Source organism: Adiantum capillus-veneris, chromosome 27, assembly GCF_014529385.1.
Source record: "Adiantum capillus-veneris isolate H3 chromosome 27, ASM1452938v2, whole genome shotgun sequence".
NCBI classification, from domain to species: Eukaryota; Viridiplantae; Streptophyta; class Polypodiopsida; order Polypodiales; family Pteridaceae; genus Adiantum; species Adiantum capillus-veneris.
The window spans coordinates 55,352,640-55,424,728 of NC_140957.1; the positions used below are offsets into that span (position 1 = coordinate 55,352,640).

The following is a 72,089-nucleotide window of genomic DNA, read 5'->3' on the forward strand; positions in this document are numbered from 1 at the left end:
AGAGAAGCAAACTTACTCTGTTTAAGAACTTCCATCCAAGCGGCCAACCTATGGTTCCCATCCCATGTATATAACATTTTTTCACAAAGGTCACCCCAGCACGTGTCTTTGATTTCAGCCTCAAACTCTTCATTGACCATTCGCCACAATGGATCCCATGTTTGAATGATTGTGTCGTCAACATCCACGCTAGGATGGTCTGGTGCATCGATAGAGCATATGAAGGATCCCTTGGGCTCATAATATCCCTACAAAAAAAGGTATCTGCTAGTGGCTAGAGACGCTTGGAATCCCAACTTACCTGTCTTACTTTCTCAAGTTTCAGCAACAATCGGCAAAGAGGAACCCATGGCAACGAAGTTTGATGCTCTACTTGCAACAACCAAATTATGTCCAAATATTCATTCCGCATTATTTGTTGCAGAATTTCAATACAAAGATCAATCCCACACCTTCAAATTTTCAAGATGCTTGGACAACATATCCTGTCATACAGTGCCATCCTCGTTAATGGGAAATTACTCACCGGCATTGGCCCCTGCTGTCATGTAAGCCTCCATCTCCTTGTCATCGATATCCTCATCCGAGCTGACATCTTTCACAAACCGAGAAGATGTCCCTTCCTGCACTTTTGTTTACCCTTCGCAACCTTCTTAGCTTTTTCCACCGTTGAAACAGGTGGAGATGGGACAACACTAACCGGTTGGCTAATGAAGTGACTGACAGTAGCTGATGGTGAAATTTGTGGTGGTTCTATCCTTGCAGTCTTAGTGACCCATTATTTAATAAAATACAAAGCCAAGATCATTCAACAAGTTAACTCATTTCAGATGTACAAACAACACCCTCCACTTAGAGGATATCAATTACAAGGCCTTAACAAAATAAAATAGAAAATTACCAATTCACTTCTAGGCCATGCAATAAAATTGTTCTTTGCCCTTTTCAAAGTAGTCATCTCTTCATTCCCAGAAGGGACATGAGGCAAAGGAGCATCCTTCCCTTCATACACCTCAAGCACAGCAACGGAAAAGCATCTAGCTGGCATTCTGCTACCATGAAGCTTGGCCAAATTTGAAGTCTTGTCTATTTTTCCAATTCCAATAGCTTCTTTATTGTAAATAAATTCGACAAGAGTATCAACATCACTTTTCTTGGCCATCTTCTGCCTTAGATAGTAATGCAAAGAGAGATAACTCTGCAATTTCAACCCAAAGAAAAGAACTTGATTATCTCTGGTAAATAGTGGGCTCTCTCACTCTCTTCCTTCCTCAGGCTCAGCCTTAATATATGTAGAGATTTAGGAAGGAAGAGAGCCTCAGATCAGTGTACTCCAAGTTGTAAGGTCTTGTCCCGGTAATCTATGAAAGATAGTATTTACATCTTTCTGCCTCACCACAGTTGGCGTGCATGCCAATAAGCGTATTTCCAATGCTTGTTTTCAAGCCATAGCCATTCTCTACAATTAGGGCCTTCATGGCATGGCTATTAGTGTTTCCCTGATTCACTATCTATCCCTAACTCTTATACATGATGAGAGAGAGAGAGAGAGAGAGAGAGAGAGAACTTGGTGAGACAGGGAGGGAGGGAGGGAGGGAGGGAGGGAAACTTTCAAAAGCTAGCAATAGATCATCACCTTATTATGCAGCAATCTTGTTTTACCTTCTCTTTCAACTCTTAAAAACCTTATGGCATCTCCTATTTATAGGAAATTTTGCTAACCAAAGATCAACAAGCACAGATACTTCCTTCACTCACTCTCTCTCTCCTATTTTACCTCACTTGTAAATTGAATCATGATTTACAAAAAGAATGTGGGTGTGTGTGTGTGTGTGTGTGTGTGTGTGTGTGTGTGTGTGTGTGAGAGAGAGAGAGAGAGAGAGAGAGAGAGAGAGAGTGAACGACAGTGAGTGTATCTAACTCATGCAAGACATGTATGGTGAGATAGAGGGAAAGCGGGAGAGAGAGAGGACGTGAAGGGATAAGCCAGGTGAAAGAAGGAGGCATCCGGGTTGAAGTCAAAGGGTTTGTCTGAAAACTTACCTTGGATTGATACCAACACTTAATACGCTATTGTTTGTCTTTCTCTTTCAACTCTTGAAAATCTTAATGTCATCCCCTATTTATAGAAAATTTTGATGCCATCACTACCGAGCATGGTTAAACAATGATGGCTACTACCATTAGGCCGAATTATGGGCACATCAACACCAATTCAAATTAAGCTTTATAACACCAATTCGATTAAGCTATGTAGCATCCTTTGGGAAAAAACAATACATAGCGATTCGATCAATCATATCAGAAACAAACTTTTGCGAAATTGATTGTTGTAGGATGACCTTATCATGGAAGTACTAACCCGCCACTTCGATATCAAGCTTCACACTCTTTTCTGCCAGCTTTGGTACATGTGCTTCATCAATTGATTGGCTAGCGACATTGACAGAGTGCTGCTGTTGCCATTGATGTATCTCGGCCTTGGCCTCTACGTTTCTTTGTTGCAGCAAGCATGGAAAAAATTAACGGACTACACGAGCACCGTCATTAAATCCACCAGTATGAAGGAGAGTTCCGTCGGATAGGAATGCAACAGAGGAACACCATGTATAGGAGAGGAGCTCAAGTGGGCGGATGGAGAAGGTTTGCAGATCAAGCTCAATCATGCAAGGGTTGCCGAGATAGTCGCAAGATGAAAAAACCTAGAACTGAGCGCTAGCACCTCAAATTCTTGAGCAAGGAAGGATTTTCGAGAGAGGAAGAGGCCACCTTAGTTTAAAGCTGTACGTGTATGAGCAAAAAAGGGAGAAACTGTTTAACGACATGCAGTTTGTATGTGAGCACCGCCATGGGCAGCGGGGGTGCAGTGAGCTTGTTAGCTTGGTTCGACAAAGGATCCACTTGGCAGAAGGCTAGGGGAGCGGATGCTAGTTGTGCTCTCCTGAGAGCTAGCGCCTCACATCAAGACGGGTTCAGCGATCAGATGAGTAGTAGCGGCTAGTCAGTGATCAGTGAGGCTGCCTCACCCAGGGCGAGCTGACAGTGGGTTGCAATGCGCATGGAAAATAGCGGCCTACTCTAGCATGACAGTTGCCGCGAGAGGAAGAGTACGACTGCTCGTACAAGGAAACAGCGGCCTCCTCTCGCATGACAGTTGCCGGGGCGTTGTATTTAGGCTAAGCTTGGGCACCGTCCACACCAGTCCCCGACCCACTCCCACCGTTGCCATGACGCTCTGTTAAAGGTTGCTGAGCTGCTCTCCTATGTTGCAACGGCGTAGGCTTTTGACCCCTTTCCCACACGTGCCACTGACGTGGACTGCATCGTGGTGCCCATGCAAGACAAACCACGAGTCTTCGCCACTAGACGAGTCAAGAGCGACTGCATTAAATGGACAAGCTTGGCTCGTTCTGGTATGACGCGGCCAGATAAGGCCGCCTCACCCATGCATGGTTGGCCTGAGCGCTAGCACCCCAGATCAAACACGCCACCTGGTTGGCTGTTGTCCTTGCTTTTTGCTACAAACGCGCCAGCGCGTTGATTTCAATACTCCGCTAGATGGATAGGCCGCTATAGCACAACGCAGGATGTACATGGTTATATAAATACAATGTACACCTGTCATTTATCCACATGGTTATATAAAGACCATCCACAATGTGTGATCTACTCTCGGCTAGGTATAAATACCATGTACACCTCTCATTTATCCACATGGTTACAAAAAGACCATGTACACCTCTCATTTATCCACATGATTCTTGCTCTAGTTCGAGATTGTCGCCCCTCAATTGGTCTCGTGCATAATCATGATTCAAGCTTGTGTTTACTCTAGTATACTTTCTAGATACTAGTTTTAGTATCTTGTATATCAATACAAGATACTAAAACTAGAGTATGAGCTGTTTATGTAGGCTTTGGAGATCAATTGCTTCATTATTTTTATCAATATTTGGCTGGATGAAGATTAGGAAAAATAACCAAAAAACCCCTCTAATTTGCAGAAATTCCAAGAGTACCTCTCTAATTTTGAAATTTTACAAAATACCCCTCATAATTTGTCATTTACTTCCAAAATGCCCCTCAAATTTTCCATAAAATTTAAAATACCCCTGGTTGTGATAGTAATTTTTTAAAAAGATAAAACAAATTCTTGATTTTCATGAAAAGACTAATTGTATATCAATATCAATACAAGATACTAAAACTAGAATATGAGTTGTTTATGTAGGCTTTGGAGATAAATTTCTTCATGATTTTTATCAATAATTTCCTGGATAAAGATTAGGAAAAATAATTTAAAAACCCCTCTAATTTGTGGAAAGTACAGAAGTGCCTCCTATAATTTTGTAAATTTACAAGATACGCCATATTTTCCCAAAATGCCCCTAAAATTTTCCATAAAATGCAATTACCCCTTGTTGTGATAATAATTTTAAAAAAAAGATAATACAAATTGTTGATTTTCATGAAAAACTGATTGTATATCAATACAAGATACTGAAACTAGAATATTGGCTGTTTATGTAGGCATATGAATTGCTTCATTATTTTTATCAATAATTTCCTTTTTGGGGAGGTTAATTGGGTCAAGTAACATGCTAAGCTCTCAAAACCAAGATCTCAATTGTCAAGTATGGATAAAGATTAGGAAAAATAACCCAAAAATCCCTTTAATTTGTGGAAATTCCAAGACTACCCCTCTATTTTTAAAATTTTAAAAAATACCCCCATATTTTGTCATTTATTCCCAAATGCCCCTCAAATTTTCCATAAAATACAAAATACCCCTGGTTGTGATAGTAAATTTTTAAAAAGATAAAACAAATTGTTAACTTTTATAATAAGACTGATTGTATATCAATATCAATACAAGGTACAGAAACTAGAATATGAGCTATTTATGTAGGCTTTGGATATGAATTGCTTCATGATTTTTATCAATAATTTCCTTTTTTGGGAGGTGCTTTGTATCAAATATCATGCTAGGCTATCAAAAAAACAATCTCAATTGTCAAGAAAGGATAAAGATTTGGAAATTCCCAAGATACATCTCAGATTTAAAGAAAATTCAAATCACCATCCCTATTTTGTCATTAATTCCCAAAATTCCTTTCTAATATTCCAAACATACAAAAAAACACCTCAGATTAAAAAAATATCAAATCACCATCCATAGTTTGTCAATAATTCCCACAATTCCTTTCTAATATTCCTAACATACAAAAATACCCCTGATTGTTGAGTAAATTTCTTTAAAAAATAACAAAGATAAAAGGGCATTTTATTGAGAAGTTGAACTACAAATAACTCTAGTGTTTTTAGCAGAATTTTAGGATATGGCCAAATCACAAAGTATATTTTGCATAAAAAAAATATTTGGTTCGACAAGCAGGAGTTTTAGTTATATTTAGGGCTCCGCATAAATGCCTATTGGAGGGGGGACACCTTGAGCAAAAAGGGGGGTCGCCCAAAGCAGGCAAGGGGTATGCTTGGGGGTATACACCTCTCACACACTCATTTTTTTGAAGCATTCTCACTTGGTGAAAGTAGATGAACTCCATCTCCTTCTCCAAACCAACCTTGTGCACGTGAGAAACAAGTTCTTGCCGCAATGTGCAACAACATATTAACCAAGGAAGCTTTTTACCCCGTCCATTGTATATATGCCCATCATTTTAGGGCTAACTTATCTTTCCATTGTGCACTAAGCATTACACTCTTTGTTGTGTGCCTTCAACTTCTTCATCTTCTCCAAGCTGTGTTTGTTTTCCTATAACCCTATTTCCAATAATTGGTATGAAAGCAGGTTGCATCCTCCTCATCATAGTCGCCAGCATTGCTATCACATGCCTGCTCACTTTCTCCAATTTGGGTGAGCTTTGATGAGAGTCAACAAGTCGACAAATAATTTGGGCTAGCTTGTAGAGCTTGATCTGCTCAAAATTTTGATTCGGGCTCATTTCGGCCTACATTTCCACTACAGACAGAATTGTGTACGTAATTTTATACTTTTGTGCAAATTTTTTGTAAGTGCAATTTTTTGTAGAAGAAGTCCCTTACAGTTTTCTTTGGGTTGTGCTATAAAGTTTGTGTTGGAAGTTCATTTTTCCTCTTTCTGGGCAATTTTCACATCAAGTGTAGTCGCTCACCATGGCTAACAACAACACAATTTTTTTCAAGATGTTTCCTATTGAGGATAAATTGGATGGGGATAATTACCCAATGTGGGCTTACATGATACAACATGTCCTTGTGTCAAAGGGCATTTGGAATGTTGTGCATGGCACTGATGGACATCCATCTTTTGTGGATATACCCTATGTTGAGGACTTTGCAGGTTTTGGTGGTAGGATTGTTGCTACTAGAGTTGTTTTGCCTACAGCTGAGTAGTCTAGTTGGGATCTTAGAGATACACAAGCTCATACATTGATTGCATTATTTGGGAAGCGCACTTTTACTCCTCACATTTTTTAAGATAAATAAGTAAAATAGGCTTGAGATATTATGGCTGGTCTTTATGCAAGTGGCAATGAGGCTAAAATTGCATTGTTGCATAAAAAGATGGAGTCAAAGATTATGCATGAGAAAGATGACATGGACACTTTCCTTGTTGGTATCAAGGATATTAATGAGCAACTCATTTCTACAGGCGAAGTCATTGCTAGCAGCTCACTTGTACAGATTGTTCTTGATGCCATGCAAGATTCTTACCAAACTTTTGCTAGTACTTGGAGACTTATGACCTAAGGAAATCCTAATGTGGTCAAGTTTGATGCACTATGCACATTACTATTGCAAGAGTCACTTTTAGGGCTAAGTAGTATGCAGTTGAACAGGCTTTTCTTGTTGCTCAAAGAAAAGGTGGTAACAGCACTGTAGCCACTTCTCGTGGTTCTTCAACGCTAGTGAAAAATCACATGTTTATAATGCTTCTATTGGCAGCACCTCGTTTGGGAATTCTGATGACAAGGGCAAAAAGAAGATGAAAGGAGATTGTGATGCTGATGTAGATGTAGAGTGGGAATTTAATGCAGAGTGCACTTATGATCCTTTTGTCCATGATGCATATATGTCAGCTGCTACAGATTCACATGTGTGGTACAGAGTGGTGCTACAAAGCACATCACTCCATATCATGACTTGTTTACCTATCTCGAGTCTATCTCTCATGTCACTTGTGCCAACAATGCCTCTTATCCGATCAAGGGAGTTGAAAAGATCGTGCTAACTGCTACAAATGATAGTTCTTTTACACTTGTTAATGCGTTTTATGTACTTGGGATAAACAAGAACCTTTTCTCTGTATCTACACTTGCTGGTACACTCCATCCTTAGGCAATTACCCAAGGTTGGATGATAAGGCTGTTAAGTGAATTTTTGTTGGTTATAGTACTGAAATCAAAGGTTACTAGTTATACCATCCGCAAACAAAATGCATCTTGGTTTCACGAGATGTTGTGTTTGTGAAAATTTTGTTTAACTTGTGTTATCATGTACCAAAAACAATAATCTAAGCTCAAAGGACATGTATGCCACTTTGTTCCCTCTTTTTAATGGTGGGAACTTGAATGTAAATTCAAATGAGGTAAATGTACAACATATGTCAGCATATTACTGATACAGATGTACATCATGTACCTAATGTGGAAAAGGTTGAGAATGAGTAGGCTAGAGGTATGCCAAAATGGTTGGTGCATACTTAACATGACATTAAATTGAATGCACCTATGTCTAGTTGTACTTGTTCAGGTTCTCGTCATGCATCTTATGCATCAGATTGTTATGCTTTGGTTGTTTCTAGTTTGTGTGATGAGAAGGAACCTCTTTCTTTTGATGAAGCATAGAATTCAAAAAATTGGATGGCTGCCATGCAATCAAAATATGATGCACTTGTAAAAAATGACACATGGACTTTATGTGATTTCCTCCATGTGAAAATGCCAGTGGTACAAAGTGGATTTATAACTTGAAATGTAAGCCGGATGGTGAGATTGATCGCTACAAGGCTCGACTTGTTGCAAAAGGTTATGCACAACAAAAAGGCATAGATTATGAAGAGACTTTTTCTCCCTCTTGTCGTATGACTACTGTTCATTTTCTATGTGCGGCGGTAGCTCATTTTGGATGGGATGTGCATCAATCAGACATTGTTATTGATTTCTTGAATGATGATATATTTGAAGAAGTTTATGTAACGTAGCCATGCGGTTTTATCAAGAGAGGACAAGAAGATAAAGTGTGCAAATGTAAGAAAGCTTTGTATGGTTTGAAGCAGTCTCCTCGTGCTTGGTATGAGAAAGCTAACACTCATTTGGTGAAACGAGGATTTTGTAATAGTCCAAGGAAAAGAACTTTGTATGTAAAGCGTGAAGGTGAAGTATTTCTCATCATCGTTCTATATGTAGATGATTTGCCGATTACTGGTCCGAATGAGACATACAAATGTTGAATTCAAAGTTGATTTGAATACTACTTTCAAGATGAAAGACTTGGGATTGTTGCATCATTACTTGGGTGCACAGTTTAAGCAATGTGATGGGGGTATTGCCTTGTGTCAAACAAGCCACATAGAGACATTACTATTCAGTTTCGAGTCTTATAAGTTAGCAAATTCATGCATAGCCTAGGGTTTGAGCATTGGCAAGCTGTTAAGGAGATCTTTTGCTACTTGAGTGACACTTTACATCTTGGGTTATTTTATCCCAAGGGGGGATCATTGTCGCCAGATTTACATGCTTTTTCAGACTCAAATTGGGCTAGTTATTATGACACATGAGTGTCCACAAGTGGTTTTTATTTCATGCTTGGCAGTTCACGCATATCATGGTTGAGCAAGAAGCAACCTACTATGACCACTTCCACTTGTGAAGTTGAGTACAGAATAGTCTTAACAGTTACGATTGAGTGTGTATGGCTTAGACACTTTATGGTTGATTTGGGTGTTGGACAGGACACTGCCAACATCATCTACACTGATAGTCTGAGCGCATTGGCAAATGCGAGGAACCCAATTTTTCATGCTCGCACAAAGCACATTGAGGTGCATTATCACTATGTCAAAGAGATACTCTCTAAAGGAGAGATCAGCTTGGCTTATGTGCCGACACAAGACAACCTTGCATATATTTTAACAAAGGCATTGCCTCGTTTACTCTCCTTTGTGGATTGATCATGTCCTCAGTGCATGGCACTTCCCTATACACTATGTGCCAGCTCTCGTTCAACGCATCACTTCTAGGGGGATTTGTTACCATGTATGAGGTAGTGATGTGAGTTAACACACTTAGACCATCGGGGAATTTTTTCCCTCACTAAGAGGTTTTTTTCCCCGTGCATTGTATACACTCCCATCATTCTAGGGCTAACTTATCTTTCCATTGTGCACTAAGTGATACACTCTCTGTTGTGTACCTTGAGCTTCTTCATCTTCTCCAAGTTATGTTTGTTTCCCTGCAACCCTATTTCCAACATAGGATTTATGGCTTTGTATAAATGGAGCCCATAATGCTACTCTGGCATATGGCCAACCATTGATTGAATAGGGATTGGAACGGAACGAGCTTTTGGAGTGAAATTTATTTTTCTTTCTGCTTCAGTTTCATATTTAGCAAAAAAATCCACTCCGATAGCTTTTGAAGTGAGCTTTTAAAACGAGTTTCTTTTTGCATTCTCCCCTCTCTCTCTCTCTCTCTCTCTCTCTCTCTCTCACACACACACACACACACACACACACAAAATGGTGTCTCCCTTCCTCTCCCTTTCTCACACTCTCATAGCAAGTGAGCGCCTAGCATCCACTTGGAGAGAGAGAGAGAGAGAGAGAGAGAGAGAGAGAAAGAGAATGGCAGAGAAAGAAAAAAAATCTCGCTCCGGAGGCTTACTCTAAAAGCTCTTTGAGCAATTTTTTGGTAAATATGACACTTGAAAAAAAGAGAAAAAAAGCTCGTTCCAAACGCCTACTCTGATTAAATGGTCAAAGAATAATAAGTTTTGTGGCATTTCTGCATAAATGTGATGCTATTTCAAGTTGGGTCTAAAAAAAAATTCAAGAGGTTTCTTTAAAATATTTCAAGTTAGGTCCTTAAAATATTTCAAGTTGGGTTTTTGAAGTCTTTCAAGGTTTAAAGTGCAAACACATTTTTGTAGCTAGCACATGTGTCTTTGCTATGTGCAGATGGAGGACGTACCTCAAAATGATGACATACCTCAGCATGATGACATACGACAACATGATCAGAATGTGCCTCAAGGTTCCTATCTGAACCATGAACTAGCACAACAAATCTACAAAGAGGAGGAGATTCAAGATGCCATAGGCAATCTAAGAGCATCGGCAAGGTCCCAAGAGGAGGTCTTAGACCACGATGGAGAGCTATTGAGCTACAAGCATTGCAAAGAGTTGTGCCCATACCATTTTGTGTGACTTTTTAAGGCCAACCGGCAACGCAAGGAGGCCTCCTCCTTTGAAGATATCCGACTTGTAGCACACGATTCTGGTGAAGCATATGCACGTTAGATTCTTATAGGTATACAAGCAAACCCCAAACTACGACGAGATAGCCAGCTACTTTGTGAAACAATGCTATTGTTATTTTGTATTGATGTACAAAGTAAATTGGAATGATTCTCCTAGCATAGGAGGGGTGGGTAAGGAATGACAAGCAGAACGAGTTCATGTTCGACAAGCAAATTGAGGAGAGCCTCTACGCAAAAAGGATTACCTATCTCCATGTGAAGATGGTAATCCTTGAGCAACTAGCAACATCTGGTCAACTAAGGAGAGATTGTTGCAGGGCGCTAAAAGCTAAGAATGCTGGATTGAAGCACAAATTAGCGCCAAATTTGGTCCCTTGGAGGAAGGGGATACATTAGAATCATGTCCAAGCGGCTCCATTAGCACATATGATTTTTACATATCAAATATCTTGAGACATTACACCCAAGACCTAAATTAAGTATTTTTTGTGTAAAAGCATCTTTTCGTAAAAGCCTTTTTTGTACGATTCCTCTCTTTGTAACAACCAAATCAATGAAATATGTATGACTACAACTGTGTGTGTGTGTGTGTGTGTGTGTGAGAGAGAGAGAGAGAGAGAGGTGTTTTTGACACCAAAATAAATACATAATTGAAGGTATGGCTCTACAGTCATTATAAGAATGGAGTGCGTCTTTGAACAAAAGGTCCCCTCTCATTATGTAACTTTGCCACACCATAATACCATTGTACAGCACCTCCTGGATCATGCCAGCAGCACTCCTATTCACACCATCTGCTACTCATCCTTCACTTGCAACTCAATACTACATATAAACACCAATGGCTGCACCAAGGAAAGTGATGAGCTACTCGATCCTAGGAAAGAACTTATCTGCTGCCCATGCTTGAGTAGCACTCCTTGCGAAATAGCAGCTCTCAATATCGACTGCAACAAAGAAAAGTGCGAAAAGAGCTTCCAAAAATGGCATCACTGACAAGAGATCGTGCGGTCATACTTCCAAAACGAAAGGACGTTTCAACCAGGGTTGCATTATGGGGCATGTATACCAAAAGCCCACTTTGAGATGCATGTCTTCAAAGCTGCCCCTGAAGTAGGGGCCACTGAGAAGCCTATTAGAAGCACAAGTGCGTAAGAGAGTTGGGGGCTGAGAGTGTGTGTTTATGTGTGGTGGTGGTGTGGTGGTTCCGTTCCCTTTCTTCTCAACTTGCATCGACTCAAATCAACATGTAAACCAGTATTTGCAGAATGCAGAAACCGACCTCCATGGCGTCGCAGATAACAGTGGTAACAAAAATAAGAAGAAAATCACAAAAGGCAGAAACCCACTAGCTGCAGAGAGCGGACACAAACTTCGGTGTGTGTTCCAGCAAGAAATAAAAGAAAACATAGATGCCTGCAAGAGTTGTTGTTAGCAGGACGGTATTGAGGCAGCTATCAACGACCCAAGGGGGCAGGCCCCATCATTAACAATCCTAGCAACATGCCACCCTGAACCTGTGAGCTAAGTGAGTACTATGTCTAGTGCAACAGATGTGCTTCATGCATGCCCTAGCAACTATCGCATAGCCTGCATAAACAACTCGTTAAAACCTCCTTAATCCACACTGGTAGCTGCAGAATGCACATGTTGGCCACATCACATGCCAACAGCCTCATAGAAAGCTTTGATTAGAAAATAAGCAGTAATTGTCAAGTACTACCCAACTAGTAGCAGGATACATCTGCAGACCTTGACATGTGCTGTGGCGAAAGATTGAAGGAAAGTCATGGACACATGCATGGGTTATTGATGGTAACATGTAACTAAGGCAGCCAACAACAACCCATGGGACAGGCCCCAGTATTTACTGCTTGCACCACAGCTACACTCCTGCCTGAACCTGTGAGCTAAGTGAACCTTGTGTGTATAGCAACAAGTGTCCGTTGTGGCTCTAGCAGGCCAAAAAAAAGAAAACATTTGACATCTCAGACATATGACATAACCTGTAAAACTTAGTCAAGACCTCCTTAATACACACGAGCGGAAGCTGAAGAACGCAGCTGTCGACCTTGACAGCCTTGCAGAGCACACATTCTCACTTCAGCTAGTGCTGTGGCAAGAACATAAGGAAATCATGGATGCCCTCGAGTTGTTAACGGCAGCATGTAACTGAGGCAGCCAACAGCAACCCATGGGGACTGTCCGCAGATTTTGCTGCTCGCAGCATAGCAACATACTGCTCCGACAAGCATTATGTTTCATGCAATGGACGTCCTGCCTACTTGCCCTGGCACGCCAAAGGAAAACATGCATCTCCTTATCATAGTGCTAACTTGCAAGCTGGAATAGTGCAGGATGCTGCAGGTATGGTAACAAATTTTGGCAGCTGCATGCCTTATAAATCATCATTGACATTGAATCAAATATTGAGCTTCTACATCAAAGTAATATGAGTCTGCAAAAAGGTAATTTCACAAGATTGCAAGTTTTAGTTGCTGATCTAAAAGACTTTGCACTCATAGACCTTCATCGGTGGCCTTGATTGTTCAGCCTACCAGGAGATCAGAAGCACGTGCGCTCGGTCCTCAGCTAAACTCTGTCAAAACTTTCAACAAGGCACAAAATCTTGGTGGACCCTACCGCCCCCTGGCCCAATAGTCATTAACCTGACCTGCGGCCAAACGACAGCAAGGCCTCTAAACAAGGCAAAAAGAAAAAGATGTGATACATTTGTACAAGCTGATCAACAATGTAAATGGCCAGGACTCAAAGAATTAAATATTGAAACGCAACAGTTGTCAGATAGTATATGAACTGAGAAAAATGATCCTAGAAAAACTGCCATACAATGTGGTCATCCTGTTGCATGGCACATATGGCACACATTTACCAGATACCAGTGTGATTAGAACGAACTAACAATATCCCTCTTTTGGCCACTCTGTGCAGCTGAAACGATCAGATCATGATGAGGAGGGTTTTGCATATCCAAAGACCTCACAAAACTTCTCCACAACCAGCAGGCCAGAATCAATGGACTCTAATGGGTCCTTGCGCAACCGGTGTCTGAGAGAATTGGGAATAACTGTGTACACATCCTCTGCTGTGACTTCCTCTCTACCACGGAGAGCTGCTAGTGCTTTTGCAGCTCGGTTTGAAACGATGTCGCCTCTAAGCCCATCAACATTCAAATCTGAACATACTTGAGAGACTTTCACACGAATTTCATGTGAAATTTTAACCTGGGGAAGCAGCGTACGTGCTAGAGAAATCTGATTCTGAAGCTTTTCCTGCTCCTCCTTATATGATTCACGAAAGGTTTTTGGATCCTGGTCAAACCTGGCTCTCTCCTCAACTATTTTCACCCTCAGTTCAGCATCTCTGACAGTACCCACCTGCGCATGCATACCAAACCGATCTAGTAGCTGAGGCCTCAGCTCCCCTTCCTCAGGATTACCTGAACCTATCAAGATAAAACGAGCTGGATGGGAAATAGAAATACCCTCCCTTTCGACAGTATTCCAGCCAGATGCTGCGGAATCCAAAAGCACATCCACAAGGTGATCGTCAAGCAAATTCACCTCATCAACATACAAGATACCACGATTTGCCTTTGCAAGGAGACCAGGCTCAAATGCTTTGACACCCTCTGTGAGAGCCTTCTCTATATCAATGGTTCCACAAACCCTGTCCTCGGTGGCCCCCAAGGGGAGATCAACCATAGTGATCTTTGCTGTGCTTACAGGTAGCTCCATTTCTTGTTGCACTTTCAAGCGAACCTCTTCACTCATGAGTTCGGGATCATCGGGGTCTGAGTTAAAGGCATCCCCAGTAACTACTCTAATCTCTGGAAGTAAATCGATCAGAGACCTAACAGTTGTTGATTTTCCCGTGCCTCTGTCACCCATGATCATGACCCCACCTATCTTAGGATCAATCACATTCAACAGTAAGCATAGCTTCATCTCCTCTTGTCCCACTATAGCAGTGAATGGATACACAGGTCTTTGACTCTCCTTAGATATGACTTTGGAAGGGGCCTGCAATACACAGATGTGAACATAGGACAAAAAAACAGACTCTAGCAGCAATACAGCGCTGTAAAAAGAACCATGGTGGCCTCATGGAGTACCACCTCCATAACAGGCATACCTGTAAACCTTGTGGAAGGCTAGCAAGACCTTGAAATCTAAGAAAAGATACGTAAACGTACCTGCTCTGGAGAAAGGACCGTACTTGCTGCATTTCTCACCACAGTAGAGCCACGCACACTTTGTCTTGCAGTAGGAAATCTTCTCTCAATTCTCAAATTTGAGCCTTGAAGAAATGTAGAGCAGGCAACCAGCTCTGCTGAAGGTAAACAGAAATACTCAGAGTGCGCCACAGATGATAACTCACTCTCTCTCTCTCTCTCTCTCTCTCTCTCTCTCTCTCTCACACACACACACACACACACACACACACGGAGGGACCAGTAGATACTAACCAGATCGACAAGACGACGATGGAAGACGGGCTACAATACCAGCTGAGGAAGAAGGGAAGACAGCGGCGGACGCAGCTTCCATGGCTGCAGTCTAGCGGCTCTGCAGAAGATGCCACTATTGCCTCAGCAGCAGCGTGAAAAGGATGAACACTGGTGAGATGTCAAAAGGATAACGTCCTGCAAACTTCGATGTTAAAATTCATTAGTCTTGACTCTTTAAAGTCTAGCCATAGACGGACGAAAATACACAAATTTATCAGTAATTTAGGCAAAAAAATCTGGGTTTCAAAATTAGGATTGAGGATTGTGACCCTTTGAAGTGAATATACGAGGCCACTACTCACTCCCACTTCCGAAGTGACTATATGAGGCCACTACTCACTCCCACTTTCGATGCGTGAAACGGTTAAATCACCTCTTCACTAATAAGAAAGATAGATTAGGGTGTAACGAAATTAGGACAATGAATTCCAAATGGCGATGGTAGTGTTTCTGCAAGAGAGCATCTGCTTCATCCCACCAAGGAGGGCAAGGAGGAAGCTATAATCTAGATGAGATGGCACAGTGAACTAGGTAAAATGCAATTTTGTAAAAATAGCATTGGGAGGAGCACACAACCATGAATAAACATGCTAAAGGGGTGCACTTCTAACTCAATTTTTGATGATTTTGTCGCTTCTTTTCAAGTTCATAGAGTCTCTGTAGCCAATTGTAAAGTTGTATTTTATAAGGACCCACAATGATGTCTCTATGTGACACCTCTAGACTTGACTAAAGATGATTGATATACCTCACGTTTAGTTTAATAAGAGTTATGCATGTCTACTTCATATACCTTAGTGAATGGGGTATCAAGTCACATGACTTGAGAAACCATTGTTCAATCTAATGACCTAAGGCATGAAAACATGCAAAGGGGACTAGAAAATGGGCTAAATACGCAAGGGATTTCCTCCATATACAATGAAAACAAACACCCTGAAGACAAAGCCTCTCATTTGGATGTTATAAGAGCCATCAAACTAAGCGGGCCAAAAGGAAATACAAACACTTTGATAGTTTAAAGAACATATGCATACTCACAAAAGATCTAAAAGATGGGCATCACATGGAAAAAACTTCCTCTCCAATCCCTACCGACCCATATCCTAGAAGGAACAATGGTCATTTAGCCAATCAAGGGCCTCCATAACCATACTTAGACAAGCTTATGCACATGAGTGTTGGAAGAACACACAATAGGAATGTCCATGTGGGATAGTATTGCACGATTGAAGTAGTACATAGATAGATGTCCAGTCAATGAAATTCGAACCTGAAAGATTAGTGTCTAGCCTGTCGGAGAAGCTTGATAAACCAAGATCTTTATGTTCATTTACTTGACAAAAGTATGGAATTTTTTATGAATGTTGTCAAGAAGTGGACAAGACGCCATCCTTCTTGATGAAAATTAGCCAAAGTATACTGGCTGGTTGGACCATCTAGGGCTGCCACTGAGCCTAAAATGACATTGCAAAACTGGCAATAAAAAGTAGGAACTTTACCCACCATGTCCAAGAGCCCTATAAATGCTAAAGATCTTGTTACACACTTCTCAAAGCCTAAGCCAACCCTCAGAGATGACACAAATTTTCCATTCAAAGGCCGAACATATAGCCATGCGTAAATTTTTGCATGGTTTATGAAGGTTATGATCATCCCACGGAATCATGCAAGGCAAGGCTATATTGAGAGAGCAAGCTCAAAGGCAGACTTTTTGAAGTAGTACATAGATAAATGTCTAGTAAATGAAATGCTAAACTAATAGATATTAGTGTCTAGATTCCTAGAGGGGCTCGATAAACCAAGATATTTATGTTCATTTACTGGATAGAAGTATGGACCTTTGTATGCCCATTGTCAAGAAGTGGACAAGATGACAATCGACCAAAGGATATAGCCACCCCTCTACCTAGACCATCTAGGTTTTCCACTAAGTCTAAAATGACATTGATGCTGAAAAAATCCAAGGCTAGGACTTACAATAGAAACTTGTCCCCACCATGTCCAAGAGCCCAACAAGTGCTAGTGTACTTCTCAAAGCCTAAGCCAACCCCTCAGAGATGACATAACCTTTCCACCTGAAGGCCGAATGTGTAGCCATGAGGATATTTTTGCAAAGTTTATGAAGGCTACAATCATCCCATAAAATCATGTGAGGAAAGTCTATATCAAGAGAGCAAGCTCAAATGCGAACTTTTTGGTGTGATTTTTGTTTGTTGTGGAGAAGGAAAAAGCTCTCCCATTTTCACCATAGGTTGCACTATATGCAAGTTCTTGGCTGCTTAATAAGTTAGATGCCAATGTCATGCCTTAGAGTGTGTCTCCTACCATTGTACAACACTCTGCAACCTAATGAAATTTCAATTTGGGCAAGTACATGCAATGACTTGGTGCTAGTGCACACCCAACTGGTGATGTAACTAGAGAACTAACAAGAGACCCGCAAGCTATGATTGTCATGTGCCCAAAATTCCCTGAAAGATAGCCCCATGGACATTTGGTCTATCCAATTTGAGTCCTCTCACATGCTAGGATCATTTACCTAGCATCCATGTTTGGTGCCAACTTGTACAAGATACCTAGAAAGGACACAATGCACTAGGCCACTTTGCTAGCCAACGAGTAGTAGAATACACAAAGGCCATATCCCGAAGGCCACCCATCCTAATAGTGTTGACACACATGCACACTTAACTTAGAGATTTCCCAAACTCATCTAGCCATCTAGACCCCAAAACCTTAAGGTGATGAGGACCACGGCTCTATCCAGTTTGGGTCCTCTTACATGTTGCGACATTTACCCAATACTAACTACTCAATACAACAACTTGCTAGATCGTGCCATTCGTCACCATGATACAATAATTTCACATCTCAATTGTGTATGTGTCTTCCTCAATTCTCATAACTTTGGTTTGTATATCCACAATGAAACCATGAGTGTGTTGGGCATCCTTAAGAAGCTTACACAGTTGTGTACAAATTTGGGTTTATCTATGCTTCTTGTAACAAGGGGCGAAATCTCATCTTATTTCTCCATAGATGCATCATCATATTGAAATTATTTTCTTTCCACCCGTTATCTTTTTTCCTTGATCACCAAATTTAGAGTTAAGAGAAAGGAACACAATGCACGTTTCGGAATTGAAAACGGATTATGCAATCGTTAGTTGCGATGATTACAAGGTGGAGCAGCTTCGTAGCTTGAGAGTACGTACATCAGAGCTCTTTTCTTCTCTCAAGATAAGCCTCCTTTTCACATTAAAGTTATTAACCTCTATACCTAGGGCTTTCTAAATGGCCAGTGGCCAGTTCACATGGACTTTTACAATTGTCATGACAGCATTACAACTCAGGGAATTGACCTGCTACTCTGGAATAAGGATTTACACAGAGTATCACTACACTAGCTCGAATAACTAATAGAGTACAAATGTGGTGTCCGGCTAGGTGGGTGCTCAGTCGGTTTGTCTCATAACATGCTAAGACCTCCCCCTGACATAGTGGTAATGCGCCTCAATGTGCTTTGTGCGTGAATGGCAGTGTCTTGTCCAACACCCAAATCAACCATAAGGTGTCTAAGCCATACAACACTCGACCGTAGCTGTGAAGACTACCTTGTACTGAGCCTCACAACTAGAAGTGTCCACAGTAGGTTGCTTCTTGCTCAACCATGAGATACATGAATTGTTGAGCATGAAATAAAAACTACTTGTGGATACTTGTGTGTCAAAACAACCAGCCAAATCTGAGTTCGAAAAAGCATGTAAATATGGCGGCAATGATCTCCCCTTGGGATAAAACAAGCCAAGATGTAAAGTGCCACTCAAGTAGCAAAAAATCCTCTTGACAGCCTGCCAATGCTTAGACCCTGGGCTATGCATAAATTTGTTGACCTGTGAGACCGCAAACTGAATATCTGGCCTCGTGTTGCATACATAAATGAGGCATGGTAAAGAGTGACATCGGCAAAATCACCAGCATCATGAAGACACAATTTAAACCTGTTTCCATGGGATTGGCAATCGGTTTACAATCCTCAAATCCAAATTTACATAGCAATGTCTCTATGTAACTTGTCTAACACAAGGCAGTACCACCATGACACTGTTTAAACTGTATGTCCAAGTAATGATGCAATAGCCCCAAATCTTCATCTTGAAATTCAAATCAGCCTTGAATTCAGCAATATGTCTTCATTTGGTCCGATGATTAGCAAATCATCCACATAGAGAACGACAATGAGAAGTACATCACTCTCACGCTTTACATACAATGTGCTTTCTGTTGGACTGTTATGAAAGCCTCATTTGATCTAATGAGTATCAGCTTTCTCATACCAAGCACTTGCTTCAACCCATACAAATATTTCTTACATTTGCACACTTTAACCTCTTGTCCTTTCTTGACAAAACAGTGAGGCTGCGTTACTTCCTCAAATATGTCACCATTCAAGAAAGCAGTAACAATGTCTAATTGTTGTACATCTCAATGTCTGACTGATGTACATCCCAACCAAAATGAGTTGTCAATGCAAAGTAATCATACAATAAGTGGGAGCAAAAGTCTCTTCATAATCTATGCCTTTTTGTTGTGTATAACCTTTTGCAACAAGTCGAGCCTTATCGCGATCAATCTCACCATTGTCTATCATATCATTGGTAATGATAGCCCAAGACTGGTCTTGCTTTGCAATTGAGACCACAAACTTGGCACACATGGCCTCAACATGAACATCAGGGTTGAGAATTCCCAGGCCACCTTGGACCAATGGTTGAGTGATACCTTCCCACTTTGCCCATTACCACGACGATGAGGCTTTAGTGTTGTTCCTCCACAAGAATCTTTTAATAGGTTTCAAAAACTTCTTGCAGTTACATTTGGCTATTTTGAGGAGCGCGCTAATGAAGGCAATATAGGGAAGCATAGATGAGTCGATCACTTTGACCCGACTCTGGAAGGGCAGCAACACATACTCCCACCTTCTCATTTTTCTCCTGATCTTCTCTAGGACTCACTGCCATAACCTTTGCTTGTGTGTAACGTCCACTCCCACGGGGACGCCCAGATGTTGAAAAATCCTTTCTTTATACATAGTCTCCCCTGACCAGACTGAAGGGTCAAATGAGTCGTTTTCTGTCAGGGAGATCAGTTGAGACTTTTCAATACTACACTTCGACCCCGAAGCCACAACAAATGTTTATACAATCTCAAGGGCCTTCCTGAGCACCTGAGGGCAACCTTTCAAAAAGAGGAGGGAGTTGTTTGCAAACATCTTGGTCAAAAGCTGGTTGTTACCGAGTAAAGTTAAACCTTGAAATTCCCCCCTGCGTAGCCTCAACACTAAAGGGCACGGGGCCTTTAATGAAGACCGAGTGGTGGGATCAATGAAGGAGATGCGAAGATGAAGGCTCGCGCAGCTGTTGATCTTCAGGACAAAATATAGTAAACTTGGACATGCGAGAAGCCTGTCCAAGTTTATTTTTCATTTTATGGTTTGCCCGTATGTCAACGTCGCGGATGTAGCGGTTAGTGCATTGGGCTCCCCCGATGGTGACGAGGGTTCGAGTCTCGGTGCCTGCGAGCACCTTCCATTGGTCTCGAGATTCGCGCATTTCTCTCCAGCCCGTTGATAGTGTTGAGGCACGCGGAGCAGCGTCTTCGAGCAAATGTGTAGACACCTAAACTTTAAAGCCTGTCACCCGTGACCCACCCTAGGATTGAAAATTGTGTACTTTGATAATGCTCATACGCGCGCAGATCGTGAGAGCCGTCACACAGTTCGGTGTAATGCGAGCACTCTCGAGGTGCGGGCTGACGGTCCTGCGAGCAGTCGGACAGGGTCACAACATTCGTCTGCTTCATTCTCAAATTCCTGCTTTCGCCGTCACAATTCCCTCGTTGGTGTCATTCTCTCCGCAGTCTCGCTTGTGCAGCAGAAGATGGGCTCCAAGCTATTTCCGGCGGCAAGTGAGAAAACCCCTGTCCCAAAAATCTCAGGTGCAGGATCTCGACAACGAGTACCAAAACTATGGCGACCCCTCTTTCTGGGACAGAACTTACGCTAAGGGTTCAGACCCTTTGGAGTGGTACCAGAGCTACTCCGACATCGGCCTGCTGCTCAAAAGATACATACCCACTTCCTCTTGTGTGCTGATGGTGGGTTGTGGTAATTCGGGTATGACATTCCATACATTGTGTGATCACTAGATAATTCGGATTGATTGCACATTGACAACCTGAATCAAACATTAGTTTGCTCTTGCAAAATACAAATTTTTGCAAGATGTTTTCTATTGCTCTGCCACTCTGCCGCTCGGTATATGCACACTTTTATGTTGATAGTAATGATTTTCATGTATTGCCTGCACATTAGGGTTGCTAGTCTTCAGGTAGTTCAAATGGAGGCCAGGCACCATTTGTTACACGCTAACAGAAAAGGCCATGTGGTTTGTTGAGGGCACAGGGAATGTTGATCTACTTCAAGGAGTGACATTACTAGCTCCTGCAGAAAAACAGTGAGAGCTGAAGTGACTTGACGAATCTGTGCAGGGATCCCTAAGAGCGTTGAGCAATGACCACCACTTACAATATATAAAGCATGCTTTATAGCCGTGTAAACATGAGATGGGGCCAAAAGAAGCTGCTGACGAGGCCAGCGGGAGCGCAAGCACTTTAATAGTACGAAGCTAAGAGAACGGGCTGTTCTTATCTGGGTTGCATCACGATATCTTATTACTATGGCATGTTTAAGGAGATGAGAGAGGAGCACATAGTTATGGCAAAGAACACAAGGGAGAAGAGCTAATCACTTTAGAGCTATAATTAAAGATAGCCAAATTTATGTCAGCCTTATTTCATGTGACAAAGTGATGTGAGACAATTTGATAGGCCAGGTCACCCATATATGACCTGGCCAGGAGCACATAGTTATGGCAAAGAACACAAGGGAGAAGAGCTAATCACTTTAGAGCTATAATTAAAGAGAGCCAAATTTATGTCAGCCTTATTTCATGTGACAAAGTGATGTGAGACAATTTGATAGGCCAGGTCACCCATATATGACTCTAGGACCAAAACTCATGGCCAGATCTTAAACTAGGTAACAAGGAGAAAAGATGGACAGTCTAAACACCATAACAGGGCACACAGTAACATCAGACAGAGGGGATCGCCCTTAGGAACTCGGTGGTGGCATCCTCGAATGGGGGCCAGAAGGGATGGCAGGGAGTGGTAGGTTTGATTGTGTCAGCAGAGCCAGGTCGTGTAGCAACATCCAGAGATGGCATGCTGGTACAGACAGCCCAACACTCCTTTGTAAAAATAAAAGCCAGATGGTCTATTGACTGTTTATGATCATTTTGTGATTGTTTTGGGGGCACCAGTTGTAAGGGTTTGAGCCACTTTGTGGCCAAAAAAGGGGCCAGAACTCCAATGGCGTCAAGCATATAGTCTGAAGAGAGTTGAATTTTAGGCTGCCATCCCATTATCGATTGGCTCAATAGCCAAGCTCAAAGTGAAGAGTGCTCTATGAATGTTGCAAATAATTTAAAAAAACAGGTCACTCTAGTGTCCAATTACAGAACTAGTGTTAATTAAAGCTGTTTAATCCTGATACGTTAATCCAATCTAGTTTATACAGTCACAAACGTTTTTCTCTCCCTCATTATGAAGAAAAGCCACAAATAATTTAAAAACATATTCCAAATGAAGAAGCAGGAAAATCTTCCTTCAACTTCACGTCCACAGTAATTGTCTTTCCCGTCTGAGTGAAAGTAATGACTTTCTTCTGAGAATCCAAGACACCAGGATTCTTGTAAAACAGTGGCATGCCAAAAAGAATGTTTGAGTGAGGTAACTTTGCTATATAGAAGTCAACACAACCCAAATAGCCTTGAACTTTGTCTGGAAAAGAACCGTCTGAAGGTGGAACTGGAGACATAGGCCTGTAAATGTTGTTTGGCTTACTTCTTTATCAAAATTGTTTTCTGAGATCTTTTATATAGACGCTTTTTAACTGTACCTTTTGTAAACAAGTATTCTGGGCGTTGTGCAGAGATTTCTGAAGACATGGTGAAGGATGGATATAAAGACATCACTAACATTGATAATTCAGCAGTTGTGATTGATGCAATGCAGAAAAAGTGTCAGAATGTCTCTCAGCTGAAATGTATCCTTTTCCTGACATGAAGGTACCAACCACTCTAATATTCATGGTATCAATTCAGGCTTTCTCAAACAAACTCAATCAGATATGCCCTTGATCTTTCAAAGATGAAACTATGGATGTTCTTGATATGTCCCCTCTTGATGACGACTCTTTCGACTCTGTCATTGACAAAGGTGAGTCCATGTCCGCCATCAACGACTCAATTATAAATAAATTCAAGGGGAAGAAAGAGAGAGCAGATTGTGCCAGGCTGCTAGCAAAATAATAAGCTTATCCAACTCATACTTTTTCCCAGGTACACTTGACGCAATAATGGTATGAGCTTGGTCTCCCTGGTCTGCGGTACAATTTTGTTTCTTTCCTCCAGTCATTTCTGTACGTCACAGGTGCACTGTGGTGAGGAGGGAGTTAAAACTGTTTGTTTTGCAGTGTGTAGTTGGTGGTCCGTATAATGTTGGGTTGATGATGGCAGAAGTATTCAGGTACACGACTTTACAGTTTCAAGTACGCAAAAATGTCCTATGCATCGTAAAGTTTTCTCTCAGCAGACCTCTAGTAGACCTATGTTGTGTTTTGTGATTGATTGTACCTATTTGTTATGTGCTCCAGGGTGTTGAAGCCTGGTGGTGTTTACATGTTGGTATGAACTTCTATTTGACTAGTCCTCTTTCAGGATGCAAATGCCATATATGCCAATAACTCTGCACTTGAGGGTCCTGGGTATTCAGCCGATCATTTGGGCACAGTGTAGCTGCATACAAGCTTAAGTGACAAATTTTAAGTTTTATAGCTCTGTGACGATCTTCCATGGTGTATTACGTGCAGATCACAACTGGAAATCCTGAATCTAGATTTCCACTCCTTAACACAAAAGCTTTTGGTTGGCATGTGACTTTGTTCATCATACGTAAGTCGAAAGCTTGTCTGGTTTCTACTTTTTCGTTCTGCCATGTCGCAACATGATTCCTAACCAGCTGCCTTGCATGGAAGCAGCACAACCTGATGCAGACATGGATCCAGACGACCGATTAAGAACTTATAGAGAGCCTGTACAGCTTAATGCAGATGGTACTTATGCCAACAATTTTGTTTTGGAGAATCCAGATTCACTCTTTGTATTTGTATGCAGGAAGGTTAGCAATATAACTTTGCTTGTGCTCGTCAGTCATTTTCGAGTGTGAAGTTCATTTCTGTAGAAGCTTCACATTCTTGTGGTTATTTGCAACAGCCTTCGTCTTGAGTCCCTCTGGAGTTTGGCCATGCTCCTTATGGGAAGAGAAAGTCTCAAAGGAAAGTTTTCAGGAATCCTCCTGTTGGTAATGATGCAATGAATGTTTGCAATGGCAGTCATGTGTTTCTAAAAGAATCGAATATTGTGCCAAGCTGGCTGGTTTAGCTATGAAGCTGCTGCAGAGAGGTTCTCATGCTTGAAAAATGTAGCTATTTTCCTGGCAATAGGTAGCTTGTTGTCTCCATATTCCTTCAAGGGTTTGCAAGTGGGTGCTTGTAAATGGTTACATGTGTTGGTGTTATGGTTTCTTTCTGCGCTGAAGTGGTGTTGGCTGCTTGAGTCATATGCTGCAACTGTGGTTGAGTGTGGTACTCAGATTCTTGTGTTTGCTGTCGGTTAAGTGCTGCATTGTGTCAGATGAAGCAAAATAACCTGTGGACCTTGAGACTGAGTAGATTTAAGACTTCTTTAGAGCTATCGGAACAAATGTTGTTTGATGCATGCATTGGTGCCAGCATGTGCGTGCACAGATTCTGGCAGTGAATGTGCCTGAAATGACCTTGTGGGAAGAAGGAAAATGGCACCCAATGAGCGTAGCTCAGTTGGTTGAGCCTGAATGATGTAACCCCCAGGTAGAGGGTTTGAGGCTCACGGCCAGCATCGGTGGGGGATACCCAATTCCCCATTGGGAGGGCTGTTACCACGGTGTGCCCCCTTGTGGGTGTGAGAATACACAAGAAAAAAAAGACAATGTACAACTGCAAGTACATGGATATGTATAGAGTTGTTCTCATTTCCTCCCATGGATGGCAAAAAAAACGAAGGAAAATGCCCTGTACAAAGGCGAAATTATCTGTAGATGTGACGAGAAATTTTGTGTGAAATGTCTATTATATCTGAAAAGCTGCAAATTTGACTATAGTCGGTTCCTTACTGTCCATGCCCAAGTAGTCCTTGGGTCAATGAGAGTTGGATAAATTTAGGGTATATGTTTTTCAAAACCTTGAAATTCGAGTATTATGTGGTTAGGATTAGATTTAATTGCAACAAGGGACTCGAAGTGCAAAATGTTTTGCAAATGGAATTGCAGTTTTCCATCATTTGTTCAGCTTTCTTTGTATCTCCATGGACGAGGAATGAAACTGTAGTAATGGGGCTGTTTTTTAAAAACCTGAGGTCATAAACATGTAAGCAGTCCTTACATGTCCTTATGCAAAACCCTTGAAGTAGGGTAGCAATTTTTGCATTTTAAGCACTGTTGCCTTACAACTTTTGCAGCAATTTTATGTTTCATTCCAGATAGGTAATTATGTCAAAGAGCAAGGTTGATCGAAGCCTTTTTCTTTTTCGGGAAGGGCATTTTAACGTGGTTTTAGGGTGAGGTGTCCCCTCGAAACATCATGGACTGAATCAAGATCTACTTCGACAAATCCCAGCATCCCCATGCTTCTTTTAGTCACACTAGAGCTTTATAAGTAGATGAGGTGGAATACCTTTTTTAGAGTGTGTAGGCTAGCAAATCTAAGTAAGAGATACATTGTGGGAGTAGCCTTTTTCACCTTTGAGACTACTAAATGAGTTAAAAAGTCCTCTCCACAACCACCATAAAAGTAGGGTATTGACAAACTTAAGGCAGTGCTACCTTGATTGCTCCATCTGTAGGATTTCTTTCAACACAGGTTCAGGATTTAGTATGTGCACCGCGTTTCTAGTTACAGAGCCAAGCGATTTTGATGGCCTTGCTTGGCCTGCTTTGGTTGCCATCCCCCACTCCAGACATAGAAAAATCATTGTAACACATTAGCAACAAAGCAATTATCTGGTTGTAAAGCTTAAGGGCAAGGCTATCCGAGTGTATCAGCTCAAGGTTGCATGATTGTTTGTAAGCTTATCGTGCGTGTGTGTGTGTGTGTGTGTGTGTGTGTGTGTGTGTCTTTGTAACATTAATGTGTTTTCGGTTTTTGAGATTACGAGGGGCGATTATTATTATTTTGATTACTTTTTCTCTACCCCTTAAATTTTGGCATGGTCACTTTTGCACCAAATTGTGCATGAGTAGACGTTTTAATGCCAACATGACATTTGTGTTGTTGGAGTTGAGCCTAGCTTTATTCCTAAAGCATGGAGACTTCGTCTAGTTCATATTGTATGCTCCGTCATCCTTAAGCATCTTTCTATTTACACCCAAGCAGGAAGCTAATGTGCAGCCAAGTAATACCTTCCACAAAAGTCCATACTTATAGGGTTTTTTGGCTATGCAGACCATGATGTTAAAGCCTCTTGTGTTAGATATGATGTATCAAAGACACACACACACACACACACACACGTGAGCTTTGTTGTACACACATTTCTCTAATGCAAATATAGTAATTTTCACTAATATGGTTGCAAACCTTGGAGGCTTGATATTTTGTGAGTATCTGCCCCTCTTGGCTGTTAATATCCAATAATCAAAATTGATGGTGCCCTTTTATCATCAAATGTAAGTTGAAAGGCGTCAAAAGGTAATGATCTTAATTGGGCAATTATTTTGGAATTTGATTGCCATCCAAGGGGTGGTTTGCATCATCTTGCATTGGTTGTGTAAGCTTGCACATTACAACCTCTTGTGTCACGCATGATGTACTTAAAAGCTTATCGTATTATGCTTACAAAATGGGTTCCATTGTGCACATTTCTCTATGATACAGAGGTATCTTTTTCATTTCCATGTATTTATTGTGTATATTCACTCGTGTTTAGCTCAAAGGACAACTCAAGGTTGAGTTGACTTTCAGCTTGCTCATGCTTTTGGGTTCTATATAAGCATACCATGTGCTTGCTTTATGGAACACAGAGTATACCATGTAAGTTGTAACAATATGAGAATGAGAATGAGAGAGAGAGAGAGAGAGAGAGAGAGAGCTACGACTCAAAAGCTACACTCAAAAAAGGCGCACACACTTTCTAATTGAAAGTAGCCTTTATGAGATTTATGAGGCTTGAGTTTTTTTGTTAATTCCTAGGAGACCTTTTCCAACCTTCCATCTTGTAAGCATAACCCTTCATATCCTTTGTGATAGCTTAATATACCATATAATACCACCTTATATCCAAGTTATTATTATGGGAGGAAGTTTTCTATAAGGGAGGCTTAATGCCCCAATAACCATCCTTTTAACTCAAAGCTTATGCTACTCAAGAGAATCTTGTTAGTTTGCTTGTGTAAGGGGTCTCATGGACATTATGTAGATTATGACAGAAGATTAGGCATTGTGGATATAAAGACTTGTTGTGCCTGATGGTGTAGATTCTAGCAGTTTTGCTGCTAGAATTATTTTGCTTACTGTTGAACTGGAATGTTGGGATGCTAGGGATGCACAAGGTCATGCATTGATGTACTTTCTATTTAGCATTCCATTACTCCACACATTTTCTTAGCACGAACAACAAGAGGCATGGGATAGGCTAGTTCTTTGTAAAAGTTGCTTAGTTGGGATGCTAGGGATGCACAAGGTCATGCATTGATGTACTTTCTATTTAGCATTCCATTACTCCACACATTTTCTTAGCACGAACAACAAAATAGGCATGGGATAGGCTAGTTCTTTGTAAAAAGTTGCTTACCTATGTAAGGAGCTAGAGTCCAAGGTTATGCACGAGGAGAATGATATTGTTGTATTTCTTACAGGTATTGAAGAATATATTTCAGGCTTTAGGTCTATGTGGTTCTCCAACTCTCATTATTTTCTAGATTTTTGTATCGGTTAGAGATGTTAAGAGCCATAAATTTATGACCGAAAAAGCGATGATAATTGGACAATTGTCATTATCTTGTTAGTATTATTAAGTTTTAGTTGGCCATCAAAATCTTACAAATCAAGATTTGGAGTTGATTTGCACTCCCGATGTATTACGATGGAAGAAGGATTGTTAATAAGGCTCTTGGCTTGGGCAAAGGCTGATGTGTGCATTCCTTAAAGTACTCTGGTGCAAATAGTTCTTGATGCGTTGCTAGATTCTTATCAGACTTTTGTCTCCACCTTAAGGCTTGTGATAGAGAATAAACTTGATGATGTAAAGTTTGGTGTTCTTGTCTCTGTATTGTTCCAATGATTTTGTAGGTAGAAGGTGTTATTGCTTCTTCAAATAGCAATAGGTTTGAGAATTCTGTTGATAAAGGCAAGAAAATATCGTAGGGCAAATGAGGATCTCATCAAGTAATACCCCAAGCTTAAGGCTCAAGAGGCTCGGAAGAAAGGGGCAAATGCAACCATTACAAATTCTTCTACCTATCCAGATTTAGCAAACGTTGTGCAAGATGCGGAATGAGATTTGCACATTATGACTCATCGTGATGTGTTCACTTATGTTGAGTATCTCTATAACTAGAATACTATTACGAGTGCCAACAATGCCTCTTATACGATGTATGGAATTAGGAAGAATGTGCTTACTATTTACACTTGCAAAACTTGGTCTTTTACTTCAAGTTTGCGGATGACGAATGAACCACGGATAATCTTAGTTTGGGTGATATTATTGTGGCATCTAGTACTTTGTTTTGTGGGTTGTATAAGCTCAATGTATACAAGAATTGTGTGGAAGATTTAGCATGTGAAGCTTCCGATTTCAAGGCTATTTCAGATACGAAATCATGGTCATTTTGGTCGTTTGAGTTTCTCCAATATGTAGAGTATAGAATTATGATATGGTTGCTTTGCTGCACCCTCCTTAACACCATTGAAACATGTCTATAAATGTGGTGTTTTGAAAAAAATGTAGCATTCTAAGTTTCCTAAGGATGGTTCTATGCAAGCTACTCATAGATATTGCATCTTGTACACATTGATGTTTGTGGTTCAATGCACACCCCCTTATTTTGGGAATCATTTGTACTATGTGACTTTTATTGATGATTACTCTAGGTATGCATGGTGTATTCGCTTAAGACAATGTCCAAAGTATTTATGTGGTGCAAGCAATTTTTACTTATGGCTAAAAATGTATCTATTTGTAGTGTGGGCACCCTCGGTTCTACTCGAGGGGGGGAGTATATGTTTAAAGAGTTCATTGCATTTCTGTTATATAGTCATGGACAAAGCATTGATGTACAATGCCATACACCACTCACTAAAGAAGAGAGGAAAAAGAGATCACTTATGGAGATAACATGATGTATGGTTAAAAGACAAGCTTTGCCACATGTGTTTTGACTTAAGGTTGTCATGTGTCTACATAGTACATATGAACTAAATATGTGTCCCAAAAATGCATTGCAATCTATCACTCCTTTTATGAGTCTTAGCATGGCAAGAAGCCACCCATTGGTCATTGTGTGTATTTGGTTGCTTGGCTTATGCTTTAGTTGCTAGCACCGACATACAAAATTGGATGATAAAATTGTGAAATGTATTTTTGTTAGATTATACCAAGAAGACAAATACGAGCTGACAAAATGTATATAATACGTTTTTGTCTCTATTTAGTGGTGGGAGTAAGAATGTAAGTCCTATTGAGGCACACGTGCAGCCTATGGAGGTTTCAAATGATGTTACAAATCAACATTTTTTTAATAAAGATTTACAAGACGCGATTGATGAGGATGGGCTGAAAATGAGTAGGTTGTAGGCATGCCAACATGGCTGATAACCTTGCGTGACAGTAAATTGGGTACACCTTTGTCTAGTTGTACTTGTTCAAGTTTTCAGGATGCCTCTTATGGATCAAATTGTTATTTTTTGGGTTTTTCCAATATGTATGATGAGGAATAGCCTCTGTCATTTGATGAAGCACAAAATTCAAAATTTTGACTGGCTGCAATGCAATTGGAATATGATGCTATTGTGAAGAATGGTACATAGTCTTTCTATGACTTGCCTCTTGGCAAAAAGACCGTTGGTAGTAAAAGGGTTTTCAAGTTGAAATTAAGCCCAACGACAATCTTAATCGCTATGAAGCTAGACTTGTGGCAAAATGGTATGCTCAAGAGAAGAGTATTGAATTTGATGAGACTTTTGCTCCCACTTGTCATATGACTACCATTGAAAGAATTTGTGCATTGGCCACTCAAATGGTTGAAGTGTACATCGGTTGGATATAAAGGCTGCATTTTTGAATGGTGATTTACATGAAGAAGTGACGTATGACAGGTCGTGGTTTTCAAAATATTTCATTTGAGAGCACTTTATATGTTAAGCGGGTGGATAATGTATGTCTGATAATTGTGCTCCATGCTAATGACATGAATCTCACTTGACCAAATGAGGGGCATATTGTTGATTTTAAGGTTGATTTGAATGCCTTGTTTGAGATGCCCAAGCTGGGGCTTTTGCATCATATTTGGGCATATAGTTTAATTAGGTTGATGGAGGGATTCCTTTGTGCCAGACAAAGAATATTGGGACACTATTGTGTAGATTCAACCTTGGGAATTGCAAGCCTAATGGTACTGCTATGGGGATAGGTTTGAAGCTTAGAGATTTCTTTGATGTCACACTCTATTAGTAGCCTATTGGTTGCGCTATATATCTTGGGTTGTTTTATCCCAAAGGGAGATCATTACCACTATATTTACATGCTATATCATATTCGGATTGGGCTGGTTACTATCGCACATGAGTGTTCACTAGCATGCTTGGCAACTCATGCATATCTTGGTTGAGAAAGAAGTAGCCTACAATGGCTGCTTCTAATTGTGGTCACAACTGTGTACCGGGAAACTTTCATAGTTACTATTGAGTAACTTTGGCTTAGAACCCTTTTCACCGACTTGCATGTTGGATAGTAGTCTGGCCCCACCACCATATTTACCTATAGTCAAAGTGCTTCGGCAATTGTGAGGAATGTAGTGTTCCATGCTTGCACAAAAGCACTCTTACTATAAGTAAATATAGTGTTTCGTGCTTTGTGGTATGATTGATTCAATTTTGGAACCTTCAGCAAAATGGTATTCAACACACAAACAAGGAAAAGGATCAAGAGAGATTGTCTCTGTAGGTGAGTTTTTCTCTCGAGAATATGTAATTTTGTCTCTCAAAAAATGGAGAGGATTTTCTTTCCCTAGCCTTGTTTCCTCTTGAATTTCTCCTTGCAAATTCATGAACATTAAGGTGTTTTCTAATTTCTTTCTTCCTTAAATTTTGGGAGGGTCACTTTTGCACCAAATTGTGCATGGGCACATGTTTTAAAGCCAACACGACATTTGCGTTGTTGGACTTAAGCTTAGCTTTATTCCAAAAGCATGGATACTTTGTCTAGTTCATATCGTATGCACCGTCATCCTTAGCATCTTCATATTTACACGCCCATAGCAACATGGCGGGGATAGAGCTGCAGGAAGCTGCTCCTAGTTACAAGATGCAATCAGGTGGAGCTCGCAAGGGACCGAACTGTAAGGGAGAGAACATGGTGCCGTTGACGTGCACAAAATGAACATCTCTCTTTCTCTCTTTGGTTTTGCCTTGGCCCAAGGGGGGATTCTTTGACATAGCCATATCCCCAAGTTCAGACTGTATACAGAGTTCTCATCTTCTCTCCCCCTGGTAGTCTGCCACCATCGCCATCCTTGGGAAGCCTTTTTTTCACACACAAGCGCCCAAATGTTTGGGCTTTTACACCTTTGAAGGGTTGTTTCCACAATGATCATCATCGATGGTGTTTCTTCTTGTTGAAGGTGTTCGGTTTGGGTTGCCCCTTCCACTCTTCAGGCATTTCAATGGTGTGTCAGAAAATTACAACACCTTATAGGACTGCAACAACCGATTTCCAACATGCAAAGAGTTGGAAATTTCAAGATTGGAAAATCAAGGCTTGAACTGCCCGTTCTTGCGACAAGGTCCTTGACAAGGCTATTTACAAGCTTTGACTAGGCTTACAAATTGGGCAAGGCCCTCGGTAGCAAGAAGTAGGACATCTATTGAAAAACAATAGATGTATTATATGAACCAAGCAACGATATCTGACAACAAATTTTTTGATTTTCTTTTTGATTGAAATTCATTTGACTATTACGATGGCAAGAACAGTTGGCAAGAGTACTGAATGAGGTATGCAATTGATTTTTCATTAATATCTATGGCATGCATTAGACATGTGTACTGCCATAACAATTTTTCCATGATTGTGCAATTTAAGTATTAGCAAAAACTAAAGATTGGCCATAAGTAACATCATAGGAGCAAAAACTTAAGTATTATTGTACTCATGTGGCTTGAGTTTGCATCGGTTTTCATAAGAAGCATGGCTTCTCCCCATGCAAAGCTTCGGCCACAGTACCTTGACTCAGTATGATCATCATGTTTGAGGTTTCCTGTTTTCATGAGTTTGTTAGTTGTATGTATATTTTCATTTTGTAGGATGTCTCTCATAAAAGAATTGCTCCAAAGCAATCAAGAATCATCATGAACAATTGACAAGTATAGGCAAGGCATGTGGCTTGTAGGGTAAGCATATTTAGCATGTCCGACCAATTATTAAAGAAACCGACATGCACTTTTTCCTCTAGCTTGGAGTTTTGGGTTTGCTAGGGCATGGCTCCTAGACCCAACGAGATCAAACGAGATTTCAAGGGTAAATGCCAGTAGTATTGGGCAACCGAGGTACGATTTGTTTCTGCAATAATTGTAGATGTTTTTAAGCTTTTAGTTTGGTATATCACTCGACAATCTCAACAATTGACAATGGCCATAAGTAACATCATAGGAGCAAGGCTCAATAGAAAGATACTCTAGAAACTGGCTTGTGTGTTACGTCGGCCAATATCTCAATAATGTATCCTCTGTACTGTCAAGCGGAGGGGAAAGGCAAGGATTTTAGGAGCACGACTCCCGAACCATATTTATGCATTGGGGGCATGATTACTCCAAAGCAATTACAACGTGCTAGAGTGCATGCAAAGTAAGTACACAAAGGACATTGAAAGCACAATCATGCCACGAGCACAATAATGGCAATTATAGCTTGCAAGAGTGCAGGCAAAATAAGTACACAAAGTACATTGAAAGCACAATCATGATACATGATGCTCCAAATTCTGATGCTAGGGGTTGTGGTTACAAAAATTGATAAGTACCTTAAATATAAGTTTCAATTTTGAACTTATTCCATTTTACAAGATATTCTACAACGCCAACTTGACAAGAAAATGTTGCTTTGGTCAAGCAGATTTTGGCAGCTCGATAGCTAAGCTTTAGGAGCTATCACTTGCATTATCGGGCAATCCCATGATTCTCAGTAAGCTGCATGATTCGACAAAGCTGTTTCTCGATGAAAGCTAAGCTTTGAGAGCTATCTCTTGTACTATAGGGCAACCACGTGATTCTCAATAAGCTGCATGATTTGGCAAGGTTTTTTTCTCTATGAAAGATCAACAATATCCATTTTCTTTTTCTTCACATTTATGTGTCAACCCAAGAATCTGTTAGCTAAGAGCAATCAAACTTTGTTCTGTCTTATCTCCTTGATGAACTTATGCGAATCAAGGCTTCAATTTAGGGCATATTACCTAGAAGTTTCCAAAGTTTGGAATATGATAGTAGCATACAAACTTTGGTAACATCTCTACCTACTTATTATTGGAGGCCGGTATGACCAAATCCATAAGGGCATATAGGGTACAATCCACAACTCTAAAAATTTTCAGTATACATAGCTATGAGATAGATTCATCAATATGGATGGCTATGAGCCCGTTTCAAGTACAAGGACGACAAATGTAGACTGACATTCACTCTCAAATGAGCATCTCTTTTTGAATTTCAGGACCACATGCCATGGAGGGGCGACAAGGTTAGCCACTTTCAAGTTCTTCTTGTTTTTGTGTTTAACCTTTAAATTGGGCATGGTTTTCTTGTTGTGCAAAGCAAGTGCTTTGAGAGTTTTTATGGGAAGCAAAGCTTCTAATCTGTGCCAAAGATATATCCATTGATTTAGGATCAAGGATAATGGCACAAAAATTTATTGACAATAACAGGATATACGCTCACAGTAACGTTTGGCACCAACAAACTGTGATGTATCCATGCCATTACAAATCGTGCAAGGCACATATGCTACCGTCTCAACTATAGAGGCTATCATTGATTCCAAGGGATAATTACACTATTTTTGTGATATGCATGCATGGCATGCCAGTATTGTGGACTCGTTCCACTAAAGCATGGTTTATGATTTTGCTATAACATCAACTACTCTGTTCAAAAAGAGTTGAAGGCTAGTATATTTGTTTATGATTGTTGTATATGACTACAACAACATGCAATTTTTGTGCACAAGGTACTTGCAATACAAATGATGCTTTTTGTGGATAGCAAGTCAACATGGCATCGCTATCAAGCAAATAATTCATGGGACAACATGAATAGATTAAGAGGGCCTCCTAGTCGGTAATCTCCTGTTGCAAACCCAAGAATATCTAGTATGACTACTTTCTTTGGGGTGTTAGAAATTGTTTCCTTCTATTCGTGGAGAGATATGATTATTTTGAGATCGATTTATGAATCCGATTCTAACTTGAGAAGAGATCTTGCTTAGTTCTAGCACTGATTATATCTCTAGGAGTGGTACTCTTAGGGGTATGACCCAGGAAAGAATCACTCCATCGTCGTTGAGGTTCACAATTTGATCTCATCATCATTGTACTTTCAAGGAAAGAATTTTGTAATCCACCAAGAGATAATGGACAAGTTCAACTTTCCAAGTTGACCCCAATCACTTTTAGATACACTAGACTGTGATGGTCGATGTCAATTTCTACTTTGAGCAGTTTCCATGCAGAGTCTAACCACTAGGTTACCTAAATGTGATAGATTTTCACATTCTATTATTTTCCAAATATGTTAGCACGGTTTTCACGTGGAAAGTATTTGGTTCTTTTCCCATGATTCGTGAGCACAACATTATCCATAAGCATTGGCAATTATGGTTATGGATATACATGTTCGGATCTGCTTTTGCTAAATTCATGCACACTAGGTGTTATGGGCCCTAGTGTTTAGCAAAGGATGATTTGGAGCAGCATGCACATTCATGACATTAATAGATTCTAAATCATTTCACACTCTATGTGCACTATCTCTATGAGAATAATTGTAGATCAGAGGTCATTTCCCGATTTGGGTGCTTGTAAATCAGTACTACAGTTAACTAAGATGGTTGCTCCTAAAATTATTGATTAATTAGCAATAGTGGAAGGAATTGTGATCCTTGTTTGCCAGTCATTTTGGAGGACTGTCTGTAAACAGTGAAAAAACGCACCTCAATATTGTTAATTATTTAGAGAGGAAGGCAATTGACAAGTGTTAATGTTGTGCCAAAGGATATGCTAAGTGCATACGTTAGCACCAAGCAATACAATTGGAAAGGTTATCTCTCTAGTTGGGATTTTCTTACCCTGAGGCAAAGCATGTGCAAGACTGAGTTTAGTCCCTTCATGTTTACATAGGGATCTCAACTTCGATCGGTAGTTACAGTGGGGTTGTTTACTCATGAAGAATGATATTAAGTCAAGGACTTATACTTTGATGTTGAGATATGTCAGCCAATTCCTTTCAGGGAAAGTGAAAAGAGGTACTCTTTTTGATACATCTTAGTCCTAACAACTCGTCTAGCATACTCAAGTGAGTTCTAAATGGACTCTATATGGTATGTTGGCGAATATGGGCCGGTTACACAAGACTGTTTTGTAAAGGGACAACAATATGAAAAAAATCATGATGCTCTTCTTTACTTTCAAGGAAAGTGAAAAGGGGTACCCTTATCGATACAAATCAAGATGCTCTTCTTGATTTCATTGAACCTCCTATTGAACAGTGTTTAGGTCAAATGGATAGGTGGATTCAAGAAGGATGCCACTATAGAAAACATTAGTGTCTTATGAAGATATCACCACTTTTGTTTTTGAGGACAAAAATGCTTCTCCAAGGGGGGAGTAATGTCATGCCTAGGGTAAGACAACGGTCAGGATGTACATGAGATCAAGGGATGCTATGTTTTAGCTTGTTATGAGTCTATATATAGCGAGGTTGGGTGGACACCTGCATGGTTCAGTCCCCTCTGGTCTCAAAATATTAGTTTTAACAATAAGTAGGCATTCTCTCTAGCACTAGGCACATCTTGGGTGGACAATTGCATGGTCCAGTCCCCTCTAGTCTTAGAATATTAGTTATGCATTCTGTCTAACAATAGGCACATCTAGTAGCAAAATTCTCCAGAATTAAAACTCCAACCCATTAGAGTGGTCTGAAACAACTTACAATAGAGCAAAATATTTCAAAGAACCTCATTTTTAGAAATTTTTTCAGTTAGGGTTAACAACGTCTTTTAAATATTGCCTTGAATTTTGGCTTTTAACAACATTGTAAATTGTAGAACTATTGATCTTACTCGATGTGTTTTGAGATTCTATTTGGTTCTTATAAAGTTCATTTGGTGCATGTTCTAACGTTTTTTCAAATCATTCATGTGTAAGAGTGTGGTCTATAGTTTTACATAACTTTGGTGCATGAGCTCTTTGGTGATATATAGACAAAATCATAGATTGTTGCACAACATTTCATTTGCGGTTGGGTAAACCATCTCCATGTTCTTTGAACAATTTTCTCTTATGATCTCCAAGAAAAAAAACAATTATTTGGATTTATTACCTTTTTTCTTTAAATTTGATATATTCAATCTCTTTGACTGTATTATCTTATTGATTTCTTTCCTATGTTTGAACTAGTTTGAGTTGTAAAAGTTCTACCAAATTGGACACACCAATTTTTTATTCTTGTTCAAGTTCATAGCATGCCTCTTATGCATTAGATTGTTTTTCTTTGGTCGTGTCAAGGGTTGTGTCATGAGGAGAAACTTGTTTAGTTTAATGATGTACAATCAAAATTTGACTGGCTACTATGCAAATTGAGTATGATGCTATTATGGAGAATTGTTTTTTTCCTTTGTGCAATTTGACTAGTTTCAACAATGCTATTAGTAGTGGGTTTACAAGTTGACATATAAGTGAGATGCTAGCATTGATAACTATACAGCTAGACTTACAGCAAAAGGCTACAACGGGTTATACTCAAGAGTAAGGCTTTGATTTTGATGCGACATTTGGTCCCACTTAGTGTGACAACCGTTTATGACATTTGTTCATTGGAAACTCATAATGGTTGGAATGTACATCATTTGGAACATAAAACTGCACTTTTAATGTGATTTGCATGAGGAAAATATCAACTATAACCTCTTAGTTTTGTTTGAAAAGTGTAGGAAACAAAGTGCATGTTTAAAAGGCTTTGCATGGTGTAAAGCAAGCTCCTCATGCTTAATATGAGAAGATACCTCACTATGTGTGCATAGATGGCTTTTGGAAGAGTCCAGCTGAGTGCACTTTGTATGTCAAGTGTGCAAGTATGGTATTTTGATTATTAATTTACATGCTAAGGATATGCTACTCAATAGACCAAATGTGATAAGCATATTGTTGACTTTGAGTTTAATTTGAATGCTTATTTTAAGATGTCAAGCTTGGGAATCTTGCACCATTATATTGGCATACAATTTAAGGAGTGTGATGTAGTGCTTTATATCAATCTTCAGATATGATACGTTGTGTTATAGGTTGACCTTGAAGACTACAATTCTATTGTTTCTCCTATGGAGATATGTTTGAAGTTTATTCTTCGCAATGCTAGAGACTACTTTGATGACCCTTTCTATTAGCAAGTTGTTGGTTGCTTTATTTATGTATGCATTATTAAGAAAGAAATTTAGTAAATGGTCTCATAAGAGAGAAAATTTATGCATCTCAGGGTCTAATCATGAGCAATTGTTGTTTAGAGGGATCTTTTCCACTTTTAGTGGTACTATACCTTGTGAGCTATTTTTTTCCATAGGAGGGATCATTGCCACCAAATTTATTCGTTTTCTTATACTTTGATTAGAATAGTTTCCAAGCATGAAGCATGCATATGATAATTTTCAAGAATCAACTACTATGAAACCTCTAGTTGTGAAGCTAAGTATACTAGGGTGTCTTTGAAAACTACATTTGAGTGTCTTTGGCTTAGATGCTTTATGATATATGTGGGTGTGCTTGATTGTAGGCTACCACCACTATCTGCAATCGGTAGATAGAGTGCATCAACTCTCATTGCAACAAGGAATCCAATGTTTTGTGCTTGTACCAACAAGCACATTGAGGGGAATTCTCATTCTGTCAACGAGTGACTCTCTATAGGGGAGATTAGTTTTGCTTATCTGACTACATAGGACAACCCTAGTGATCTTTCCATAGAAGCTTTGCCTCGTGAAAAACTCAAAGCATTTTCAAAGATTTGGGCTTAGTCCCCTTTGTGGATTGATCACATTCCATGAAGCTTGGCACTTCCCTATACATGAGTGCTAGCTAATGTCCATTGCATTACTCCCATTCTTGTTTTAAATGGAGAAATGGTCCAAAGATACAACACATTGTATGTCATGCTATAAGATAGGGCTAGAGGGTCTAGAATGCATTGACAACACATTGTATGTCATGTTAAAAGATAGGTCTAGAGGGTCTAGGATGCATGACATACACTACATTGTATGTCATACTATAAGATGGGGCTAGGATGGCATACAATACATTGCATGTCATCCTCTATAAGAGGGTCTAGGATGACAGACAATACTACTGGAAATAGGGTTGTAGGGAACCACACACAGCTTGGAGAAGATGAAGGAAGCTCAAGGCACACAACAGAGAGTGTATTACGTAGTGTGCAATAGAAAGATAAGATAGCCCTAGAGTGATGGGTGTATATACAATGCACGCGGGAAAAAACCTCTTAGTGAGGGAAAAAATGCCCTGGTGGTCCTAAGTGTGTTCACACACATCACTACCACATGAATATGGTAAAACATCCCCCCTGGGAGTGACGTAGTGAACGAGAGCTGGCACATAGAGTATAGGGAAGTGCCATGCCCTGAGGACATGATCGATCCACAAAGGGGAGTAAGCCCAATACTTTGCGGAAAGATTTGGACTTCTCATGAGACAATGCCTTTGTGAAAAGATCTGCAAGATTTTCCTGTGTTGGCACATAATCCAAGGTGATCCCTCTTGCTGAGAGCCTCTCACTAACATAGTGTTAATGCACCTCAATGTGCTTTGCACGAGCATGAAAAATTGAGTTACTCGCAACTGCCAATGCGCTTTGATTTTCCGTGTAGATGGTGTTGGCACTGTCTTGTCCAACAGCCAAATCAGCCCATAAGGTGTCTGAGCCATACACACACAGTCGTAGCTATGAAGACTGCCATGTGCTCAGCCTCACAACAACTAGAAGTGGTCACAATAGGTTTCTTCTCGCTCAACCATGAGATACATTAACTACTAAGCATGAAACAAAAACCACTCATGGACACTCACGTGTCTAAACAACCAGCCCAATCTGAGTCCAAAAAAGCATGTAAAGTTGGCGGCAATGATCCCCTCTTGGGATAAAACAACCCAAGATGTAAAGTGCTACTCAAGTAGCCAAAGATCCACTTGATAGCCTGCCAATGCATAGACCCTGGACTATGGATAAATTTGCTAACATGTTATCAGGGATAATGGGTTCGCGAGGTGAGCCGAGTGAACACCGAGCTGCTCGTTGTGGAAAATATAAAAAACTAGATGCACTACACCGCACAAAAAGCTCAAGTGACACTTTGATAACTTCAAATAAACACCTTGAATGCCTTAAGCTGGTAATGGTTAACCCAAAGTGAAACTGGTGCATCAAAATCCACATAAATATCAACTTGGTTTACATCTACCCAAACGTTGTGCCAACCAAGCACTGTCAATCACCACATTACGTATACATATCGTCCATCATAGTGCCGAGCACAACTCGAGCAACATACATCGCTTTCACTGCACTACATGAGATGACATTCCGGACAAGATGCTCCTTGAGCACTTATTGCTCTATTTTGTACAACATATTCCAAAACCTTGTCGAAGCCCAAAAACTTCCAGATGCACACTGATCGAGGCGACCAAACTGGTACAGAATCGACCCCCAGTGAAACTTAAACCGCCAATATCTTGGCAACCAGATCTCCAATTGCCAGTTTGAGAAGATTGACGTGCTCCACAAAACGAGCACTTGGGGCCCATGCCCAATTTGGTACATATCTGCAATCAATCCTAACTTCAAACTGGCATAACTTCCTCATCATAGCTCCAATTGACGAGGCATAAGGACAGGCCTGCGAAGCACCTTAAGTACTGCAATTCTAGTCCATAAACTTCCATTTTTAATCACCTCAAACATACCCACTTTTAGCATAAAAACATAGGTTTCGGCCCTTTAAAGTCGGACCTATCATACATTTGGCATCAAACCTTGCATGTTATCAAGCCATAGTCACTGCTCAATAAATGTGTAGGTTTCAAAGAAGCTTAACTTGCATTTCTCTGCTCTTTTTTCCATCATGGAAGTGGAGTGGTATGACATCCACCCCCTCGGAATCAGTACATCCTCCAGCATGTGCCAACCATCTTTGTTATTAATTTGGATCATCAAAATCTTCATCAGACACATCGTGTGATGCATACATATCATCATCATCTCTTGATTGTTGATCTAAGATTTGATCTTCAAAATTGAACTCACCTTTTTGTTTCTTGAACATTTGATCCTTTTTCCTGCAATAGGCACTCTAAGCTCAATTCCATTGAGCTCACATAATTTATATGTTGCTTTGTCATAAACATGAAGTACAATATACCGTCCAAACCAACATTTGACTATATTTCTCATAGCAGATTATTGGTTTTCCAAGCTACTATCATAAACAAGTACCCAATCACCATCTTTGATAGTGTATGGCTGTAGTGTATGCTTCTCATCAAATGCTACTTTATTCTTCAACCTTGCCTCCTTGAGCTTTTCTTTGGCCTGCTCAATATCTTCTTGACGCCTTTCTTGCTCACGAATACGTAAAGCAAGAAAATATTCTATACAAATATCTACTTCCCATGGCATTATAGTCCAAGACATAAGTGCCTCCTCTGTAGGCATAATGGTTTTCTGTCCATGCATCAATTCAAATGGCATAAAACCTGTAATTGAACTATGTGTAGTGCAATTATCCCATAAAGCAAAAGGTAGTAGCTAAGGCCAATCACCAATATGTCCTCGACATGCTTTGATAAAGCCTTAACAATAGGCGGATGCCCTCTTTCGATTTCCCCATTACCTTATGGATTGTATGCTGTAGTAAGAGCCAATTTGATGCCCAACCAAGCAAAGAACTCACGAGATTTGTCTGCATCTAGCTCTCCTCTATCGGCAATGATTTTACCAACACAACCATACCCAGAGCTTACATCTTCAAGCAGAAATTTACACACAAAACTTGTAGCTTTTGTACGCAAAGCTCTCCCTTCAACTTAATTTGTGAGATTCTCTCTAGCAAGAACAATATACCTCATCTGCCAAACCCCCATTGACATTGTAATCAAATCTGCTACCCACTTGTAATGCATAGCTAGTGGATAATTAGGAAGCAATTTGTCACAATGCCGTACATTAGAATACTGCTGACACACTAAACAAATCTCCACGAACTGAGCAACATCTTTGTACATTCCCTTCCACCAGTAGTGGTCCTTGATTTTGACAAAAGTTGCCCATACCCCTCTATGTCCAGCCCATAAGCTTTGATGAAACTCTTTATCACCTACTGTTGAGTTGCTTTATCACAAACAACCCATTGTGGTACCCCTATTAAATGCTTTGGCTGCTTCTAACAAATGACCATCCTTTAAAAAGTAGCCATAAGCCTTTTTCCTAATCCTTTTGTACTCTTGATCACTTCATCCCTCTGGCCTGGAAAGAGTACTGAGGTAACGGCCTATCATAATCCATTCTCCATCATACATTTATTCAAAAAAGACTTCAAAAACAAGAGCATGAGTACCACAGCTTGCATATAAATGAGAAGAGGTGTAGAACTTTAAGCCCACATCATTACTAGTGGTAAGAATCTCCTCTTCATCTTCATATCTGGCCTTTGAATATTTGTGACAGGGTTATCTCTGCCTACAATGTGACAAAACTCAGGGTTAAAAGAATGAATAGATTCTATCCATTGCAGCAAATGTCTGGAGTAATGCAGTTCGCAATCATCCCTATCAATGGTAAACAATCTATCTCTACCACAACTGAAGCAACTATTAAATATTCTTTGCCAGACCTCAAGGTAGTAGCAACACCCCAAAGTTCTCTTTTAACCTATGGGTAGCCTCTTTGACAAGCATTAAGCACTTATTCTCCAAATCGGACTGCATACCTGTGACCATGTTCATCATCTTGACCTATAGCCCACCCAATAACTGTTGGACTAGTGTCAACGGTTAAGATCACTGGCCTTCCACACTTATAGTCAATCTTTCTCAAGGAAGGAGCCTCAAGAAGGACCTTTTTCAAAATTTTAATGGCCATCGTATGAGCTTCTTCCCATACAAACCTTTTACCCTTCCTTAGCAATTGATAAAGCACCTCCGCAACATGAGCAAAGTGCGGCGACCAAATACAATAATATACACATGTACCCAAAAACCTTTGAGCCTCAGTAATCAATGTGCATGTTTCTTTCATCTTTTCTATAGCTTCAACTTTAGCGAAACTCGATCGTCTTCTTCTATTTGGGCCACACATATGCCCCGCAATTAAAACGTCTTTAGCACCAAAAGTTGATTTTTGCCCTGAAAGTGTCGGGTTGACTTTTTCAAGCCTAGATAAAATGGCATCACAGTCAGCAATATGTTGGACAACAAACTGTCGGCACCCCCTCTGATGTTTTACCTCATCTTTGAACCCTTCTTCACATCCCTTGATTGGTAGATCATTGATGAAAGGCATAGTAATATGAGGAATAAAATCCCTCAACACCTTATTCATACCATTCATCATATGAGCTACAAAGTTAGTAGCACCCTATGGTAGAGTGCATATCCTTACGAAACTGTGAGGTGTACGCATTGTAATAAGATCCTTGCTCTCCAAATCAAGCTAAAACTGATCATATCCTGAGTAAAGGTCACCCATAGAGTAGATAGATCTACCTGCAAAGGCTTCAACAAACTCATCCACAATTGGACATGTCCCTACATTGCGGATTGTTACCTTAGTGACTGGTTGCATGTCCTAAATGAATCTTAGGGTACCATTCTTCTTGAAAACAGTGAACCACCGAATAGAGTATGGTGCTCATGATTGTGCCAAAGTACCCATCCGTATCTTCTCATTGAGAAAATCAATGAGCTTCGGCAAGCGAGCTTTAGGTACTAGGATAGGACATAAAGTCCATGGCATGTGAGGAACAATAAATATAACCATATGAGAACAACATTTGGATCTGCACACCCAATCTCATTAGGCTCAAAAGCAAAGTCTTTACCATGATTTCCAAGCATCTCTTGAAAGCATTTGACCTTCTCTTCTCAGTAAGGAAATTCTCCTCCCCAATCTTCAACTGCTTCAATGTCTCTTCAATGAACTTATGCCCAATGTTCTTTGGATCTCTGAGATAGGATGCAAAGAAGCTTTCTCCATCACTCCATCACTTCCTTGTGGCAAAGGTGTAGCCACCGACCTCACCTTCTTTGCAATAGATTTATATTTTGTCTCTACTTGGACTTCAACGGCTTCACCCAAATCCTCCTTTATATGTGTTAGTGATTCACATATATCTAGTTCTTCATACATGTCTATTGAATTCACTTTAACACTAGAATGGTAACAGGACACTTTTATTTCCTTGGACACTTTTGTGTCCTGTTAAGTGACCATTTTGCTTGAATTATTTGAAGAGTATGAAAATGAATTTCTAGGTGCTATATATCCACAAAGTTGCCTTATGAGCTGAAAAAAACTTAGCATTTTTTTTGGAGTATCGATCTCACCATTAACCTTACTCTTGAACAACATTTTTGAACCTAAACTGTGTGAAAAAACGGGTCCTGTTTTTGGCTTTTTTTTCAAATTTTCGCAACTATACCACTCTAAACTTCATGTTTGTGAGGTTTAGATGGCTAGAGGTTAGGCCTTAATAGTTCTCAACATGTTTTGATGCTTGTAGGGAGAGCTAAGTGTTAAAATTGAAAGTTATGACCGATTTACAAGAATTGCATAATCCTATTTTTTGGCCAAAATTAGCACTTTTATGATTTTTTTGGTGGCTTTCTTGATATCCAAATTCAATTTTTATTGTGTAAGTGTAATGTATAACATAAAGCTAATCTTCCTTGAGTTTTGGGGGACCTAATATGCTATATAGCATAGTATATGATGATGGTTGAGTTTTTTGATTGCTGAAGAATACGATACATTTTAGAGTAGCAAGTATAACTTTCTCAATATTGCTAGTTTCTTAGGCCAATTGTGTGTATTTTGTAGGTAAAAACCATATCTAATCATAAACTACAAACTTGGCTAGATATTGAGTAGTTTCTATGGGTTTCTAGAGGTCATAATGCTAAACCCAATTTTTTCATGTTTGATGTATTTAGCACTTTATCATTGCCCCCAAGGTTCCAATTGTAAGAGATCCATTATCCTTTTGACATGCTCCACGGCTCCTTTTGAATCCAAAGGCCCAAAGGGAACTAAGAAAACATGTATATAGTATATGTATTGAGTGTGACTATAGAAACTTTGATGATAGGTCCGCAGAATGGCAAAAATGCAACTTTTTTGTACCTATTATTTTTGCCCAAAAAGAAATTAGTGAGGTAAAAGCAACCATATGTTTTGGTCACCAACCCATTGAAGTTAACGGGGCATTTTATCTCATGTCCTACAAAAATCCCCACTCTTATTTATATGCGAACAACCATAAGAAATTGCTGTTTTGGGCAAAATGCACTTGTCCATCAACTTTGGAGGCTTGTAGTGACCAAGGGATGAGAAAAATTACAAGTTTATCATTTTTTCCATATGTAGTAGTTATTGAACTATAAGCTCATGAAAGGATTTTTCAAAATGAGTGGATCTACTATGGTTTTGGAATTTTTTCCCAAAACCCTGAAAGGACACTTTTATGTCCTGTTAGGTTACCATTCTAGTGTTAACAATGTTAGTTCCACTTTGTAACCTGTTATCCTTGATCTCCTCTAGCTTTGACATAGTATCCACATAAGAGACCTCTTCAAAGATTCTTGAGATCACATCAGCTGGTTCAAGCACATATCCCTCAATTCACTTTGAATACTTGGCACTTACTGCGTTTCCCATTTAGACAGCTCATTAAACTTCATGTATGACACTGAATCCTCAGATGCCAATCGCAAACACCTTAAAGAGAAAGTCTCTATTTGCAAGAATTTTACCTCCTCTGTACCACCATAGTCCCGCTCTATAGTGGCACCCCAAGAAAATCCTATGAAAACCTGTGTTCTTTGAACTCTTTGCGTATCTTTGGCAATGGATGATCATGTAGGCTATCCTTGTTTTTGGCATGATCTACACACATAGTCAAAAACTGAACATCCCATTTACTATCCCTGCTCCATATCCTTGCAAAGACTAAGCCATCATCTAACACCTTCGTCTCCATTCGCACATCCGTAATGTAGGAGTGTCCCAATATGAGTGGATCGAATGAATGCTCCTGTATAAAAAAGTTTTGTGCATCACAAACATTCCCAATATTCACCTTAATGTTTGCACATGCACCATAAAGATCCCCTAGAAGAATATTGGCAGCTTGAATCCACCAACCATGGTCCACATAAATAGGTCATTTCTTTTTCTGATGCAATCTCTTTGCCATAAGATTGATTTCGGACCCATGGTCCATAAGTGCTAAGATCGGCTCTTCTATGCCCCCAAGCTTCACAATGGTTTGTGTCATTGCTCTGGCCCAATGAGTCCTAGAAAAGTGACTCCTGGGCACAATTTCCTCATTTCCATCTTCATTAAAATGAACATGCCTTACCTCGGGTATAATTGGATTTGAAACCACCAAATTCTTTTACTTCTCATCTTCAAATGCCTCTTCATAAGCATCCAAAATTAACTCAATGTGATGGATCATTTGGCTTTTAAGTGCATCAGGTTCCTGCTCACTTGGTATCTATCGTTTCCTTTTAATAATGTCAATAATCTCCTCATGAAACTCATGCTTGGCAATTCCCAAGATGCCACCCAACGTGAGCTCCACTTTGCTATTGAGAATGCACTCTTCAAAAACCTTCCTTAGATCTATAGCCAACTCAATGTCAGATTTTAGCTTATAAGAAGGTTCCGTGGGATTACCTTGCTTCTTATCTTTTGATGCCTCTTCCATAACCACTTTAGGAGAAGGTTTGGGATCATGCCCCTCATCTTGCTTACTGCTAGATCCGGTTGCTCTTTTTTATGTTCCTGTAGTATCTTCATCTCTTTCGTGCTTCTCTTCTACTATGGATTTGTTAGCTTGAGACTTGGCAATAAATGCATATACTGAAGATAATCCAATGGGTCAGCCCATCCTGTAGTTTCCCGGATAAAATTCTGAACCTAACATAATTTTCCACGAGTCACCTTGCTTGCTTCTGCAGTCTTCAAAGCATAAAGCCACAAATCACCTTCATCATCTTCATTATTGTATACCTGCAACCCATATGTAGCTGCTTCTACCACAACAACATTATGTTGTATTTCCTCCACTATCTTCTTCATACCACCCCTTCCAAAGTTCAAGCAGAGTGGCTCACCTATTGCCTTGAGATGAATCTTCTTATCTTTTCAAGAGACCACATTTTTCTTGTAGCGTCTTCATCAAAGTCCTCAGAGTCTTTCCATTCGTGGTCTTTACTATCACACCACATGCATTGGTCATCCCAATCCTTACGTGGAGGTTGTTGCTTGGGCTCTGAAGTGGAACCCTTTCTGCTTACCCCTTCAAGCTTAATACCTTTTAAATTCAAATTTAATTATTGTACACCTTTGATCAGCTCATCAAGAATCAACTCTTCTAATTTTTGTTTTCTAGAGGCTGACTTCTCCTTAATTTCCTCATCTATTGTCTCCATGGGATTGACCACAATCAACTTATCCACCCTCATGTGTTGCTTTACAATCATGTTGGCTGTTTTGAGAAACCAACTTCCAATCAGATGTTAAGCCCAATTTACCTGTTGAATCCTCAAGTAGATGCACCAAGCTCTTTTGAAGCCATGGGCTAGTGGCTTGGACAAATAGCTCTACCTGTTCTGGTTTCAATGACCGCTGCTCTTCTATAGATATCTACTCAAATTTATTTTCAAATTCTTGTAGTAATTCTTGTGCAGATAAGTCCTTGTTTTTAGTTGGATCCACTTTATAAAACTTTGCTTAGTTACCCTTTGAGAATCTTCAAGGAAATACTCCTCCTGTAATGCATTTTTAAAATTCTGCCAATTTGGTCCTTGTGCAGTATATATCTCCCCAATTTGAGCCCTAAGCTCTGGCATGACAATCAAGTGAAAATCCTCAACTGCTTCATGATCATTAATCCCATTATCGTCCATGGATTACTTTTAAACATGGCAAAATTCTGAAACATCTTGACCTTCGAACCATTGAATTTTTTTTGTAATTGCTTGTCAAGCTTTTTGTATCCGCTCATGCAAATTAAATTACTATTTGTGTACTTTACTGTTGTTTTATGTAAGCAACAAATTGCTGCATCATTTGTTGCATCGCTGCCTCTTGTGATGTAGTCATCTTCTCTGCAAAACTTTCCCACCTCGGCTCAGTTTCGCATGGGTTCACCAAAAATGTTGGGGATAATGGGTTTGCGAGGTGAGTTGGGTTAGCATCGGCCTACTCACTATGAGAAAATAATAGACCAGATGCACTACACCACACAAATCCCTCCAATGACACTTTGATAACTTAAAATGAACACCCTGAAAGCCTTAAGCTGGTAATGGTTAACCCAAAGTTAAATTGGTTACAAAAGTTGCTGTTAACGGCAGTGCAAGATCAATTTACAAGCGGATGAGAGTGTAATCCTCCCAAAATCCACCCAAGACGGTAAAATTCAACTCTGGTTAGACCTTGAAATCCCAACTGCTTAGAATGTCTGTTATCAAAACTTGGCAACTAGTGCACCTATGCTTAGATCAAATAGAAAGAAGTCGAGACTTCCAATGCCCATAGCCTAAGTGGTAGAGAGAAAGAGAAACCTCTATCTTGAGCTTTTTATCCTTTAATTGCTTCTTAAGTCAAGTGAGAGAGAGCACATAAGTTTGAGTGAGAGAAAGAGAGAGCTTTCGACCTTAATCGTGGGACAAAAGAGCGAGCTTCTAAGCTCCCACTTCGTATTGCCAAGCTCTTCTCCTTCCTCTCCATTCCTCCTTTGATCCCTTTCACCTCCTCATCCTTGTACCCTTGCTTTACAACATTCTTGATACTCTCATTAATGCCGAGAGCGATCCCTTTCCTTCCTTCCCTTCCTTCTACTTTGGGTTGAGATCAAGCAAGAGAGAGGGAAAGCTTATGCCTTTAGAAGTCGGGAGAAGGAGAGAAAGAGAGAGCTTGAAGTAGAGCGCTCTTCATGACCTTCTTTCCTCCCCAAGTCCCAGCTCCCGAGCTTCCTTCCATCCCGAACTCCGGCTCTCAAGATTCTTCGAAGCTGATTCCCTCTTGTTCCCCACACTTTGAGTCCACCTTCTTCTTCGTTCCCTCTTTAGCTTCCAAATCCCCCCCCCGCTTTCTCTTTCCTTATCCCCTTCTTTTAAATGCTCCCCTCTCCCTAAGCAACAATTGCACCTTCGGAAAAAAATTGATGACATGGCATGGCAAGTCGAGAGGAGCACCAAATCCGCCGAGAGCAGTACCGAACACGGGGCACCTCGTGATGTTAATCCCTTTTTGCTTCATGCTCGAGCTCATCCAAGAACTTCCCAGTGCACCTGAGCTCTTTCATCCCCCTCTCTCAGCATTGCTCACTGCCTATGCCATTGCCCATCTTTTTTTTCCCTCTTGTCACACACATTATTCATTAACCCCTTTTAGCGGCCATGCTCCCTTCTTCTCATATGAGCGGCCACCACACCTCCTAATGGGCATCACATTGGACATATAGATCAACGGAAGGTATTACCTTGCACCACATTTGGCATGCACACCAACCAAAGCAATGCCTTGTACCACATTTAGCATCACATATTTCCCGTTAGCCTTGAGTCGGCAAGGCGCAAGCATAGGCAAATGCATCAAGGGAAGTTTTCCCTGGCATCCGATTAAAAGCACTAGAGATTCTTTGCCATAGCTTGGTCAAGCATATCTTTTGATCAACATTTTTCAATAAACAACATTTGAATTGAAAGCTCATCAAGAATTTTTATGTGCTTTTGTAACGGCACTAGATTTGGTCTATATCAAGCATTCCAAGAGACTGTATCGTGGATCGGAAGTCTCTCTAGCACTTAGTCTGCTTTTTGAAGGCATCAAAATCCACATAAATATCAACTTGGTTAACATCCACCCAAATGTTGATACCAAGCTCCATTACTTCCAACCAAGCCCTTTCAATCAGCACATTACGCATACATAGCATCGATCGTAGTGTCGAGCACAACTCGAGCAACATACCCCACTTTCAATGCACTGCATGAGATGACATTCTGGACAAGATTCTCCTCGAGCACTTATTGCTCTATTTTTCACAACATATTCCAGAACCCGGCCGAAGCCCAAAAACTCCCGAATGCACACTAATCGAGGCGACCAAACTGGTACGAAACTGGCCCTCGATGAAACTTAAACCGCCAATATCTTGGCAACCACAACTCTAGTTTCCAATATGAAAATATCAATGTGCTCCACAAATTGAGCACTTGGGGCCCATGCATTCACTTCAGCCATGATCCCTCATCTACCATTGCCCAATTTGGTACAGATTTGCAATCAATCCCAACTTTAAACTGGCATAACTTTCTCATCGTAGCTCCAATTGATGAGTGGTAAATACAGGCTCATAGAGCACCTTGAATAGTGTAATTCTAGTCCATAAACTTATATTTTTTTATCACCTCACATACCCACTTTTAACATTAAAAACAGAGGTTCTGGCCCTTTAAAGCCGCATCTGGCATACATTTAGCATCGGACCTTGCCTGTTATCAAGCCCTTGTCACTGCTCAATAAATGTCTAGGCTTCAACGAAGCTTAACTTGCATTCCTCTGCTCTTTTTTCCATCATGGAAGCGGAGTGGTACGACATTGTGAGACTACAAATTGAATATCCAGCCTCGTGCTGCATACATAAATAAGGCATCCAACAACAGTTTGGTAAACAGTGACATCGACAGGATCACTGTTAGGAAATAGGGTGTAGCTTAGTAGATAATTGAGTAGATTACTTAATGGAGAGAGATGATTTTCACACACAAGAGATTATAGAGTAGAGAGAGAGAGAGAGAGAGAGAGAGAGAGAGAGAGAGAGAGAGAGAGAGAGAGAGAGAGAGTACACATGATATACGTGGTTCACCCAACGTGGGCTACATCCATGGGAAAGCAGCCACTCAATGGCTTTAGTACTCCATACTTAACAATCACCAGCATAATGAAGACTCAATTTCAAACCTATTTCCATCGGAGTGGAAATAGGTTTGGAATCCTCAAGCCCAAACTTACATAGCAATGTCTCTATGTAGCTTGTCTAGCACAAAGCAATACCACCATCACACTCCTTTAACTGTATGTCCAAGTAATGATGCAAAAATCCAAATCTTTCATCTTGAAAGTAACATTCAAATCAGCCTTAAATTCAACAATATGTACCTCATTGGGACCTGTGATCAGCAAATCATCCACATATAGAACAACCATGAGACGTGCATTACCCTCACACTTCATAGACAAAGTGCGTTCTATTGGACTGTTGCAAAAGCCTCGTTTGACCAAATGAGTGTTAGTAGCACAAGGAGATTGCTTCATTCCATACAAATTTTTCTTACATTTGCACACTTTATCCTCTTGTCCTCTCTTGACAAAATCATGAGGCTGCATTGCATTAGATTCCTCAAATATGTCACCATTCAAGAAAGCAGTAACAACATCCCAACCACAATGAGCTGCCAATGCACATAGAAAATGTACAGTAGTCATACGATAAGTAGGAGAAAAAGTCTCTTCATAATCTATGCCTTAACCCTTTGCAACAAGTCAAGCCTTATAGTGATCAATCTCACTATCCGGCTTGCATTTCAACTTGTAAACCCACTTCATACCAATGGCCTTTTTGCCAAGAGGAAAATCACATAAGTCCATGTGTCATTTTCTATAAGTGCATCATATTTTGATTGCATGTCTGCCATTCAATTTTTTGAATTGTGTGCTTTATCAAACGACAGAGGCTCCTCAGCATCACATAAGCTAGAAACAACCAAAGCATAGCAATCTGATGCATAAAATGCATGGCGAGAACTTGAACGAGTATGACTAGACAAAGGTGCATCCAATTTACTATCAAGAAAAGTATGCACCAGCTATTTTGGCATATCTCTAGTCTGCTCATTCTTAGCCCTTTCCTCATCAAGTACATCATATACATTTGTGTCAAAAATTAGCTGATTTGTAACATTTTCAGAAACCCCCATAGGTTGTACATTTGCCTCATTTGAATTTACATCCACACTTCCACCACTGAAAAGAGGCAATAAACTATCATAAATGTCCTGTGAGCTTACATTATTGTCTCTAGTGCATGACAGCAAGGGTTGAACATAATCTTCCACAAGCACAACATCCTGTGAAACCAAGATACACTTTATTTTTGGATGGTACAACGTGTAACCTTTTCTTTCAGCACTATAACCAACAAAAATACATTTGACAGCTTTATCATCCAATTTTTTGCGCTGTGTTTGTGGCACCAAAGCATAAGTCAAACAACCAAAAATAAACATATGATCAATAAATGCTTTCTATCATGATATGCTTCATATGGAGTCATAAACTGAAAAGCTTTTGTAGGACACCTGTTAAGTAAATAAGTGGCACACATGATAGCCTCAAGCAAAAACACATGTGGAAAAGCTTGAATCTTAACCAGATATCATGCCATCTCTGTAAGCGACTTGTGTTTCCTTTTAGCAATACCATTTTGCTGAGGTGTATACATCAATGTACATTGGTGTTTTATCTCACGACTAGCTAGAAATGCATTAAATTCATGAGACATATAATCCCCCCTTGATCAGAATAGAGGATGCCCGTGGTACATTTAGAGACATTTTTAGCCATAGCCAAAAATTTCTTAAAGCACATAAACACTTCGGACTTAGCTTTAAGCGGATATACCCATGCATGCATGGAGTAATCATTAATGAAAGTCACAAAGTAAAGGTAATTGCCCAAGGACGGAGTTTGCATGGGCCCCATCACTATGCACAAGCTGTAACCTACATGTATCCCTAAGTGAACCATCCTTTGAAAATGTTGAATGCTCCATCTTACCTAAAATAGAGCCTTCAAAAACATGCTTCACAGGTGGTTCAAGAGGTGGCAAAGAAGCAACCATAATAGATTTTTGCAAACACAGTAAACTAGCAAAATTCACATGCCCAAAACATGCATGCCAAAGTTTTGCATCTAAAATAGCCTTAAAGTCTACAACTGCATTTGCAAAATTTTGCCCATACTTGTCCTACAAAGTGAGCTTATACAACCCACAACATTAAATGCCTGATGGAACAATCTCATCACCAAAACTGAGATCATGAACTGTACATCTGTCATCCACAAATTTGGCAACAAGACCAAGTCTTGCAAGTACAGTTAAAGACAAAATATTATTCTAGATCCGAGGTACATAAAGTGCATCAACAAGTGTGAAAGAACCGCCATTAACAACAATCATCACAATATTTCCAGCTCCCTTGACCAGATAAGAGGCATTGTTGGCACAAGTGACCGAGTTCCCATGAGGGACATCCTTGAGAGAGGTAAACAAGTCACGATCAAAGGTAATGTGCTTTGTAGCACCATTGTCAAAGTACCACACCTGAGAATCTACAAAAATTGACATACATGCATCATGGATAGAAGGATCATAAGTGCACTCTACACTAAAAGCCCATTTTGCATCAACATCAGCATCACAATCTCCTTTCACAAAAGACTCAACAATGGCTGCACCTGTAGTGGAACTAGCCTCTTTTTCTTAGCCTCTTTAGCCTTGAATTTTGGACACTGCTTGATCAAGAGATTGTTGGAATCAGGGTTGCAGAGAAACACACACAGCTTGGAGAAGATAAGGAAGCTCAAGGCACACAATAGAGAGTATGTTACTTAGTGTGCAATGGAAAGATAGATAGCCCTAGAGTGATGGGCGTATATACAATGAACAGGGGAAAAAACCTCCTAAAGAGGGAAAAAATGCCCCGGCGGTCCTAGTGTGTTCACACACATCACTACCACATGTATATGGTAACAAATCCCCCCTGGAGTGATACGGTGGACGAGAGCTGGCACATGAGTAAAGGGAAGTGCCATGCCCTGAGGACATGATCAACCCACAAAGGGGAGTAAGCCCAAAGCTAGGCCCAAAGCTTTGCGGCAAGCTTCAAGATTCTCACGAGACAATGCCTTTGTGAAAAGATCTTCAAGGTTGTCCTGTGTTGGCACATAAGCCAAGCTGATCTCTCTTGCTGAGAGCCTGTCCTTGACATAGTGGTAATTCACCTCAATGTGCTTTGTACGAGCATGAAAAACTGGGTTCCTCGCAACTACCAATGCACTCTGACTGTCAGTGTAGATAGTGTTGGCAGTGTCCTTTCCAACACCCAAATCAGTCATAAGGCGTCTAAGCCATACACACTCAAACATAGCTGTGAAGACTGCCCTGTACTCAGCCTCACAACTCAAAGTGGCCACAATAGGTTGCTTCTTGCTCAACAATGATATACATGAACTGCCAAGCATGAAACAAAAACCACTTGTGGACACTCGCATGTCAAAACAACCAGCCCAATATGAGCCCCAAAAAGCATGTAAGCTTGGCGGCAATGATCCCCCCTTGGGAGAAAACAAGCCAAGATGTAAAGTGCCAATAAGGTAGCGGAAAATCCTTTTGACAGCCTGACAACGCTTAGAGTCTGGGCTATGCATAAATCTGCTGACCCGTGAGACTGCAAACTGAATATCCGGCCTCGTGTTGCATACATAAATGAGGCAACCAACAACAGTTTGGTAAAGAGTGACATCAGTAGGATCGCCAACATCATGTAGACTCAACTTCAAACTTGTTTCCATGGGAGTGGCAATAGGTTTGCAATCCTCAAGTCCAACTTACATAGCAATGTCTCTATGTAACTTTTCTGACACAAGGCAATACCACGATCACACTGCTTAAACTATATACCCAAGTAATGATGCAACAGCCCCAAATCTTTCACCTTGAAAGTAGCATTCAAATCAGCCTTAAATTCAGCAATATGTCTCTCATTTGGTCCAGTGATCAGCAAATCATCAACATAAAGAACCACAATGAGAAGTACATCACCCTCATGCTTTACATACAATGTGCTTTTTGTTGGACTGTTACGAAATCCTCGTTTAACCAAATGAGTGTCACCTTTCTCATACCAAGCATGAGGAGATTGCTTCAACCCATACAAAGACTTCTTACATCTGCACACTTTGTCCCTTGTCCTTTTATGACAAAACCGTGAGGCTGCGCAACATAAACTTCCTCAAATATGTCACCATTCAAGAAAGCAGTAACAATGTCTGATTGATGTACATCCCAACCAAAATCAGCTGCCACTGCACATAGAAAACGCACAGTAGTTATACGACAAGTGGGAGCAAAAGTCTCTTCATAATCTATGCCTTTTTGTTGTGCATAACCCTTGGCAACAAGTCGAGACTTATGGCGATCGATCTCACCATCCGGCTTGCGTTTCAACTTGTAAACCCACTTCGTACCAATGGCCTTTTTTCCAGGAAGCAAATCACATAAAGTCCATGTGTCATTTTCTATAAGTGCATCATATTCTGATTGCAGGGCAGCCATCCAATTTTGTGAATTCTATGCTTCATCAAAAGATAGAGGCTCCTCAACATCATGTAAGCTAGACACAGCCAAAGCATAACAATTTGATGCATAAGTGTTGAGCCAGCAGAGGATCACACCCACATTTTTGCTCACACTCATCATTTTGTAACCATTGATTGTAATAAATGTCTTTCCGACATTAATTTTGATTTGAGCCATTCATTAAGTAACGGGACTCAATTGAGTTTCCAGCTTGTAATCCCGAAGTAATTTCACTTGTTGATGTAATTAGTTAGAGATGTTCTCACCTCCAAGGCTGAGGTATATAAGCCAAAGTTTTTGTAACCTAAAGGAGCAGATTATTAATCAAAGTGAGTTTTTGAGCGCCGTGACTGTGTCTGAGAGAGAGAGAGAGAGAGAGAGAGAGAGAGAGAGAGAGAGAGAGAGAGTGAGAGTCTTATCTACTTGCTACGCGAGCTACGGAGCCGCCATTGGAGAAGCGACACCGCCATTGTGTTAGCAACGGCGAGAGCTACGCACAGATACCAAGAGTGCGCGCTATCGGCTTCTATGTGTGGTAAGTTTCTACGAGCTTCGGTGTGAGTTTTCTTCCAACTCGTGTGTCGGAATGGAGCGTGCAGCATATCTATAGAACCATAACGAGTAGAGCTACACATTAGTACCATCGGGGTCAAGTTTCGATCACCTGTATTTTTCGGCCTGTCTTCATACGCGTTTACCGCACGGAGTGGTTATAGATTGATTTTGCAGTTCAAGTCTTTAGGGTGTTGTTCTTACCTAGTGTATAGACTTCCCCTTGAGTTTGAGATCGATTCAATGATTCTTGATCCTGTTTCGTATAGCATTCGTTCGTAGTACGGATTTCAGTCACTTGCGTATTTTAGAACTTAGATTTGATTTCCTTAGTAGTGATTGTCATTAGAAGTTCGAGTAGGTGATTTGACACCCACCTAGTTGTTTCCATGAGCCTGCGGGTCAAGCTCTGTCCTCGTCTGACAAATTGTGTTGTTGGTTGAGTTCTCGCTATTTAGCTTCCGCTAGCGGCGTAACCGCCTTAACATTTGGCGCCGCTGCCGGGGACGAGAGCCCTAAGTAGGTGACCTTAGACTAATCCTACGAGGTGAGTCGTATAAACTACTTTGTATACTTTAGTTAGAAAAGATCTAGGAGTGGTGGACTCGGAAGATCTCGAGAGATACTAGGAAGTGGGGTATTCCTGGGTCTTCCGTGTTGACAGTATTTTTAGTTTAGCTTAGATTTATTTGTTGTTTTGTTGGTGTTGAGTAGTTGTTGATAGAAGAAGAATTTTCTAGTCCGTGAGTGACAGTGGATCTCTTTAAAATCACAATTACCAAACCCATTTTATGATTAGGAATAGCTTAGGTAGGACTTCATTTGATCCTGATCTGGAGCTAGTAATCATTGGAGTATTTGCTTGATATGGTTGATTGCATGATAGATCACTAAACCGTCGAGTTAGTAGTGAAACTTGCAATAAACAAAAGTCAGAGAAATTTTTTGTGTATTTGGGAGCTGCTGAGCACTTGAGAAAGCTTTAGGAAGGATTCTGTGCCAAAAAACTGGAAATATGCAACTTTAGACATCATACGCGTATGATGTCTAAATTACCAAACAGAGACCAAAACAAAAATTTTGACTTTACCAGAGTGTTCAAAAGGGGGGTTATACCCTATTTTCAACTTAAAACAAGAGCATTAACACTCAAAGAAACCCAAAAAGACAAGCCGGAGTCCAAGAAATGCAAAGAATAGGAAATTTTGGATTCAGATCTTGTTTTTACATTCAAACCTGACAAAAACACTTGAAACTCAATTATAAACATTGGAGAAGGCTTAAAACCAAGAATAGTCAAAATCTGGGACAAAAGACATCATACGCGTATAATGTCTTTTAGCACATCCACTGCTTATTTTTGATATCTGACCTGACAAGATTGTTACAAACACTGTAGAAAGCATAAATATCAAGTCTTGACCCAAATTGATGAAAAAGACATCATACGCGTATGATGTCTTTTACCTAATTTTGGACATATTTTGATACTTTGCCAACACAGATCCATTGTAATAGCTGTCTAGAGGTTATATTTCAAGTTTCATCCCATTTGGATCACAATTGACCCAAAACAAGTCAAAAGCGGAAAATTGCCAAGAAAAGCCTAAATTAGCCATAACTTGCTCAAACAGAGTTCAAACTGAATTTTGTGAGTGGACAGAGCATAAGGGGGCTACTGAGAGTGAGCATAACCAAAATAGTCCAAATCTGTGAAAAAAGACATCATACGCGTATAATGTCTTTTTCAGCATAACTTCAATAAAATTCTCACTTGATGAAACAGAAGTTGTCCAACTGACAAGATTAAACAATTGACCAAGTATCAATCAGTTTGGATCAATTCTGACCACAAAAACTTGGGAAAACAAATTGCCGAGACAGAAAAGTTAAAGTCCTTTAGGAGAATTGATGAATTTGAGATCGGGCAGGAATCTCCAGAATAACCAACCAAAACAAGGGAAACAAGCAAGTGTCGTATTAACCGAGGGAAGTGTAAACCAAAGTTGGGTGCAACCATTAGAGCCGATCTTTGAAGGAAGTATTTCTGATACTTCTTTGGAGAGATCTTACGAGATTTTCACTGAACACTTGGAACACTTGAACCTGAACAACAGAGAAAATATGGCAGCAGGATCATCAAACCCTTCCGCCACAATGAAGCTATTGTTCATAAAATATCAGTACGACAATGAACAAGGTGCCAAGATCTACAAAGATGGAATGGACCGCTATTGTGTAAAGATAGAAGATAGACCTAGTGAGTTCAAGGACTTAGTGCCTGTGAGCTATAGCGGAGATAGATATCTAGATGACGAGGGTACCATGTACTTGGTAGTCCTAAACCCTAACATTGTGGACAAGTGGGGATTGATGGGCACCAAAGCCAAAGTAGATGAAGAACTCGAGGAGAAAGCACCAATATTGAACTTCCCTGATGCGAGGTTAAGAAAAGAGAATGAAACTACAAGGATCAACACTGATAACATCTATGTGGGGCTATACAAATATAATAATGGGGAGCAAGATCTCTATTATAGATGTGAAGAACCCTACACCGGAGAGTTGACAGACCAAAAAAGACTTTATATCTTTACCTACACAGAGGGATCGGAAGTGAAAATTGCCGCTTACGACAAGTATGGGAGGCAATACTCAACAATGGGCAAGAAAAAATTAGAAGGATATACATACTTTGGGGGACCACTACATCAGTATTATGTTACTTATAGATCACAAAGACCAGCACCAACAAATGGAGTGCAAAACCCAATGACGACAGGAGGACAAAGAACTCAGGCTGCTGACTCTTTCAGTCAACCTCAGAACTCGAAGCCCGGACCAATGGGATCATTACATTCCAGAGAGTCAATGGATACGAATCGAGGTAGTGCAGTTCCAATCCCCACGTATACTACTCCAGGTCCAAGGTTCGAAGCGGAACCATCACATTTACCTCCTAGTAGTAGACTCAGGGCAGGGGAACCGACAAGGGTAACCCATGAAGTCCATGATGCTAGAGAAAGCTTTAGCCAGGACACAGGAGCAATGAGATTGGTAGCAGACCATAGACGTATGAGACCATCTCAAGTAGCCAAGTGTATGCCAAAGAAGTATGGTGGTTCAGGAGATCCGTATGCACATGTGTCACTCTTTAAGCAAGTCTTAAGAGCTGAGCAGATAACAGATTTCCATACACAATACGAGGGATTTGGTCTTACTCTAGAAGGTACGGAATTGACATGGTTTCAACCACTGAACAGAGGGGAATTCCATGATATTGACCATTTGCTAAGAGAGTTTGCCGAGGAATTCTCAAAACGAGGGATTAAGCACAATACGGTCTCACAAATATATGCTTTTAAACAGAGAGAACATGAAAAAGTGAAGGAAGCTTCACTTCGCTTCAAACAATACATTGAGAGATGTCCAGTACGTGAACGACCACAAGATGACAGACTATCTGTTCTCTTTATTGAAGGATTGAGAAACGACACTCTCAAGAAGGACTTGCACTTGAAAGCTTGTACAAGTTTCAAGCAAGTAACGAGAGCAGCATTGTACTTAGTGGATAACTGTACGGTTTATGGAGAGGTGTCAGCGGATACAGATTTTGCATTCAGTAGCTCTTCCTCCATAGCGAGCGAGACTACCACTAAAAAGAATGTTCAAACAACAACCATGCCAAATGTAGAGCGAATGATAGAAGATGCTCTAAAAAGGATGGCACCATACCAAAAACCATTGCCAAAACCACTGAAATGGTGTGCTATTGAACAAAAATGGACAAACCATCCAACAGAGGAGTGCTATTACAACAAAGGGTATGTAAGGGAGCGTCAATATTCACCTCTTGCTCAATTAGCACCACCTCAGGTACATCCAGTACCTCGATACCCAACGGGAAATGTACCAGGACCTATGGGGATAGAAAGACCGCAACCGGTATTGGGACAACAAACACCTTTACCAGGAGCAAGACCAGTGGGCATTAGATATGAACCAACCTTAGAGAATTAGAAAGAACAAGCCTTAGTGCCTGTTCAAGCCTATTATGAAGAATCTGGTGCACACATGTCTCCAACTGTGTATTACCCACCAGAAGAACCCAAACAACCAGAACCATGGGGCATGATTGGGAATGTTGGAATACCAACAGTTACAAGTGCTTCTGATGAAGAGAGATACAATTTGGACGCAAGAACATTGATGTTCATAGCTCATGGAGGGTTAACAGGACAAAGACCATCCTATCCACAAAGGACAAATCAAGTGGGACCAAGACCAGCACTAGGACCCTGTTACAAGTGTGGAGGTGACCATCTGATGAATGTTTGTCTACATACGGAGATCATTAGAATTAACGCTTATTGCACTGAGTGTGGGGTTACTCACTTCATTGAGGATTGTTCAAAGAATCCAAACAAAGTGCAAAAGACGACATTGAATATGCTAGAAACTATTCCTACCAGCAGTGGGTCTGAAAATGAAACTCTGATACCAACGCAAGTTGTTACTAGAGCTCAAGCTAAGAAAGCCACTAGAGAACCTGAGAATGGAAAGTTAGCGACTGAAGTGGTTAGTCAAGGACCGCAGAGTCAGAGAAACACATGGAAAGCTAGAAAAACATGCATGAAGTTGAGAAAAGAACGTGAAGACGCTATTCTAGCTGAGGAACTAAAGCGAACTAAAGATAGATTAGAAAAACTTGAGAGTCAAAACGGGAAACGAGAGATGAGCCCGGAAAGAACGAAACAAAAGAGTATCAAAGAAACAACGAGCTTAAGCTCAGGGGGATCAGTGCTAGTCGACAAAATACACGAACCATTGGACGCACTGATGAGAGCTTACGAAGCTAGGTTAAAGAACAACCAAACACAAGAACAGAGGTGGATGACATACCCAAACGCGGAATTGGAAAAACAGAGACTTGAAATGTGCCAGAGAATGATCGAGATTGCACAAGCCTTATTAGAACCACCAAGAGAAACAATGAATTGTGGAACGGAAAACCCAATTCAGCAAGAGACTATCATTTCACGGGTAGCTGAAAAGACTCACAGTGCACAAAAGTCTGAAGATACACACAAGGATGACCGCATAGTATTGAACACAACCGATCAGGAGATAGAGAAATTTCATCCAGTCATACAGAGGTCTTACGGAAGAGATGAGGATTACAATGAATTTTGGAAACAAGTGAGAGAGGCAAACTTTGCAAACGAGCTAAGTTGCCAAGCTAATCAGACAAATTGGGAAAAGGACATCAGGAATCCTCCCATAGTGGAATTTGAGGCAGGATCTCAAGTGGACTTGGATCTGCAATCTTACTGGGGAGATGGGGGCTCTGTTAGAACAATGGAGAGCAAATCTCATTCACTGAATACCTTACCTTCATACTTAGGAGAGTATGAAGCAAAATCCGAGATTAGAGCACTTCCCTCACGAAGAATCTCATCAGAAAAAGTCATGGACTCGCAAGGATTGATAGAGATCTTGTCAACACCAGTGACATGCACTATCACTCTAGCTGAGCTTTTGAGGCTAAGACCACATATGTGGACCACTGTAGGAAAATGCTTGGAGAAATTTGGGATAAAAGACCCAACATCGAGACTGCAAGAGGGTATACAAGAGCTGAGCAAACCACAAAAGAACGCTAAGCCTGTACCCTTAAACAAGGTCGGAGAGTATTGCGAAGGTGAAGAGGGGAATACAACCTTACCAGTTGAATTCCAAGGAGTGAACACGATGGCAATACTAGACAGCGGAGCTGGGGTAGCCATTGCTACAAAAGAAATCTGGAAAAAATGGGGGAAACCAGCAATAAGGAAGACTAGGTTGAAACTCCAATTAGCAGATGGACACATGGAGAAACCTATGGGGTTATTAGAGAAAGTCATAGTGACTTCTTGCGGCATTGAATACAAACATACTTTTGCTATTGTCGATTTTGGCAAGGAGAATAACTATGATATCATACTGGGAAGACCATTCATGAGACAGTTGAAAATGGTCCAGGATTGGGGCTACGATCACATATACCTGAGAAATATGGAAACCATTACACGTGTGAACCTGAAAGACCATAGCTACAAAGATGTGAACCAAACACCGGTAGAGGAGTTTGATTCAGCTACTTTGGCGGGATCCGAATTTCCAGCTTGGTTAGGTAAGCCCAAGGAGTTATGGATGTGTGGGGCCTCGAAATGTGGAAGTCTGAGGCGAGAAGAATATGTTTTAGAAAGGGCTATCGAAGACAAAACTTATATAGGAGAACCCTTTCCAGAGGACACGCTTGAACCATTAGAATGGACACACATTCTAGCAACCCTAGATGTTTGTGCAATTCCGGATGGTCCCACAACAAAATTTTGCGACAAGGACGGGTACGACGTAGTTCCGTACTTCATGTTGAGAACTGTACTCAAAAAAGAAACTGAAAAGAACGATACACTAGAAAAGGAAGATGAAGAAGAGGTGTTTCACGACATTCCCGATCATCTAGAGTGGGGAAATGAAGCAGACAACGAGTCAACAGACAATTCAAGCGGAAACGAAGAAACTATAACGGATGTCAGATTTTATGATTTTCCGAACCAAACTAAACAACCCCAGAAACGCTATAGAGCAAAGAGAAAAACAAAGGGGGTTAGAACCAATCCGATGCCTAGAATAAGAGGAAAAAATCAATTCCTAATGCTAGTAAAGGCGGAAGATTGTGTTAAGGACAAGATTTCTAGAAGAATGAGAGGCAATGATCAAAAGAGCTTACGAAAAGACAAAAGAAGCTCAAGAAATCAAGTTCAAAGGAATGAAACAAAAACTGAAACAGAAAAATCAGAAAAGAACAAGCGCAACAGAGAACACACGGAGTCTGTTGGAATTAGGGTTGCAGAGAAACACACACAGCTTGGAGAAGACGAAGGAAGCTCAAGGCACACAATAGAGAGTGTGTTACTTAGTGTGCAATGGAAAGATAGATAGCCCTAGAGTGATGGGCGTATATACAATGCACGGGGGAAAAAACCTCCTAAAGAGGGAAAAAATGCCCCGGCGGTCCTAGTGTGTTCACACACATCACTACCACATGTATATGGTAACAAATCCCCCCTGGAGTGATGTGGTGAACGAGAGCTGTCACATGAGTAAAGGGAAGTGCCATGCCCTGAGGACAGGATCAGTCCACAAAGGGGAGTAAGCCCAAAGCTTTGCGGAAAGCTTCAAGCTTCTCACGAGACAATGCCTTTGTGAAAAGATCTGCAAGGTTGTCCTGTGTTGGCACATAAGCCAAGCTGATCTCTCCTGCTGAGAGCCTCTCCCTGACATAGTGGTAATGCACCTCAATGTGCTTTGTGCGAGCATGAAAAACTGGGTTCCTCGCAACTGCCAATGCGCTCTGACTGTCAGTGTAGATAGTGTTGGCAGTGTCCTGTCCAACACCCAAGTCAGCCATAAGGCGTCTGAGCCATACACACTCAACCGTAGCTGTGAAGACTGCCCTGTACTCAGCCTCACAACTCAAAGTGGCCACAGTAGGTTGCTTCTTGCTCAACCATGATATACATGAACTGCCAAGCATGAAACAAAAACCACTTGTGGACACTCGCGTGTCAAAACAACCAGCCCAATCTGAATCCGAAAAAGCATGTAAGTTTGGCGGCAATGATCCCCCCTTGGGATAAAACAAGCCAAGATGTAAAGTGCCACTAAGGTAGCGGAAAATCCTCTTGACAGCCTGCCAATGCTTAGACCCTGGGCTATGCATAAATCTACTGACCTGCGAGACTGCAAACTGAATATCTGGCCTCGTGTTGCATACATAAATGAGGCAGCCAACAGCAGTTTGGTAAAGAGTGACATCAGCAGGATCTCCAGCATCATGTAGACTCAACTTCAAACCTGTTTCCATGGGAGTGGCAATAGGTTTGCAATCCTCAAGTCCAAACTTACATAGCAATGTCTCTATGTAACTTTTCTGACACAAGGCAATACCACCATCACATTGCTTAAACTGTATACCCAAGTAATGATGCAACAGCCCCAAATCTTTCATCTTGAAAGTAGCATTCAAATCAGCCTTAAATTCAGCAATATGTCTCTCATTTGGTCCAGTGATCAGCAAATCATCAACATAAAGAACCACAATGAGAAATACATCATCCTCACGCTTTACATACAATGTGCTTTCTGTTGGACTGTTACGAAAGCCTCGTTTAACCAAATGAGTGTCAGCTTTCTCATACCAAGCACGAGGAGATTGCTTCAACCCATACAAAGCCTTCTTACATTTGCACACTTTGTCCTCTTGTCCTTTTATGAAAAAACCGCGAGGCTGCGTTACATAAACTTCCTCAAATATGTCACCATTCAAGAAAGCAGTAACAATGTCTGATTGATGTACATCCCAACCAAAATGAGCTGCCAATGCACATAGAAAACGCACAGTAGTCATACGACAAGTGGGAGCAAAAGTCTCTTCATAATCTATGCCTGTTCTAAAACATTTTCAGAAACCCCCATAGGTTGTACATTTGCCTCATTGGAACTTACATTCGTATTTCCACCACTGAAAAGAGGCAACAAAGTGTCATAAATGTCCTGTGAGCTTACATTACTGTCTCTAGTACATGACAGCAAGGGCTGAACAGAATCTTCCACAAACACTACATCCCGTGAAACCAGAATACGTTTTGTTTGCGGATGATACAACCTGTAACCTTTGCTTTCAGCACTATAACCAACAAAAATACATTTGAAAGCCTTATCATCCAATTTTCTGCGCTGCACTTGTGGCACCAAAGCATATGCCAAACAGCCAAAAACACGCATGTGCTCAATAGAAGGCTTTCTATCATGCCATGCTTCATATGGAGTAATAGACTGCAAAGCTTTCGTAGGACACCTGTTAAGTACATAAGTGGCACACATGATGGCCTCAAGCCAAAAAGAATGCGGCAAAGCTTGACTTTTGACCATACATCGTGCCATTTCCGTTAGTGACCTGTTTTTCCTCTCAGCAACACCATTTTGCTGAGGTGTATAAGGCACTGTACATTGGTGTTTTATCCCACGACTAGCCAGAAATGCATTAAATTCATGAGACATATACTCCCCCCCTCGATCGGAACGGAGGGTGCCCATAGTACATTTTGAGACATTTTCAGCCATAGCCAAAAATTGTTTGAAGCACATAAAAACTTCGGACTTCGCTTTAAGCGGAAATACCCATGCATGCCTGGAGTAATCATCAATGAAAGTCACGAAGTACAAGTAATTGCCCAAGGACGGAGTTTGCATGGGCCCACAAACATCACTATGCACAAGCTGCAACCTGCATGTGGCCGTAACTTAACCATCCTTTGGAAACTTAGAACGCTGCATTTTACCCAGAATACAGCCTTCACAAACATGTTTGACAGGTGCTTCAAGAGGCGGCAAAGAAGCAACCATATCAGATTTCTGCAAACGCAGCAAACTGGCAAAATTCAGATGACCAAAACGTGCATGCCAAAGTTTTGCATCTGAAATAGCCCTTGAATCTGCAACAGCATTTGCAAAATTTTGTCCACACTTGTCATACAAAGTGAGCTTATACAGCCCACGGCACAAAAGCCCAGATGCAACAATTTCATCACCAAAACTGAGATCATGAACTGTACATCTGTCATCCACAAATTTGACTACAAGTCCAAGTCTAGCAAGTGCGGATATAGACAAGAGATTCTTCTTGATCCCAGGTACATAAAGTGCATCAACAAGTGTGAAGGAACTGCCATTAGCAGCAGTGAGCACAATCTTTCCAACTCCCTGAACTGGATAAGAGGCGTTGTTGGCACAAGTGATTGAATTCCCATGAGGGACAGACTCGAGAGAGGTAAACAATTCACGATGTGAGGTAATGTGCTTTGTAGCACCACTGTCGAAATACCACACATGTGAATCTGCAGCAACTGACAACCATGCATCATGGACAGCAGGATTGTAAGTGCACTCTGTGCTAAAAGCCCATTCTGCATCAACATCAGCATCACAATCTCCTTTCACAGAAGACTCAACAATGGCTGCATTTGTAGTGGAACCAGCATTTGCAGTGGAACCACCCTCTTTCTTGTTAGCCTCTTTGGCCTTCAACTTAGGACACGACTTGATCAAGTGATCATTGGCTTTACAATATTGGCAACGCATCTTCTTTTTGCCCTTATCACCAGAATTGCCAGACGAAGTGTTGCCACCAGAAGCATTAGGAACAGAATTTTTGCCACTCGCAGCAGAACCATAAGAAGTGGCTGCATTACTGTTACCACCCTTTCTTTGAGAAGCAATAAAAGCCTGTTCAACTGCACGCTGCCTAGTCCTGTTTTTTCTAGAAAGTGACTCTTGCAACAGCAATGTGCATAATGCATCAAACTTGACAACTTTAGGATTTCCTTGGGTCATCAGTCTCCAAGTACTAGCAAAAGTCTGGTAGGAATCTGGTAAGGCATCAAGAACAGTCTGCACAAGGGAACTGTCCGAAATGACTTCACCTGCAGAAATGAGTTGCTCATTGATATCCTTGACACTAGCAAGGAAAGTGTCCATATCATCTTCCTCATGCATAATCTTCGACTCTAGCTCTTTACGCACCAAAGCAATTTTAGCCTCATTGCGGCTTGCATAAAGACCTGCTAGAATATCCCAAGCCTGTTTTGCAGATTTTGCTGAACGGATGTGAGGAATAATGGTGCGCTTCACAGACAACGCAATCAATGCATGAGCCTGTGCATCCTTAACATCCCAACGAGCTTGTTCTGCCGTAGGCAAAACAAATCTAACAGCTGCAATCCTTGCAGCAAGACCTGCAACATCCTCAACATCGCCTACATCTTCAGAACCAGGACGTACATCAATGCCCTGCACAATGTTCCAGACACCTTTTGACACAAGAACATGTTGCATCATATAAGCCCACATAGGGTAGTTGTCCCCATCCAACCTGTCCTCAGCAGGAAACATCTTGAACATCTGTGTTGTTGTTGTCAGCCATGGTAAATGCTGCACCTGATGTGAAAACTGCCCGAAAATAGGAGAAATGGAGCGGGAACAACTTGTGCTATATAGCACAAACCGTAGAAGACTATAAGGCACATGTTATGCAGAAAACGACGCTGACAGAAAATCTGCACAAAATGACGAAATAGCCTGTGCAGTACTGCCCGTAGTGGAAACGGAGGCCGAAATGAGCCCAAATCAAAATTCTGAGCAGACCGAACTCTTCGAGCCTCCCCAAAATATTTGTCGACCTGCGAACGCTCGCCAAAGCTCACTGAAATCGGAGAAAGTGAGCAGGCGTGTGCTGGAGCAACTGGCGACTAAGCCCGGGAGGACGTGACCTGCTCTGATACCAATTGTTGGAATTAGGGTTGCAGAGAAACACACACAGCTTGGAGAAGACGAAGGAAGCTCAAGGCACACAATAGAGAGTGTGTTACTTAGTGTGCAATGGAAAGATAGATAGCCCTAGAGTGATGGGCGTATATACAATGCACGGGGGAAAAAACCTCCTAAAGAGGGAAAAAATGCCCCGGCGGTCCTAGTGTGTTCACACACATCACTACCACATGTATATGGTAACAGAGTCCAAGTTAGAACGTAGAAACAAGTACAAAGAGCTCAAGAAAACTCTGAAAGAAGTTTGGACGACAGAAATTGAGAGTGGAGAGGACGAAAACGCCAAAATCAAGGAAAACATGGATGTTCCCTCTCACTACAGGAAATTCACAATAGAGGATAGGAAGGTGGTATTAACCCAACCTATTTGAGAGAGAAAGGCAAACGAATCTTATGACGGACCGGAGGATGCAAAAAAAGTTGATTTAGCAGCTCCAGGTGAGACACCTAGACCGGTGTACATAGCCACAGATTTGTCTCCAGGCGAGGAAGAGAGACTTTTGAGTCTTCTCCGAGAGTACAGGGATGTGTTTGCATGGTCTTATAAGGACTTAAGGGGAGTTGACCCATCGATATGCCAACACACAATCCCACTAAAACAAGATGCAAAGCCTAGCAGACAGAGACCATACACATATAATGATACATTTGCTAAGCGAATCAAAGAAGAGATAGATAAGCTAATGGAAGCTGAATTCATATACGAGATTGAACACACCGATTGGGTATCTCCGATTGTGATGGTACCCAAGAAGAACGGAAAACTCCGTGTGTGTGTCAACTTAAAGAAAGTGAATGCTGCAACAATCAGGGACAATTATCCCCTGCCGATAACTGATCATGTTCTAGAGCGTGTATCAGGGAAAAAAACATACTCCTTTCTTGATGGTTTTTCAGGATATAACCAGCTAGCCATAGCACCGGCAGATCAACATAAAACAACTTTTGCAACGGAGTGGGGAATTTATGCTTATCGGGTTATGCCTTTTGGTCTAACCAATGCTCCCGCAACCTTCCAGAGGCTGATGATGCATGCTTTCAAAGAATACTTAAGGTTGTTTCTAGAAATATACATGGATGACTTATGTGTACATTCTCTTCTGAGAGATGAGCATCTAGAACACCTAAGAAAAGTATTTGAGAAATGTAGGACATATCGCATTTGTCTCAATCCTGAGAAATGTGTGTTTATGGTCCGACAGGGCAGAATTCTGGGACATATTGTCTCACAAAACGGAATATCCACGGATTTAGAGAAGATAAAAGTTATAGTGGATATGCCTAGACCAACCAATGCGAAACAAGTACAGAGCTTTATGGGACATTGCGGATATTATAGACGATTCATTTACATGTACGCTATAATAGGCCAACCACTTTACAAGCTAATAGTGAACTTTGAATGGACAGAGGAGTGTGAGGAATCATTCAAGAAATTGAAAGAGGCACTCATTACTGCTCCAGTCTTGAAATCACCAGATTGGGAGAAGACATTCCATGTGCATATAAATGCTTTGGCATATGCAATAGGATGCATTCTGGCTCAGCCAGAAGAAGGAAATATGGATTTTCCTATCTGTTACGCCAGTCAACAACTCAACAATGCAGAGAAGAATTACACCACAACAGAGCGAGAGGGATTAGGAATGATATATGCTGTGAAGAAATTTCGGCATTATCTTCTAGCCAACAAGTTTGTGTTTTTTACGGATCACCAAGCCTTGCTCTACCTAGTGAATAAACCATGCAATACCGGGAGAATAGTGAGATGGTTCATTATCTTACTAGAATTCGACTTCACGGTAGTAGTAAAGAAAGGAAAAACACATCTTAGAGCTGATCATCTTTCGCGATTGACGAATGGGGAAGACCCTATAGGAGTAGATGACGACATGCCAGACGCGTACTTGTTCAACATAGAAATGATACCGAAGTGGTCTCAAAACGTCGTTAGCTTATTAACCTATGGAGGAGAGTTTGATAGAAGAGAAGACAACTAGAAACATATTGCTATTCAGCAATTCAAGAATCTTCAATTGGTTGCAGGAAGGTTGTATCAATTGGGAAATGATCATGTTTTACAACTATGCATCAATCCTGAGGAATATAATATATATCTGCGCGAGCACATGTTCAGGAATGTGCATTTCATTGTTCAAGAAGGAACACATATAGGAATTTGTTACAATTGGGAGTCTATTGGCCAGGAATGAAGGAAAGCGTACATGAATTTGTCACTGTATGTATTGTATGTTCATCAAAACCGCCAGCAGAGTATTCGACATTATATCAGATAATGATAGCTCCGGAATGGAGTCAGTATATTGTTGAATATCTCACAAATAGAACTTTCCCAGAAGGAACGTCAAAAGCGCGTCAGAAATCTGTAGAGACAAAAGCTAGAGATTACGCTTTAATAGGAGATCAACTCTATAAGAGAGGTAAAGACAACCAGCTTAGGATTTGCGCATCAGAGTCTGAGTATATGATAATCCTGGAGCAAGCTCATGGAGGAGTAGGTGGAGGCCATTTCTCAGGTGATAAGACAATAAAACTTGTCTTAGCCGTAGGAATATGGTGGCCAACATTACATATGGACGTTGAGGAATACGTTAAAGGGTGTGATGACTGTCAGCGGACCAAAGTACCACTTAAAAGAGATGATATGCCGCTTAGACCAATGATGGGGGCAAGAGCTTTTGCAAAATGGGGGATTGATTATGTCGGACCCATTTCACCTCCTGCATATAAGACTCATGCACAATACATCGTTGTGGCTACAGACTATCTAACGAAGTGGGTCGAAGCAAAGGCAACTCAAAAAGCAGATGCCAGGACCACGACACAATTTCTATATGAATACGTCTTTGTACGATATGGATTGCCAATAGAAATTGTGAGTGATCGAGGCACACATTTTATAAATGAAGTGATAGAGATCCTTCTAGATGAATTCATGGTAATCCATAGGAAATCAGCCCCGTATCATCCACAAGCAAACGGACAAGCTGAAGCAACAAACAAAACCATATGCACGGTCCTTACGAAGATTGTATCTGAGTCGAGAACTCACTGGGACTAGAAGTTGCATTCAACATTATGGGCATATAGGGTAGCATATAAAACATCAATAGGAACGACCCCATATAACATGGTTTTTGGGCTAAATGCTATCTTACCAATAGAATTCTTGATTTCAACCTTAAGGGTGGCTAAGGATCTAGAGTGGACAGGGCACGAGCTTTCTGATAGAATAGATGACCTGGAAAAGCTAGACGAGCTTCGCCTAAAAGCAGTAGCTTCTATCTACGCTCAAAACAGGCGACAAAAGGAATTTTTTGATAAGCATGTGCGGACTAAAGAGTTTAATGTTGGGGACTATGTCCTAGTTTACACTCTGAAACAGCATGCTAAGAAGCTTAAAAAGCGAGGGATGGGACCTCTGGTGATTAAAGATCTATCACCAAGTGGAGCCGTCAAGCTTGCTACATTAGACGGAGAAGAAATGCCCAATTGGATTAGTGGATGCAGAGTGAAAAAGTATCTTTTGCCGCTAACCCAAGACATGCTTCTCAAAATACATCAAGAAAAGCTGCGTGTCCAGAAAAAGAAAAAGATTGTGGAGGAAGCGCAAGCCGAGGCGAAGGAAAGAATGGAGAAAAGAAGACTACTACGTCAGAAACAGCGCAATGAAGGAGCAATACGAATAAACGCAGTCAGTATAACAGAAATGGATAATGACAAAGAAGAACCCATCATTGAATGCAAAGTAGGAACCAACCAAATCAAAGCCAGAGCACTATTGGATTCAGGAGCTCAAACTAACCTACTTTCACTCAGTTTGTACAGACAATTGACAAATGACACTAAATTACAAACTGCCAAGCAAGAGTTAAAAAGTTACTCTGGGAATTCAATCAAAACTGTCGGATGCACAATTTTACATATACAGATTAACCAGTATGTGTATCCTCATATGTTTTACGTGGTTGAAGACCAAGCTACACAACATCCATTATTGCTAGGACAACCATGGCAGAAGCAATACAATGCAATGATTGACTGGAGTTCTAAATCAGTGCTTATCAAATACGAAGGTGAAAGTCAATCAGTTAAGTTCACCAAAGGATCAGAGACAACTCCAAAGGAAGAATCCAAGAACAAAGGTAAACAACAACCAGAGAAAAAGAAGAAGCAATGGCAACCAAAAATTTCTATACAACTGGATTGCTCTTCGACGAGGAACTCTCAACATTGGATAAGGAAGACAAGCAATAATATAACAGCTCAACCTTGGGAAAAAACGGAGTCCAAGTTGGTATGGAGACCAAAAAAGGTTGTACCAGAGAACAAAAAGGTGGAAAACAGAGTCTTCAATACCAGACAACAGAGTGATTCCAGACAATCAAGGACAGTGAAACAGATCTGGATTCCAAAGAAGTTCATGACGGCACAAAGCTATAGCAAGCAAATTTGGATCCCAAGGACTTGTAAACAAGAACTCCCTTCAGTACAATCCACGGAAAATCCTAGGTATTTCAAGGCGAGGAAATCAACACAAAGAACAAAGCAGGTTTGGGTCGCAAAGAGTTTGTGGCAAGCAAAAGCGAAGCGGAAGCAGATTTGGATTGTGGAAAAGAACAACAAGGTAAAGAAGAATCCATCTA

At 40.7% G+C, this 72,089-nt stretch overlaps 2 protein-coding genes and 1 long non-coding RNA gene across 4 annotated transcripts; 2 read left to right on the top strand and 1 right to left on the bottom strand.

The window, feature by feature from the left end:
• Positions 1-11,012: 11,012 nt before the first annotated feature.
• On the top strand, positions 11,013-13,448 carry LOC147422011 (uncharacterized). The gene is made up of 2 exons (XR_015186740.1): positions 11,013-12,947; positions 13,033-13,448. It is a non-coding gene; the product is annotated as an uncharacterized LOC147422011 (long non-coding RNA).
• On the bottom strand, positions 13,228-15,148 carry LOC147422012 (magnesium-chelatase subunit ChlI-like). Of its 2 annotated transcripts, none has more exons than XM_086502596.1 (3): positions 14,969-15,148; positions 14,696-14,832; positions 13,228-14,522 (listed from the first exon to the last, which is right to left on the bottom strand). In XM_086502596.1, the coding sequence occupies exons 1-3, from the start codon at positions 15,048-15,050 to the stop codon at positions 13,446-13,448; spliced, it is 1,296 nt and encodes a 431-aa protein (XP_086358722.1). In that variant the 5' UTR covers positions 15,051-15,148; the 3' UTR covers positions 13,228-13,445. The 2 variants fall into 2 exon arrangements, with proteins under 2 accessions (XP_086358722.1, XP_086358723.1); XM_086502597.1 differs by having other exon boundaries at positions 14,696-14,829; positions 14,969-15,147.
• Positions 15,149-20,674: 5,526 nt separating this feature from the next.
• LOC147422013 (uncharacterized) lies at positions 20,675-25,330 on the top strand. The gene is made up of 9 exons (XM_086503268.1): positions 20,675-21,188; positions 23,067-23,180; positions 23,285-23,353; positions 23,476-23,495; positions 23,610-23,662; positions 23,790-23,820; positions 24,006-24,087; positions 24,174-24,313; positions 24,409-25,330. Exons 1-9 carry the CDS (start codon positions 20,753-20,755, stop codon positions 24,418-24,420), a joined length of 957 nt encoding a protein of 318 aa, XP_086359394.1. The 5' UTR covers positions 20,675-20,752; the 3' UTR covers positions 24,421-25,330.
• The last annotated feature ends 46,759 nt before the right edge of the window (positions 25,331-72,089 follow it).

What these genes read in the sequence shown, in the direction of transcription:
- LOC147422012 (XM_086502596.1), bottom strand. Translation starts at nt 15,050, where the DNA reads ATGGAAGCTGCGTCCGCCGCTGTCTTCCCTTCTTCCTCAGCTGGTATT. An exon ending in ATCGTCGTCTTGTCGATCTG is followed by an intron (nt 14,833 to 14,968) that starts GTTAGTATCTAC and finishes GTTTACCTTCAG; the next exon opens with CAGAGCTGGTTGCCTGCTCT. An exon ending in CGGTCCTTTCTCCAGAGCAG is followed by an intron (nt 14,523 to 14,695) that starts GTACGTTTACGT and finishes TGTGTATTGCAG; the next exon opens with GCCCCTTCCAAAGTCATATC.
- LOC147422013 (XM_086503268.1), top strand. Translation starts at nt 20,753, where the DNA reads ATGCTCATACGCGCGCAGATCGTGAGAGCCGTCACACAGTTCGGTGTA. An exon ending in CTGGTGGTGTTTACATGTTG is followed by an intron (nt 23,821 to 24,005) that starts GTATGAACTTCT and finishes TATTACGTGCAG; the next exon opens with ATCACAACTGGAAATCCTGA. An exon ending in TGTGACTTTGTTCATCATAC is followed by an intron (nt 24,088 to 24,173) that starts GTAAGTCGAAAG and finishes GCATGGAAGCAG; the next exon opens with CACAACCTGATGCAGACATG.